The sequence below is a fragment of the Peromyscus californicus genome, unplaced genomic scaffold (genome assembly GCF_007827085.1).
Source record: "Peromyscus californicus insignis strain IS unplaced genomic scaffold, ASM782708v3 Scaffold_2__1_contigs__length_46816999, whole genome shotgun sequence".
NCBI lineage: Eukaryota > Metazoa > Chordata > Mammalia > Rodentia > Cricetidae > Peromyscus > Peromyscus californicus.
Genome location: NW_026294540.1, coordinates 29,863,430 through 29,935,518, shown reverse-complemented (window position 1 = coordinate 29,935,518; position 72,089 = coordinate 29,863,430). Strand labels below are relative to the sequence as shown.

The following is a 72,089-nucleotide window of genomic DNA, read 5'->3' as shown; positions in this document are numbered from 1 at the left end:
GGGTGTGGTGGTGCACTCTTTTAATCCCAGCAGGCAGGGGCTGGTGGATCTCTGAGTTTGAGGTCAGCCTGATCTACAGAGCAAGTTCCAAAACAGCCAAGCTTGAGCAGTGAAGGAAATCATTGAAAGGAGAGAGCTGGTGAAGATGTAATTGAAGACCAGCCTGGTACAGATCTGGTTATAGGACAGCCAAGCTTAGGCAGTGAATTCAGCAAGCCATCAAAAACAGAAAGTTGGTGAAAATGCAATTGAATGAGGGGGCCGTGTTCCAGCCCCAATAAGCAGCAGAACTTGGCAGCTTCGGCCACGTGGTTCTGGAGTTAAGGACAGAAGAAAGGGGCTATGGAATTTGCCTCCACAATTAAGGAAAGCTACTGAGGCCAGGCATATGTCAGGAGTATCCCTGAATGGAAGCCTAGAGAAGTTTTTGCATGAAGCTATGAAAGGAAATCCTGGATTGCCTTAGAGACCCCAAGATGTTAGAGATGCCAAAGCCAGGGGATTTCTGCTGAGGAAAGCTGCTAACAGGGAGTGGAACAACCCCAAGAGAAAGAAGTGTGTTGCAATCAACAGAGCTGAAAGGAGTTGGAGATCTGAAGAGCACTTTGACATCACACATAGATGCAGAGTTTGGAGTTTGCCCAGCTGGTTTTCAGTCTTGCATTGATACAGTATTTCCTCACTTTGCTCCTTTCCTATGTTTTAGAATGGTAATATACATCGTGTGCCATTATATGTTGGAAGTTTGTGATCTTTTTGTATTTTAATTTTATAGGTGATTACAGTTAAGAGATTGTATGAATATCAGTAGAGACTTTGAACTTTTGACTTTTAAATAAGTTTGAGACTATTACAGACTATGGGGCTTTTGAAGTTGGACTGAATGCTTTTTTACATCAGGATATGGCTTCAAGCCTTTGCGGGCCATGGAGTGGAATGTGGTGGTTTGAAAGAAAATGACCCCAAAGGGAGTGGCATTATTAAGCGATGTGGCTTTGTTGGGGTAGGTGTGATCTTGTTGGAGAAAGTATGCCACTGTGGGGATGGGCTTTGAGGTCTTAACCTCATCCAGTATCTCAGTTCACTTCCTATTGCCTTTGGATCAAGATATAGAACTCTCAGCTCCAGCACTATGACTGCCTGCATGCTGCCTTGCTTCCCACCATGACAATAATGTATTAAACCTGTAAGGATTTGGTCCTTATTTACATCCTTTAATTACGTCATCAGCCTTCGCCGGCTTCCCAGCCTAAAAAGTGGGTGGGCCCTCTGTGGACTCTCTGTCCCCACTCCTTTCCACTCCTTTCCCCCATCGGCCCCCCTCTCCCCCGCCCCGTCTCTCTCTCTCTCTCTCTCTCTCTCTCTCTCTCTCTCTCTCTCTCTCTCTCTCTCTCTCCCCCCCAAAAAAGCTCTAAAAAGGTAACCAACATTATGTGATTCTTTTAATCAGCACGCTTCTCCACTGGCATGTCTGCCGTATCTGGCGACCAGCCATGAGGGGCTGCACCGCGGCATAATCAACATTGGTACCACAAGCTTTTCTCTTCCCAGTTCCCTGTTCTAACTCACTGTTCAGCTAATGGTACAGGACCACCACAGAACCGGAGTCCAGAGATCATCAAATAAGAAACTGTAACAGCTAAAAGGTATTTACACCCCCAGACCCAAAAGCGTCTGGGTGCTACAAAAAGACTTTAATGTAAACATCTATTACTATGAGATGCTTTTAACAATTGATCACCTGTCTCCTAGATGCTGAACCTGTAAAGGAAACAGGTACTTTAAAATAATCTGTCTCTGATAAAGCTTAACATGTTTCAAAATCCATAGGGACAGGCCGGATCTACCTCAGATAAATGTCAACATAAAATAATAATGATTCTTTTATCTCTCTAAGTTTTTTTCTGTGTCACCAGCATCTTGTCAAACAGAAAGTTCCCAGCCACAGCCAAGAGGGATACATGTCTCCAGAGCAAACAGATGACAGACAGCATCCCACAACGCCTGTCTACCTTGGAAGACTCCCCTTCTCCATTCCCCCAAGAGCCAACCAATGTCCAAAAGTCAGCTGGAAGCAGTTTTTGAGAGGAACAATGCCCCTAATCTCATCTACCTGCTTTTTTTTTATAATAAGGGAAAGTCTGGGATGTAAGGATTTGGTCCTTATTTACATCCTTTAATTACGTCATCAGCCTTAGCCGGCTTCCCAGCCTAAAAATTGGGTGGGCCCTCTGTGGGCTCTCTGTCCCCTCTCCTTTCCGCTCCTTTCCCCCGTCGGCCCCCCTCTCCCCTGCCCCCTTCTCTCTCTCTCTTTTTGTGTCTTTCTCTCTCTGTCTCTCCCCCCCCAATAAAGCTCTAAAAAGGTAACCAACATTATGTGATTCTTTTAATCAGCACGCTTCTCCACCGGCATGGCTGCTGTGGCATAATCAACAAAACCTCTGAACTGTAAGCCAGCTCCAGTGAAATGCTTTCCTTTATAAGAGTTGCTGTCATGGTGTCTTCACAGCAATAGAACCCTAACTAAGACAGGTGCTTATGCTCTCTGGGAAACTTGGAGTTACTTAGAACCTTATTCCATGCTGTGGAAAAGGAGGTTATGCCTCCACATTGCAAACATGAGACTGAATAATGGTTTCACACCTCCACATCTCAGAAGTTATAATGTAAAGCTTATGAGTGCTAGTGTTTTATCGCTTTAGGAGCCTAACTTCAAGTATTAAATTGCAGTGCAAGCTGGTAGCTGCACTTATTGGGGAGACATTGTAGTCACATTCTTCCGATAACTTACACACTTCGTTTGGTTCTCTGTCGTGTCTTATTTCATATTTCTCTTTTGCATATTATTTCTTTATGTCATTTGACCATTTCTAGCTCATTTTGGATAAAATTTGAATCTGTTTCCCGATTCAACCTAACAGCTGATGAATGGCAGCCTTCATTAACCCACTGTCGGCTGTATTCAGACTTGATCTCCAGCCAGTCTCTGCTGGTTCTTGTACATATTTAATGTATTTTTATTCTTTGAGAAAGTCATATATGCATATGATATATTTTGATCATATTTACCCCCCACCCCTAATTTTTCCTACCCTCTCCTCTCCACTCCCTCCCGTCTTTATCTCCTCTTTTTTTAATAACCCAGCAGGTCCCATTTGTGCTGCCCGATACCCCTGGTTATGGGACCATCCATTGGAATGTGGTCAGCCTAGCAGAGGCCACATCCTTAAAGAAAGCTGACTCTGCCTCACCCAGAAGCTGTCCATTGTTGGCAGCTTCTCACTTAGGGGTTGGGGCTCATGAGCCTCTCCCTAAGACATGTTGGAATGTTGACTGGGTTGACCTGGTGCAGGCAGCCATAGCTGCTGTGTGTCCATGAGTGCAATGGTCCTGTTGTGTCCAGAAGACTCTGTTCTGCTCTGGTTCTCTGTCTCTTTAAATTTTCCTTCTCCTCTTCTATAATAGTCCCCAAGCCTTGGATGGGTGGTGATGTAGCTATCCCATTGACTGTGGTGAGTTTCTGTGCTAACTGCCACCAGCTGCACAGAGACTTCTGTGAGGACGCCTGAGAGCTGCACGAGCTCATGGGTATGGAGACAGGAATTTTGAGGGCAGTTTGATTCTGTGTCCATCTAGAAAAGTAATAGTAACAGGTTCTCCCCTGTGAGCTCCCATGTCATGGGTTCTTAGTCAGATTATAGTACCACACATGTGTTTCCTCCTGTAGAGCAGGCCTTAAATCAGTCAGAAAGCAGTTGGTTACTCGAGTAACATTCATGCACCCATGGGACAGGTCTTGCCATTCCTGTCACTATGACAGCTCACAGATTCACAACTGGAAAGACTACTGATGACTCTCCATTACCAATGGTCTACATAGCATCTCTTGGTACTGTGAAAACAGGACAACAGGCAGGAGCTTCCTGGTCAGTATGGACTTGATTTCTCCATGCCCTGTGATGAATACTCGTGGTCTTCAGCAGTAAGTGCTTACCCATACGTTCTAGAGGGAACCACAATGGCAGTGGCCTGTGTTGTTTTGGTGTCTCTGCGTATCATTTCCTTTCTTCTACTTGGTTTGGTTTTATTTTCATCCTCTTTTAGTTTCTTAAATTTGAAATGCAGATTCTTGCTCTGAAACCTTTTTTATTTTCTAACACAGCATAATAAAGCTATAAGTTTCTATACCAATGATGTAGCTGTATTCTACAAGGTATCTAAATGTTTTTATGTGATAATTGATATAAACTATAGATAATGAGCATGAATTTGAGATGTGCACAGATAAAGTGACCTACTCATGATCTTGCTCTGCCTCCAACCAGTGCCACCGGGAACTGTTTTCCGCCCCTGGTAGCCATGCACTAGTTCCTTGACACACCAGATTATTTGCATTATCTAGAATTTTAGATAAGTAGAACTGTAAGCCATATGTGCTTTTTATCTGACTTCTATGCAGCTCAAATTGTGATTCACCCACATTGTAGCAAGAGTTCTCTTCTTCCTCGCCTTTGCAGTGCTGAGCATTGCTTGGGCCCACACTGATCAGCATTACCAGTGAGGCTGCATAACAATGTGGCCTGGGGGTGGGGATTGATGGCTGAAAGGTTAAGAGCATTGACTGCTCTTCCAGAGGTTCTGAGTTCAATTCCCAGCAACCACATGGTGGCTCACAACCATCCATAATGAGATCTGGTGCCCTCTTCCAGCCTGCAGGCAGAACACTGTAAACAAAATAAATAAAAACCTTAAAAACAAAAAAAAATGTAGCAGGCAGAACACTGTATACATAATAAATAAAAACCTTAAAAACAAAAAAACAATGCAGCTTCTCACCATTTGATCAAAACCACTTTGAAGGTAAAGGTGATGGCTCACTTGTTAAGTACTTGGCATGTATGCATAAGGACCCTCATTCAGATTCCCCAATAGCCACATAAAAAGCCACTCACCTGTATTCCCAGATCTGGGGAGGCAGAAGCAGTAGATGAGTTCACCAGCCAGCCAGTCTAGCCAGTCCAGGTGCAGCGCAAGACCCTGTCTCTAAATGTGAGGTGGAGATGTGCTTGAGGACACTCAAGCACTCTGGCCTCCATACACATACATATCCACACACATCTAATCACATGAACACACACCATCATTCTATTGGTTGTATCTTCATCATACGTCAAGGTTGCTTTATTACTGACTTTTTGATCTCCGGAAATTTTTTCCATGAAATTGTATTCATTGTTCCTCTGAAAGTAGCTTGGGTATTTTGGTTTTTGCTTTGTTATTGTTATTGTAAGCTTGCCTACACCCATTTAAGTTGAATTTTTGGCAATGTGAGTCAAATAAAGTTTAACCATATGTAAAATGTTACTGAAATGTTTCCCCCTTTTCCAGGTAAAAACATCGCCATCATATCATCAGTCCAAAGGGGAGCCTCCTGCCAGGAAAGTGAGTTTTAAAGGCAAATAGCCCAGAGAACTACCTTCTCCTCCTGCGAATTCTCTAATGTGGTCAGTCTTCTGTAAATAGCAGTGCTGTTTACTTATGTTAACATTCTCAGGCTGTTTCAGATTGGATGCTTTGATGTGTTGCTAGGTTTTCTTACTTCTTCTAGGCCAGCCCTCTGGGATTTGGGGCCCAGCAATCAGTCTTCTGGCAATTAAGAACTGTATGCATTGTGGAGTTAGCATCCACAGCCTCCCAGGGCTGACATCCTCATGTCCGAGGGCAATAGTAGATGAAGAATACTCTGAGGGGAAAACTCTCTAGTTTTCTCAGTGACACGTTTTTCCCTCCAGGTAGCTATGCCCAAAAATAAACTGTCTAGAGATACTGCTTTTCAGCACACACCACATAAGGTCCATCAGTAGATACTGGACTAGGTGTCTTCTGTGCCACTATTCCTGCCAATGGGCTGTGAGTCTCTGACTGGAATCATGCTCAGACAGCATTAAGAGAACATCTACAGCCCCTTTCTCTATCCTGCTGTAGCTGGTGTCTGAAGAAGCAATTCTCAACCTGTGAGTCCCGACCCTTTCACAGGGTCGCATATCAGATATCCTGTATATCAGATGTTTACATTACAGTTCATAACAGTAGCAAAATTATAATTATGAAGTGGCAATGAAGTAATTTTATGGTTGGGGTCACCACATCCCGAGGAACTGTAATGTGCCACAGCATTTGGAAGGTTGAGAACCACTGGTGCTGAGGATGTAAGTAGCCTGGCTTCCCTTTGCCTTCATTTACCGCTTTTTCTGATGGTTGAAGTGCTGGGTTTTGGTGTTTTATTTTGGTGTTTTATTTCCCAACCTTTTTTTAAAATTTTAGCTAGCAATGATGTCAGCAAAGTGTCTATGGAACAAAAACGACAGCTTGTGGCTCTGTTTACTCACAGCTGCCTTTAGCTTCAAAGCAGTGGGACACACACCAGTCCCTCTTCTCTGCCCACAAACCCTGACATTTTCAAACAGAAAAAGGATAAAAACAAGACCCAACATCTGAAAAGTTCTGAAACAACATGTCAGACAGGAATAGCTCTGCACTTTTCCCAAGTATCATGGGCAGGCAAGACTGGGGGGTAAAATGTGACTTCTCAGAGCCACCTTGCTGTAACTTGAGCAGTTAGTCAGCTTCTTGTCACTACTGTGAAATGCAGTTATGTAGCTAGAGTTTTCCTGCCTGGCCCACAGTCAGGACAAATCTCTCTCACCTGCCAGTCCCACAGCCGCTCAGACCCGACCAAGTAAACACAGAGACTTATATTGCTTACAAACTGTATGGCCGTGGCAGGCTTCTTGCTAACTGTTCTTACAGCTTAAATTAATCCATTTCCATTAATCTATACCTTGCCACATGGCTCGTGGCTTACCGGCATCTTCACATGCTCTTTCTCATAATGGCGGCTGGCAGTGTCTCTCTGCCTCACCCTTCCACTTCCCAGCTTTATTCTCTTCCTTGTCCCGCCTACACTTCCTGCCTAGCCAATGGCCAATCAGTGTTTTATTTATTGACTAATCAGCAACACATTTGCCATGCAGAACATCCCACAGCACTTCAACCTTTTTTTTTTTTTTTTCAAAAAGGAAGATTTTAACCTTAACAAAGTAAAATTACATATAATTTGGGAATTTGGGCATAGCTTCTCTTACTACTTCCTGCTGGAGGGGGGTGCTGTATCTTATGGGGACACAAAGAATATTTTAGGATTATGGAGTAGTCCGTGAGGCTGTATCGTCTGAGCCAGTTGCCTTGAAACCATTCTGGATGTTGGATCATCTGGGCCTTGGTGTCATCGGAGACCTTTCAGGGGGTCTTGGCTGGTCAAACCTGATGTATCTTAATCTGGAACAAATCCATAGCCTCTGGCTTTCTGTGGGAACAAAAGCAGAGTCTCCTTTCCAAAGCAACATATCCTTATATCCAAATTTTGAAGTCAAGGTACCTTTAAAATATACATTTTGGCATAACTCAACAGCTTTTACAATCAAATGTTTTTCTGCAGTTAAAAATCCCAAAGACAACACAATCCAGATTCTCTGTGTAATATCCATTTTTATGTGGCTTATTTTTATACTACCTTTACTGTCTCTTTAAAGACTTTATTTTTAAACACTATTTATTTCTTTATATAACTGTATATATCACCTCTTTTGTCTCTTTCAAGCCTACGTATATTTTACACATTGTAAACTATTACATCTGAATCTGTCTTATTGTAAATCTATTGCATTAAACTGCAGCATCTGCGGCTGCTGGCTCCACCCACCTCAGCTTCCCAACATGGCGTGGTATGTTTTCCGCCAGCTCTGGGAGCTATTGTGGGTCTATGCTTTTATCCAAGCAGCATGTAGCCCAGAGACCTCTTTTTTTTGTTTTGTACTAGCAAAAGCTAAATCCACCACTCAGCTTAAAGTGCCACTTGCAGAGGCCTCATTCCCGCCATACTGCAGATCGAGCATGCACACTAGGAACCTGCCAGTAGCTCAAACTGGCAGCTGCCACTCATTTGAGAGAGACAATTAGGAAGCTGTTTTTAGCTCCGTTTTAGAATCTTTTCTCAGGTTTTAGGTGGAAACTCTTGCCCCACGTTGGGCGCCAAATGTAGATGTATCCAACCTTCTTATTAAATAAGAAACACAGAACCAATGCAAAGAAGAAAGCCAAGAGGTCAGAGCTAAGAGCTAAAACCTTACTCTTCCTCCTGCAGTGGTCCTACCTCTCTGAACCAGAGCTACCCCTGTGTTAAAGTCTTTATATAGAGTTCCTGTCCTGCCTTCTCATTGGTTGTAAACCCAACCACATGACCGCCTCCTCACAGCCTGTCTGTATAGGCCTCCAGGTTTTCCATGATTGGTATTAAGATTAAAGGCATGTGTATCCAATAATGGCTGTATCCCTGAACACACAGAGACTTACCCAGCTCTGCCTACCAAGTGCTGGAATTACAAGCGTACGCCACCACTGCCCTGCTTTCCTATGGCTTGCTAATAGCTCTGACCCCCGGGCAACTTTATTTATTAACATACAAATAACATTTTAATACAAATAAAATATCACCATAAAGTTACAGAGAAGAGGAGATTCATTTCCCATGTGGGCTTGGATTCATGTCCTGGCAGCTTCATGGGTGTGGGCTTTAAGAGCAAGTGATCATGGAACCAGGACCACATTTGAAACTGATTCTCATCTCCTGAGCCAGGCAGTGGAGGGAGGGTGACCAGCTTCCCATACTTTCTAAGGACTGAAGGGTTTCCTGTTAGGCCCCTTCCCAAACGTCCATAGCTACTCTTACCACTGCTGTGCAGACCTTCCTGAATCTCTGGGTACAATTAGCAGCCAGTTACTGTAGCCTTGTTCGTCTCTCCTGGTAAACATGAAATAATTAGAGAAGGAAATTGGGTTGTAGACGTTCTTGACCAGCATCCATGCAGCACACATCCAACATGATGATTAAAGGCATAGGCTTCACATATAACTGGGCTTAAACGCAAAGACTCTAAAAGCTGGCTTCTTTCTTCCTCCTGTGTGAGACAGTGATGATCTTAGAATGACCCTAAAAACTAAACAAAGTGCTGTTGAAGTGTGCAACATTTGTGTTAGATGCGTAGCAAGTATTGTGGTGAACACCATGATTTAACATGGGCCTTCAACTCCCATGTGTCTTTTCCATTGATCATGTTGCTTACTTGTTATTATTCAGTCATCAAGTATTTCTTTATGCTAGCTGCAGAGCTAAGCATTGGACAAGAGGTGAAAATGCAGTCTTTGGCCTCAAGAATCTCAACACTAGACAGGTGATCTCACAACTATCATGCAGCTTGAACGTGCCAAGTAAAGTGTGCAGGGTGCTCTGCCAGTCCCAAACAGGGGCCTTGTTTTTGAATGGCTGAGCAGTCCTGTGCAACCTCATGTTCTTTGTGATTAGAAGAACAATGAGGGGCTTGGAGGGATGGCTAGCTACTCCTATGCAGCCTCGTGAAAGCAAATTCTGCCATATAGCTAGGAATTTATTAGCTACTCATTTAAAAGTTGATTGATACACCTGTTTTTCAAACTCGGTAATGCCTTAGCTGTGTGGTTTCAGATGTCTGACCAAAATCAGAGAAGGATGCCACCACAGATGTCTGTTACTCCTCTAATCCACGTCGTCTAAAGGAACATTCTGTCTGAGTCTTGGGAACACCTTTAGTCCCAGCACTTAGGAAGCAGAATCTATGAGTTCTGAGTCTAGTCTGGTCTATATAGTGAGTTCCAGATCAGCCAGGGATACATAGTGAGACCTTGTCTCAAAAAAAAAAAAAAAAAAAAAACCTGCCAAGCCAGGACTTCATGCACATGACTCTTGATGTCATTTTTAAGTGGCCAAGTATACACCTATTCCTTCCCCATGTAAGAGTAGGTACAACTTTTCAAGTATTCTTCCTTACTTACATATCTTGAATAGCTTTTATTTTATCAATGAGAGTCTATTTCCAGCATTCACTGTACTGATTAATAAGCTATTAATTTTACCAATTAAAAATTTTGATTTTTTTTTTTAGTTCATTTGCAGAGTCTTAAGTATTGGTCATTATATAAAAAGCTGAAGTGGAGAGGTTTGGAAGTTGCCATTGGGAAATCATGTTAACTGGCCACTCCTGAAATGTGAATTCTTTCTTTTTAGTAATTTTTCGGTTTTTTTTTTTTTTTTTGGTTTTTCAAGACAGGGTTTCTCTGTGTAGCTTTGCGCCTCTCCTGGAACTCACTTGGTAGCCCAGGCTGGCCTCGAACTCACAGAGATCCGCCTGGCTCTGCCTCCCGAGTGCTGGGATTAAAGGCGTGCACCACCACCGCCCGGCTAAATGTGAATTCTTAATTAGAGCCAATGACCACCCCTGAGCTGAAGCCTAGCTGTACTAGAACATCTTTTTATCACATTGTATGTGCTGTGTAGGTATCTGTCCCAGGATAGGCAGAGAAGGCTTCCCCAAGGAAGGATAACTTGATCTAGCCTCAGTAAGGGGGAATGTGTCTCAGGAAGACCGAGTGAGCAGAACTCAGTGCAGGGGAGGGGAGTAGGTTGTATGGGTCTTAAATACAGAAACGTAAGAAACTCCAGGGGGATCTGTGGGGATCCAGATCACGAGGAGCCGTTTGCGGCAGCTGCTGCTTAGCTGAGGGTAGGAGTTTCCACCCATGGTCAGTAGAAAGGCGGTGAGGCCCATGGAAGGAGCAGCAGAGTTAGAAAAACGCCCTAACCTGAGGTTGTACGAGAAGTAAAAGAGGAGAAATAAACTCAGACCTACCCTCCCCATCCCCTGAAAACTCTTTAGTGACCCCCAAGTCTCAGTTATCGTCATCTGAGCTCATGCCACCCAAACCTGAAGTTTCTTCCTTACCTGAGGCTTGTCTCTCATTAGACTGTACACCTCCTGAGGGCAGGAGCCACTTTATTATGTTTGTTCTTAAATCATTAAGAACCGAGAAGTTACCCGATTGTTGTCAAAGTTGTGGTCAAATAAATGAGAGGTCTATGAACGAGATCCCACAGGATGTGAGCTGTTCACAGACAGTGGGTGGGGCAGGAAGTCTGTGGCCCTGGCAAGGAGAGGAAGAACAAAGCATCCTTGCTGATCTAGGCTTCTGTTTCTGGAATAATCTGCAATATTCGAAGGGAAGGTTATGTGAAGAGCAGTGTGAACTTTAATGCATGATGTGTGCACATGTGTGTGTGCTTACATGTATGTGTGTGTCTGTCTTTCTGTCCAATTAGTTATATCCTGGTTCATCCTTGACTACAATGCCTGTCCCAAAGTTGCTCTGACAGGTGAAAATGGCAGTTGTGTCTGGTGAACAGTGGCTGCACAAGTGACGTGTAAGAAACACAAAGGAAGCAGCTGAGTGTGTCGGCCGCACAATCTCTCTGAACCCATAACTGAAGGATGTGAGCATTGACTCCCCTGTCAGCACTAACACATGAGGAAGGAGGGAAGCAGCAGTGCTCCCTGCAGGGCGCTGCTGACTTCTTGGAATGCACATCTTACACAGGAGTCACTTTTCAGGAGGTCAGCATTCCTCTCTTGCTGCAGTCAGTGTATAGCATATAGCACAGCCTGTGTCTTCTCTCCAGCCTTTTGCATCTTAGATATTAAAATGTCAGCAAACAAGCATTAATGTAGACTATCTGTAGCATATGTAATAGGCTATGTGTATAGCTAATTGTATGTATAAAATTTCTGCTTAATTGGCTCCACTGATACCTTCAATAACAGTTGGGAGATACACATGTCTCCCCGGGATCTTCTCAGTGTTTGCTCATGGATGACTAGAACCTGGACAGGTCAGTTTACAGGGAACCCCTAGAAGAGGTCCAAACTAGAGATTTTCATAGCAGTCAAGGTAGACCAAAGGACCTTAGGGAATTATAGCCTCAGAGACCATGGCACTACGGTACATCTTTCGTGACTAGTGCAGAAACACCAACTAGGAATTTGTGACTGTTAGATGCACAGCCATCAGAAAGGACATGTCCTTGCAAAGCTTGCTCTCCTGCCTGAGGCCCCTCCTGGAGTGGACCAGTTTTCCCTGCTATGTGTCTGCAGAAGGGTCAGGTGCGTCGATTCCACTGAAGGCTCCCTGGGCTAGAGGTACCCCTAGACCATCCACAGCTGATGCTCTCTCAGAATAACCTCTGCCTTAGGAGAGCGGTGTGGGTGGGGAGAGGCAGCCAAAGAGTTTGTGACTGCATTAATGGATTCCCGTCAAGCCTTGGTTGGGTGCTGGGTCTTGGGAGGCCGGAAGCTGGTGGACTGGGTAGCCCTTGCTCTTCATGTGTTTTCAAGTCGGTGTTAGCTGTGCTTGTGGGTTCTGTTCATCCCAGAATCACACTCTAAGACTTGTTTCTCAGTTTCCCAAACAGCGAGGCTATGTTGGAAGAGTCTGTGGCTGGTTTTCCCTCTCCCGGGTGTTCTGGTGTTGTGAGCCCTGTTTCTTGTCTTCACACTCATGTCAGGAATGTAGACGGTGAGACCTGCTCAGGATGTTTTCAGATTTCATCTTTTTTTGAGTTTTTTTTGTTTTGTTTTTACAAGAAAACATCTGGAACAAGGTACTGTTTCCATAACATCAGAAAAACTGGCTAGCCCCAAGAATGGCTGGTTGGTGATTTCACAAGAGTTAACAAAAATATGAACCCAGGAAAGAACTGAGATAGATTTCTATAGGAGTGTTTTGTTTGTTTGAGACGAGGTCTCATGATCTGAGTGCAATTGTCCTGCACTTTCCTGCCTGTCCAGGGCTAGGGTTCCAGGTGTGTCAGCCCCATGTGCTTTCTGACTGCAGCCTTTCTAGTCATACTGTGGAGCCTTGAAGAAGTTGTCTGCTGTATAGATGCAAGTTCTCCTAAACAACCAAATGACAGCCCTTGAATGTTGGTGCTCTCCTGGAATCCTTGTCAGAACTGTGTCTCAGTGTCACTTCAGTGCCTCAGCTGGTTATAAAACAACACACCGGGAAACAAGGGTCTGATGTGATGGTGGTTTTAGTGTAGGCTCAGGTGAAGACTTCAACCAGCGTTGTTACACTGATGTAAAGAAGCCTCACTGAGCGCCAAATCCTTATGCTCCACCTGTTGATAATGCTTCCCCACTCCCCCAAACATTTGCAACTGCTGATCTCTTTGCCGCCTCTGGTTTTGCCTTTTCTGGAATGCCATGTGTTTAGTATGTTGTTTCTTCCACCCAGCAGTCAGCATGTAAGATTTCTTACTGTAGTTTTTCATATTGAGCAGCATTTGTCTGTACGTACTGCAGCTGCTTATCGACTCACCTGTACAATCCTTAGTAGACACAGCTTGTTACACACGTGCCAGAACCCACAGAATACACAACACAAGGCATCAAACCCAAAGTAAAGCACAGACCTTAGTTATTAATAATGTACCAATACCGGCTCATCAACTGCAGCACCTACTGTAAAACATTCCTTCTAAGCTGACCCAACAGCTACACGGGTATCAGCTCCATCTTTGGAGCTACTGAGAATGCCTGTCCTTCCACCTAACTCAGTGTCCTCCAGATGTCAAAAGCCACTGGACACCAGCTTGTTGGCCTGGTATGTTTGATACGTTATTGGGCCTGGCTTTTTGATACACTCTTCATATGCCCATGTGCCCAGATATTCCTATATACTTGGGTAAGTTTGCAGATGGTGCTTTTTTACTTAGGAATAAGCTCTTAGCAGGCTATGCCTCCTGGGCTGTGTTGGAGAGGTGGTGCTATATGGGTGGAAGGGTGAAATTCAATCACCTGCCCCTGTCTGTGCTCAGAATAGAGCCAAATGCTGCTTTGTAAAATGGAGTTCCCCAAAGCCAAGCACAGCCGAACACACCGTTGTACACACTGTGGAGTGACAGCAGGCACAGCCTGGGCTCCACAATTAAGCTTCAGATACTGCTCCCTAGGGAAGAGTGCTACAGTCCCCCATAGCCCTGGGGTTGTGCTGTTAGCTGACTCTAACTTTACTCTCTGGCCATGCTTAGCTGTTTTGTTTTCAACAATGAGCTAGGACATAAATAGTCAACTCTGGTTCTTTTTAAGTAATTATTCCTGAAGTCTATATTTATCTTTCTTCCTGCTGCCTGAGGGTTCCTCGAATTGTCTTTTTCCTCAGGGTTCCTCCACAGAGTGGTCCTATCCTGTAGGTTGTATCTGCTTTACACCTGAAAATCTCCACTCTGTTAACTTTCGAAACTCCCGTGACCTTAAGAACTTGGCTTTAGACATCTCTAAGCCTGATTTTGATGAAGCCAGTTCTTTTTAGAAGAGAGATGAGAGGAGCTATCAGTGTATTTATCCCTGGGAAAAATCTTTTCCACTTCTCTAGCACTCTGGGTAGGGACAGTGGAAAGTTTCTGTGTCACCCCGTAATCTAGGAGTACAAAGATCCTAGGAGGAGGAGACTGCCACCTGTGGTCCTATTGTTAGAAATAAGCTCAGGGTCACAAAGAAGAAACCACCACCCCAGTTAAGGAGTCTCAAGGAGGCAGCTGGCCATGTTCACAGAAACAGAAGAACATGCTCAACCAGACAGGGAGACAGTTGGTTTTCATTCTAAGATAGGTAGTGACTGTGCCCTTTCCCCATTGGCTGGGGTCCAGCCACACAGTCTTTCACAGATGGCTAGTTTCAGAGAGAGAGAGAGATTCATGTGTATGAGTGTTTGGTCTGCATGTATGTCTGTTCACCACATGCATGCCTTGTGACTAAAAGAGGGTATTGAATCCCCTGGATAATTGAATCCCCTGGTCAATTGTGAACTGAGAACTAACCCAGGTCCCCTATGTCAGTTCAATGGGTATGGTTTAAAAATCTATAAAATCTAACAAAATTTGGCTTTAAACTTATAACAATAGACTTATAATTAAAATCTATACATGGGCATGTATGATTCAACTCTTGTTTAGGAAAATAGATGTTTTAAAATTGCAACCCTATGACTGTCCTCCATCTTGGCTGATGACCCCATCAACATGGAAACAACCACATGCTGGTAGCCATCTTTACAAAGATTAAAGGGTAGGTACCATGTGATATCACCATCTTAAGATGTCTCCGTGGCATAAAGCAGCAATTCTAAAACTGACCTATGACCCTGCAAAAATGGCCCTGCTTCTAAGTGGCGAGTCCTTGCTCCAGCCCTGCAATTGGCCCAAAAGGAAAGAAATTGGGGGAGGGGTTGGTCACTTAGGTCACTTAAGTTCCAGGAATGCAGCAGGGCTTTTGTGTAAACAAATTACAGGTGGCAAAGATTAAAACATTTACATAAATATTTTACAAGGTGGTAGAAAATAAGAAAGGTTTGGATTCCTTGTCATAAATGAAAGTTTTAGAGTGTTTGACAGAAAAGATTAATTTTTCGAGTTTATTTTGCTTTGGGCTTGCCTCTTCTGGCATAGAACTGTTTCACAAGTCAAAGCAGGGTGGAGGGCAACACACAGTCTCCCAGATAGAACTACCACCATTCCATTAAGTCCAGGGAGCCCTCACCACTCAAGGGCATCCATCTAGGACTTAGCCCAGACACACATAATGGAAAGCAAGCTGAGGAGTACTGAAGACCTGCTCCTCCCAGAGCATCCTGGGAACTCAAGACAGACCTTGCTGCTCCTGGGTGCAGTGTCTGACTTGGAGTCCCCCTTGCTGAGCTGGGATGTTGGGGAGGAAGAAGCTTCAGTCACAGGTACTCACTAATCTCACTGAAATTATAGATTTATTTTTTCATTTGCCATTGTTCACCTGGACTATTTCTAGAATCTTTACATGACTTTTTAGTTAGGTTTGGTTTTAATGCTTTTCACCAGTTGCAGTTGGGAACAGAATGTATGGAGCTCTTTGGGCTGCCATGCTGGAGGTGAGCCTTTCACCTCTCCAGTTCCATCTTGGGAAGCCTTAACTAAGAGCTGTCTTCCTAATAGTGGGCATAGCCTGAACATGCTATACAAGGAATATGCAAATACATCATGTCTTCCCACAGTGTCAGGACTTACTGAACATAATAAATTCACAAGGTTTAGTGGTTCAATGACAGGTTTTATCATTAAATCCATCTACCTTGGTAGCCTGGCTTAATGAAAAAGAAAGAAAGAAAGAAAGAAAGAAGAAAAGGAAAAGAAAGAACATGATTGCTTTTAACTGTAGTGGAGGAGAAGGTTTATTGTAGACAAAAGGAAGAGCATAGTCATAAGCAGGAACATCTGGGAGAGTCCAGAGTGGACATGACCAGGCAGGTGGGAAAGGGGAACCAGGTGCAGTAGCCAGGATGCCAAAGGTAACCAAAATGTCTACATTATATAGGGAAGGGCAGCCCAGCCACCCTGAGCTAGAGAGTCCAGGGTAGAGGGCAGGGTGTGAGAGCCATTCTCTACAACAAGTAGGGACTGACTGAGAGATGCTGGGAGAGCCTAGAGGCCAAGTCTGCTTTGATATGTTAAATAAGCACCTCAGCCATTTGTCCTGGGTTTGGGGTTTGAAACTTAACACTGACCAGTCTTAACTAGTTACTAATATTAACTCTCAGATCACACAACATATTGTGTGTGTGTGTCTCCTCTGTCTCTGTCTCTCTGTCTCTCTCTGTCTCTGTCTCTCTCTCTCGTGTGTGTATGTGTGTGTGTGTGTCTATTTGTCTGTCTGTCTGTCTGTGTACATGTGTGTATTACAGAGTGAATACAAATTAAAGAGACTGCCGCAGAGTGAAGAGGTTTCAGCAGTGAGCTGAGAAAATCCGAATAGGTACAAACTAGACCAGTACTGAGAGGGAGCTGCTGGAGTCCGGCTTGAGAACAAAGCTGCAGAGTGTGACTGCAGAGGGAAAAGGTGATACAGGTGCAGGTCCAGATGGGCACACAGGCAGGCAGACAGTGTGGAGTAGGCTGCATTAATGATGGGGGACCAGCCTGAATCCGGGAACCCTTGGTCCTTAATGCACACACCTGATATCAGATGATCTTCTGGTGTTGGGGCCATGCTTCCACATTTTTAAGTATCCAGGGAGTTATACTTTTTCCTAAATCTGGTGAGTCCAGTAAATTCTTGAACCTGGCCTCTGTAAGAGAATTTTAATATGCCCATGTGCCCCCACAGTTTAAAATCTCCCCAGTAAATTTATAGGGTGGATCTTTTTCTAGTCACAGGAATAAATCATTTATCTGTCTCCTCTAGATAGGAGGTGGCTGAAGGATGGTTGTAGACAAAAGTTTTCCTGTGTCCCATAGCTGTTCGGTCCCAAATAAATACACAGAGGCTTATATTAATTAATTACAAGCTGTTTGGTCTATGGCCCAGGCTTATTACTAACTAGCTCATTCATCTTAAATTAACTCATTTCTATTAATCTATATATTGCCATGTGTCTCATGGCTTTACCTGAGTTCTCAGGCAGTTCACAGTGTCTCCTCTGACCCCACCTTTCTTCTTCCTGTATCTCTCTTGGATTTTCCACCTGGCAGTCTCCTGTCTTGCCATAGGTCAAAGCAGCTTCTTTATTAACCAATGGTAGCAACATGTATCCACAGCATACAGAAAGACCATCCAAAAGCAGATGATAGAATTTCTAGGTCCACTCAGGGCCTGGTGTTCTTCTCCCTCAAAATGGAGTGAAAAAAACTGATTGTAAATGGAGTCTCCCAGGGTATCCAGCCTGTTCTTAAGTACACAAAGTAACTTATAAGGGGGATTAGCCTGCTTTCAGCAGGGTGATACCATCTATCCATTGTTCCTGCTACTCTCTGGAAGCTACAAAGGCTACTCAACCCCTTTTGCCTCAGGCACCCCAGCCTGGGTCATCTCTGGAGAACAGACTCAGTTATGTCCTCTCATGCTACACAGGTGAGAACATTGATGAACAAAACTTATTTTAGGCTCTTTTCATAAATGGAACCAGAAGCATGTTATCCTTTTCAGCAGCCATTTTGCATGCTTGCCCTGCAGTGAATATGCTGCTGATTCCGTTCACACATGCCATCTATGTACACACTCCCACCTTCAGAGCCCAGTGCAGCTCATGCTAGTACTGCTTCATTTATGGCCTTTGGAATTGTTATTTCCCAACCACACAGAGGCCTTGCCTGCTTTTATCCAGGTCAATATGATGTTGTCTGGAACCAAGCCCGCAGTGGAGCTCTGGTTTATCAGCAGAGACCTGGGTCACTCCTGCCTCTCAGGGCCTTTCACTGCTGTTCTCACTGAGCCCAGGTGTCTTGTGGTATGGGCTGTTTGTAGACCGGCTGGGTGCCAGTGGCAGTTCTCTGGATCATCTTTGTTCCCGCTCTTCCAGTAGAAGAGTACTTACCAAAACTACACCATCATGTCCGTCATCTTAGAATGAAAATGCATCAGACACTGTAATTGTAGCTGTTGGTTCAGCAGACTTCCTCTAACTTCCACACCAAGGCTGTTCACATCACACACATCACTCATTCACACACACACACTCACGCACACACACACACACACACACACACACACACACACACACACACACACACAATTATTTTTCTAATTCTTTGTATGTGAGTTCCAACATCTCTGAGCATTGCTGTTGCTGTTTTCTTGGCTGTGGGTCACATTTTCTGCTCCTCCTGTCTAGGAATTTCATATTGTATGCTGTAAACTGACAGCAGTGTTGTTGAACTTCCATATTTTCTTGTCTTCTTTTAGTGGCATTTGAGTTTGGCTGTTAGTTGCTGTTAAATTTTTCAGAGTGCTCTTTCTCAGCTATTCTAGGAATAGGTTTGAAGTATCCCAGATTCTATGCCTGGCTTGGAGCTGACCTTCTCCTATGACGCCCAAATCCTCATCCATACTCTTCCTAGTGTGAATCATCAGTATTCTCTTGTCTTCTGGCACTTTGCAAAGTCTGGAATTTCCATGAGCCTTTCAGAGTCCCAAGCAGCAGTCCCAGGCCTCTGGAGTCTAGCCTGCACAAGTGAGTTAGTAGTAAGCCCTGTATTGATTTCTAGAGCTCAGCTCAGCTCCCTCCTCTTCAAATTCTGCTGGCATGAAACTCCTAGTTCCTTTTTAAAATTTTTTTTTATTTTACTTCTTTACATTTATTTGTTTGTTTAGACATGGGGGTACACACTTCTTACCCTCATCCCATCAACCAAGTCCTACAGAAAGAGGTCAGACATGTTTGTGTCTTTCAGGCAGCAAATTCCCATTGAGAGTAAATATAGCACAGCCTTGTGATGGGCACTCCCTTTGATTTGTAATTGGATTGTTTACTTGGTTTTGCTAATTGTCTTAGGCACAGTTATATTACTGTGAGACATCATGACCACAGCAACTCTGATAAGAAAACATTTAACTGGAGGCTTGTTTACAGTTTCAGAGGCTTAGTCCATTATCATCAAGGTAGGGGGCTTGACTGCAGGCTTGGTGCTGGAGAAGTAGTTGAGAGCTACATCCTCATCTGCAAGCAGAGAGAGACTGCCTGGGCCTAGCATGGACCTTTGAAACCTCAAAGCCTACCCCAGTGACACATCTCCTCCAACAAGGCCACACTTTCTAATCTTTTCAAATAGTGCCATTCCCTGATGACTAAGCATTCCAATATATGAGCCTTGAGAGGCCATTATTATTTAAACCACCACATTTCACTCCTTGGCCTCCATATGTTTGAAGCTATATCATAATGCAAAAATGCATTCTGTCCAACTTCAAAAGTCACCATAGTCTTTCACAGTCGCAGGACTGCATAAGAGTTCAAAATTCAAAGTCTCTTCTGAGACTCAAGGCAATCTCTTAACTGAAATCCTCCTGTGAAATCAAAATCAAAAAGCAGATGACATACTTCTAACATACAATAGTGTAGAATATACATTATGGTTCCAAAAGGGGGATGGGGGAGGAACATAGTGAGGAAATATTGGACCAAAGAAAGACCAAAAACCATGTGGACAAACTCCAGACTATCCATCTCCATGTCTGAGGTCAAGGCACTCTTCAGATCTCTAACTTCTTTCAGCTTTGTTGACTGCAACACACTTGTCTCTCTCCTGGGCTAGTTCCACTCCCTATTAGCAGCTTTCCTTGGCAGGTGTCCCACAACTCTGGCATCTTCAACATCTTGGGGTCTCCAACACAATCCAGGCTTCACTTTCACAGCTATATACAATGGTCTCTCTGAGACTCCATGCAGAGACATCCCTAACACATGCCCGCCCTTGGCAGTTTTCCTTAACCACAGAGGGAGATTCCACAACTCCCTTCTTGTATCCTTGACTTCAAAGCTAGAACCATATGGCCAAAGCTGCCAACTTCCACTGCCTGATGGGGCTCGAACTTGGCCCCATCTTCAGTTAAATTTGTATCGGCTTTCTGTTTTCAGTGGCTTCCTTCACTGCTTAATCTTTTAATTCCTTTTCACAAGTTGGAAGCTTAGAAGGGTGAGGTCCTGCCCTGAGGCCAACACTCCTTTTATTCCACTGAGCATCAGGCTTTTCTTTAAGCTTTTTAATCTCCTTGTGCTCTAGACTTAGCTCTATTATACTTCCTGGTGCTCCTTTTCCCCTCAAACTGTACATTTATATTTCTCTTTGTCCAGTTAACTCCTTTTCATTATAAATCTGCTTAAGAGTGGTCACTAATAACCACGTAACAGATTCGATATTAGGCTGTTTGGAAATCTCCTCTGCCACAGTCATTAATACAAAATTCTTCAATTTAGCCTCAGGCAGATTTTTAAGACAGGGGCAAAAAGCAGCCACATTCTTTGCCAGAATATCATAAGGAATGGTCTCTAGGCCACTGACTAATATTCTTTCCTTCTGAAACTTCTTGAGCTGGGCCCCCACTGTTCAACTTGTCTTTACACTGTCTTCCATTCATACTAGGATGGCCCATTAACCACTACCCATCCCAAAGCATCTAAACCACTTTTCTCAGAGTCCCAAAGTTTTCTAAATTCTTCCAGTGAGCAGCATGGTCGGGCCTATCACAGCAGTGCACCATTCCCTGGTCCCGACTTCTGTCTTAGTCACTGTTCTATTGACGTGAAGAGATACCATGACCACAACAACTCTTAGAAGAGAAAACGTTTAATTGGGGGCTTGCTTATAGTTTCAGAGGCTTGGTCCATGATCATCAGGGCAGGAAGCATGGCAGCAGGCATGGTAGGGATGATGCTGGAGAAGAAATTGAGAGCTACATCCAAATCTATAGGCAGAGGGGTTGGGCTGGGCCTGGCATGGCCATTTGAAACCTCAAAGCCCCCGTGACACACTTCCTCCAACAAGGCCACATCTCCTAATCCTTCTCAAGTAGTGCCATGCCCTGATGACTCAACATTCAAATATATGAGCGCATTGGGACCATTCTTATTTAAGCCACCACACTAATTTTAGAGCGAAACCTATGATTCTGGTTTCTTCTCTGTACCTCTTGTTATCGGGGCCATCATTTCTAGGCATGTTTGGTTCTGATAGGCAGGAATGTTAGAGCCAAATGTGACCCAGAACTCAGGACTCTGATAGAATAATCACGAAGTGTTCAACTCCTCAGAGGAGTACTGTCACAGTCACTGCCCTGAGCAGCCCATCAAGGTAATTATTTGACTTTTTCCTAAGAAGAAACCATCAGTGAGGTGATTAGAGGGTAACAGGCCTTGATTTTATATATCTGAAAATGAAGTCTTTCCCTGTTCGGAGTCATTTTTTAAATAAGACCAAACATTTGGCCAGCGATGACAAAAAGAAGGGTTTTTTGACTAATAATAGAACAACCATCCTCTAAGATATCACCTTTGTAACTCTGTTTCCCATAACAGGTTTTGAAAATTTTCCCTTTCTGACAAAAACAGAAAGCAGTATGGACAGACCATAATATCTATCCCTTGTGGTACAACTTGTAGTCTGCTTAGGAGCATGCACTGGGGTCCCAGCCTCACCATGAGTCTTCTCTGCTAGCGCTGTCCTTTTCATCTGTTACAGAGACTCCAGCCTGACCCCTCTGGGTAAGGGTGACTGAGTACTGCCTGCATTATAGTGAAGTGACACCCCCTACCTAGGAGGCAGTTGTGGCCAGCGTCCCTAGTGTCAGGATGGTAGGTAGGCTTGAATGAATTTGGCCGAAATGCTACATTACATGTCTAAGCCTTCAAAGTACACTCAGGATGTCAAACCAGTTTCCAGAATGCTCTCTGGTGTGACAGACCACCAGCATTTGTTCCCCGGGTGTTGTCTTTCACAGTAGGTTAGGCAAGGAGGGCCAAGCATGTGTAGGGTAGAGCATGTGGGTTTCAGAAATATTGCACTAGTTCAAGGGCATTCTGGGGGGAAAGAGAAATCACCAAATGGGTAGCTAAAATAGCACACAACATCCACTTGCATGCTGAGTGGCAGAGCAGGTCTGTGGGCCCAGCTCTGGGGAGACAGAGGCAGGTGGGGATCCCTGAAGCCGGGTGAAGGGCTCCAGGTTCAGTAAGAGACTCCATGTTCAAGGGGGAAGAATAAAAAAAAAGAGGCAAGAGACTGACAGAGGCACCCGCATGAATATCGGGCCTTCAGCATTTCACACAGAAACACTGCTTCCTTGGTGATGAAACAGCATTTAGTGACACTTGCCTCTTGGGTGACCTGGAAGGCACTTGGCAGGTGCAGAGTCAGCACCCCAGCAAATTGGGCAGCTGAATTTGCCTGTGGGAAACCCATAATGCCTTGTAACTTCATGTCACCTTCTGTCTGCCACAGATGTAGTTTAGTGGCTCACCCTGTCACATACAAACAGTACGTTAGCATGTCAGAACCTCAGTCTCCTGCTGCATACAAACAGTAAATCCCTCCACTGTGGGGTTGCTGCTGTGTCCTTAAACATGGAGGCATCTGACGGGAGACCAAGAGCCCTCTGGTATTGGTGAAATTATTAAGGCCATTCCACGTAGTTAAAAGGAGATTTATTTAATGGCGTAACTTACAAATTAAGGGATAGGTAGGTCGCGGAGTCTGGGGAAGGTGTATCGCCGTCCAGCAGTGTTCTCTGGAGCTCTGTTCGGTCCACCTCCACTATCCAGGGTCTCGCAACAGAGAGTGAGAGCGCCCGCCGATCCAGATCTCGGGTCCCCAGGTGCCTCCCTTGGCCCCGCCTTGTAGGCGTGACAGTTGCTGAAGTTTTAATGGGGGTTGGAACTTCCAGATCAAAGCTGGAATGGCTACCCACTACATCTCCCCCTTTTTGTCTAAATAAGAAAGTTCTAACCTAATACAAGACTATATATAAAGGAATGGTTATCAAATATTGTCCAGGAATAATGAGGGATAATGACCTAGATAAGATGGAAGTACAACCAATGTAAACAATATCAAGCAAGAAACATATACTAAAGTCCAGAGAAGTATAGAGCATAGGTAAATGGCATGTTACAAAGATCATTCCAAAAGGTGTCCTATCTTAAAGAACCTGAATTTAATATTTAATATGTTTTATCTACTAAGTTGTAACTATAACTGTTAGTTTTTAATCTCATCAAAGACCTGAGAAGGAATATAATGGTACCTGAGAAATGGTAGATGGATGTAAGCAACTTTTGGGAATCTTGCGAGAGTAGACAGAGACAGCTGGCAGCCTGGACAGTCACCTAATGTTTCTCAGCATTGTTGGTGCATTTAAATTGGCTACAGGACTAAAGTATCTGACAGACCATTTTTAGAAGCAGGAATTCTGAAAGACCATCTTACCCTGTCTTGGCAGAGTACAGTGGTCGCTTTCCTTGTGTCCCGCTTGTCCAGAAAGGACAAGCCCCTCTTGCCCCCTCTTCCCCTTCCCCCAGCTGCATCTTGGGAACATTTCTCCACTTTGTAGAGAAGACAATGACTCTCAAGGACAGCACACTGATGAGTGTAACTAATGTGTGGTGTCAGAGCTGGATTCTGAGTCCGCCCTGGGGCCCCAGATGGCATGGTCAGCACAGTGTGGCACAGCTGGTTTATATGAGCCTCGAGGCTCCTCCCTGCAGTTAGCTTGGTTCTGCACATGACCCACTTTCCTCCCAGCTAGCTTCCTCTCTCATCCCCTTGTGAAGGTCTGATGGAATGAGCCTTGACGTTCCAGAGCAGAATCACAGAGTCCACCCATGTGACTGACGTAGGCAGACCCCTTTCTGCTCTTTGTGTTGCTTGTAAGTGACTTTTTGTCAGCTTCTCTCAGACTGATAACGAGACCACGACAGGCAAAAGAAGTCCCTAGAATTGGATTGCCTCCCTGCAGATCTGCTCCACCACCAGTGTGACCTTTGGCACATTGGTAAAGTAACAAAATGTCCTCATAGGGTGCGGTGGGGATTGATGCGACGGTACATAGGATGCCTTGCACCATGGCTGCCACTCAGCAGTGACACTGAGCCGCAGCAGTCCTGCTGGCTATTCCTCTTTACACGTCACAGAAGCTTCAGCCAGCGCTGCCTGCATCTGCCCATTCTGCTGTGAAAGGTCATTGTGTTACCTGTCACCCTAGAGCATGTCCTGCCCGGTGCGTCACTCTCTTGGGCAGCTTATAGCCTGATGTGTTATTTCATTATCTAATTCATCATTAGCTGTGACCTATGGAGTTCTGAGTCACTGGGACATAAGAGGGCCTGAAGGGTCAGGTACTCAGGGTGACAGCATACCGTGTTGGACATTCAAGAAGGGTGCTTTCTGTTTGCAGAGCAGGAGCTGAGGTTTGCTCTTACCTTTGAGGTCAAGGTTTCTTTTTAAAAAAATGGTTGGAGCTCTAGGTTGAAACAGCTCAGATGCTAGCAAAAGTCTGGCTGAGGACTGCAGTTGATTATAGCGTTAACAGATTTCAAAGTGAAGTTGAGGACAGGCAGGAGAAAAGCAGAAATATAGTTCTCACTCATAAACCCTCCTCATTCTCGCTAATTGGACTCCCAGAGATAAAGCTGGGGCCTAGCCATGGATCTCTGCATCCAGATCCCTCAGTAGTTGGATGAGGTTTCTAGCACGACAATTAGGGTGTTTGGTCATCCCATCACCAGAGTAGGTCAGTTCGGGCTGTCTCTCGACCATTGCCAGCAGTCTGTTGTGGGGGTATCTTTGTGGATTTCTGTGGGCCTCTCTAGCACTTTGCTTCTTCCTATTCTCATGTGGTCTTCATTTACCATGGTCTCCTATTCCTTGTTCTCCCTCTCTGTTGTTGATCCAGCTGGGATCTCCCGCTCCCCCAAGCTCTCTTTCCCTCCACCCTCGCCCTTCACTACTCCCACTCATGTCCAAGCTGTTCATGTAGATCTCATTCCATTTCTCCGTTATTGGGCAATCCCCGTGTATTTCTTGGGGTCCTGTTTCCAGGTAGCCGCCCTGGTGATGTGAGTAGCAGTCCAGTCATCCTTGTTCTACATCTAGTATCCTGCTATGAGTGAGTACATACCATGTTTGTCTTTCTGAGTCTGGGTTACCTCACTCAGGATGATTTTTTCTAGATCCATCCATTTGTCTGCAAACCTCATGATGTCATTGTTTTTCTCTGCTGAGTAGTATTCTATTGTGTATATGGACCACATTTTGTTTATCCATTCTTCAGTTGAAGGGCATCCATGTTCTGGCTATTACAAACAATACTGATATGAACATAGCTGAACAAGTGCTCTTGTGGTGTGGTTGAGCATTCCTTGGGTATATGCCCAAGAGTGGTATAGCTGGATCTTGGGGGAGATGGATTCCCAATTTTCTAAGAAAGCACCATATTGATTTCCAAAGTGGTTGTACAAGCATGCATTCTTGGATGGCCAAACACCCTAATTGTCATGCTAGAAACCTCATCCAACTACTGAGGGATCTAGATGCAGATGATCCATGGCTAGGCCCTGGCTGGATCTCTGGGAGTCCAATTAGCGAGAATGAGGAGGGTTTATATGAGCGAGAATTGTTAAGACCAAGGTTGGATAAAGCACAGGGACATATAGCCAAATGAATGGAAACACATGAACTATGAACCAATGGCTGAGGAGTCACCAACTGGATCAGGCCCTCTGAATGGGTGAGACAGTTGATTGGCTTGATCTGTTTGGGAGGCATCCAGGCAGTGGGACCAGGTCCTGTGCTCATTGCATGAGTTGGCTGTTTGAAACCTGGGGCCTATGCAGGATTGCTTGGCTCGGCCTGGGAGGAGGGGACTGGACCTACCTGGACTGATCATCTCAGGAACACTGATCATCTCAGGAAACAAACCATTTCCCAATAGAAGTCACAAGATATTGGGACATACAGGTTCTGTGGAGACACCAGTCTAGAGTCTTGCATAACTTTGTTCAAGATAAAGGATGTACACTTCATTGTAATGGTTAGCAAATGTCTTTGTTGTTTTCAGAAGGGAGAAATTCTGCTCCTCTATACACTGAAGATATATATTGGACATATGTGCCTATGCTCAGATTAGGAACTACCTGGTATATTCAGCTTTATAACTTGGCTTGTATAAACAAACAGAAGTAAGACTTTGCATCATACCATGGAACGTATGTTAAGTGTGACTGAGGTGTTAAGCATGAGGTTTTATGTGAAATGCTTGAATGTTCTAGATAATTTACATTCCATAAATTTTGTTTGGATAAACTTCATTCAAAAATCAAGAATTAACTTCTGACTGCTGGAAAACTGTTAATTATTTTGGTTGTTTGAAATAAAGATGCTGTGTTTTTAAGAGCAATATCAAGGTAAAACAATTTGTGGAGAAAATTACTAGTTAACATACCATGTATTACATCTCCACTTTTTCCAGTATAGACATCTTGCATTATTAGGGAATATGGAACAATTGATCAAGAATTCTTGATGCACTGTTTCAAAAGAAGGTCCTTTTTTTCATAATGACTCACACTTTTCATTTTACATGGTTCTCATCATGAATAAATTAACATTAAACAAGTTTATAGCTGCAGGATAGCACAGACTAGATTTAATGCTTTAACTTGTATTGCAACGGAGAAGAAGCTGCTTCCAGGCTGCAGACAAGGCTCAAAGGGATGTCCACACAGAACAATGAAACAGTTTTCTCTCTGAGGTTTTTTAGGGAAGGAAATATACTCACACTTGACTGAAGTTTTCTCTCTTTATTCTTTCATGTTGAATCTGAATCTCTATGTTTCTCACAGCTATATATACCCAACACAAACTTTCAGACAAATATAGGAGTTACATTTAAATGTCACATTCCATTTTGTAAGTAAATGATAAAAATCAGAGTCATCCCAACAACTCACATGCAATAAATATCAACTTCCTAATTGGTGGGCAGTAACGTGCAGCTGAAAGAAAGAACCAGTCAATTTGTTATTGACCTAGAGAGATAGTCTTTGAAGGATTTTAAAGGAGTTATAAAACTAAAGTATTGAGGAGTCAAAGAAAAATAAGGAAATCGTATGCTACATATTTCTTGTGAGGGTAATGAGCATTTTAAACAGAAATTTTGTGATTAACAGTCCTAAAATGTCAGGCTCTTTTCCACAAGGAGTGTTTACAAAGAGAGATGCATCATAACTGAATTGGATCAGACTCAGAATTATCTTAAATCACTTAATATGAGCTCACTGAGCACTCTCCAAGGCACAGTGACACTAAAATCGTTTTAAATCTTAAAATATATTTTTCTGACTTGGGTGTACTTTAAAACTTAAAAAAAAACAAGCAATTCTTTCTTGGGGCTATGGTGTCCAATTATTCTTTATAGCCCTGGCCAGTTAGAAAATCTTCCCCTGTGCTTTTTCTGAATTAAAAACATTTTCATTTCTAAACCTCAGTGTCACCCATGCAATTTCAGGACACAAAATAAAAATCTGGCCAGGCTGTGGTGGCTTACACCTTTAGTCCCAGAACTTGGTAGTAAAGTCAGCCAATCTCTGTGAGTTCTAGGCCTGCCTGGTCTACAGAGCAAGTTCCAGGACAGAAGCCAATGCTACACAGAGAAACACGTTATTAAAAAGCAAAAAAAAAAGTTAGTTAGCTGAATTTTAATTCTTCAGGTTATATACACATACCATAAACCTGAGGTCAGGAGTTTGTGCAGAGAGTTAATCACTGTTTTAGCTTATCAGGCAGACCTAGCAAGAGAGACTGGCATAGCAATTAGGTTGCTTTGTACCTTTAAACTTAGTTCCATGAGTCAGACAGCAGGGATTATGTCCTTTTGAACTGGGCTGCTTTTCCTGGAAATGGTTGATATTAAATGGCATTAGCAATGCCCCTGGTCTAATATAAAGCTACTTTGAAAATATATATCAGTTCATAGTGTACAGCTATCTTGGCAGTTGGGGAAATTCAACTATTTTCCTATGTCAACGTTATTGATATCAAATGGACAATACAACTTAAGGAAGAGCCAACTTCTAGATAGTCCACAGATAGAGATCCCCAATAGATTGGGATGCATTCATGAGAAAAAAAACACCACAATAAAGGCAATGGGGCATTCCCCAGAGCAGCTAGGGAAAAATTGCAATAGTCCTTGTGAAATTACAGACAGAAGCAAATGATAGTCCAGAGTCTTTGAGGCTTTGCCTAAATGAGGAATTCCATCAGAGAATTTTCCTCCGGTTATGCTGGCACCTTGATTATTAATTGCATCTGCTGTTCCTATGTCATGGCTTTTGGAAAACTACAACTTGATCTAGGAAATTCAGGATATTTTGTTGAGTGGATTGTATAATATGATATATAGAGTTGTTTCTCAGTTGCCATGTTTTATGGAGGCAAGAGAGGAGATTCTCACAACACTGTACAGTCAAGTTAAAGCCTAAAAATAATGACGCATGCACTCTGGTTTGGGGAGAAATCAGAACTATATGTAAACAAAGAATTCACCATGGAGAAAGAGGAGAAAATTGCCCTATTTTTCAAACATATAAGTCAATGTATAAATATATGAAAGTAGTTCATATGGAAATTTTCCATTTGATGGTAACCTCCTCTGAAGATTATCAAACCACCTAATAAAAACTGTAATACCTGACATGAGAAACACATTGCTGAGTTGTTGTTCAGTGTTGTCCACAGACTTAAAAAATACCAGAATTTAAGTCCCTGATGCTTGAAAGAGCATGTACTTTTGAAATAGTTCTAGAAACTCATAAGTTAAAACTATTTTGAAAATCTCCTCCCTGAATTCTTGCTTCAATATAAGAGAAATTGTTATCTAAAGTTCAAAGAGAGAATTGGTAAGTAATTCTGTAGTAGAAGAAATAGTCTCCCCAGAAAACATCAAACATCTTTAAGATAAGTAGTGTAAACAGGACAAATTTAAAATGGAAGAAGGTAGGTATAATGGGGCAGAATAGTGTTCCAACAATGTGCATAGGGATATAAGATGTGGAGAAGAATCAGTAAAATCTAAGCTCCTGGGGAAATAGTCTAGGCAAACCCATTATTTTATAAGCTAATAAAAAACTAATGATAATTTAGATACAGTCTAACTAAATATCCTTTGATCTCCATCACAGTTTCTAAGTTCTTTCTCATCTCAATGTCCATTTTGTTCAAATTTCCACATTTCTTCCACACATAATGAAAATATAAAGTGTTTTCATTTCTATAAATACTGACATATAAACTGTAATATAAACATACGTTGGCAGATCAAAGGAAGGGATATTAAGTCCTAGTGCTAATATGAAACCCCAAGTATCAGATAATAAATTAACAAATGAGAATAAAAATATATCAGTTATGCAGAAGAATGGTATGGCTTGTTTTAAATTACCTAGCAGAATGTTTGCTGGAAATAATTTGCACCAGCCCAATACCAAACAAAACATGAGTGTTGTAAAACATGAGAAATCTATTCTCCCACAGCTCAGGAACACAGAAATTCAAACTGGCATGCTTATACTCTGAACCTCTGAATAAAAATGATTATGTTTTTCTGTGAGTCAGGTCATGAAATATCAGTAGTCCTCAACTCCATGTTCTCTTTCTGGCCTATTGGTCTTTCCAACCACATCAAGTCCAACAATAATGGCCTTAGACACACTGAATCACCTCATAAAATAAACAATTTTCAATAAGGAGTCTGAGGTATTAGTGCTTAGAGACTTAACCGAGCCTTCTGGGAGACACAAGTCTAGAGTAATTTATAATCTTTTTTAATATAAAGAAAATATAGGCCTCTGTGACAGTCATAAATGACATTGTTGTATACAGAACTTGTTCCTTAATACATAGCAGATGTATAGTGGAGGTGTGAGGCAGTGCTCAGGTTAGAAGCTAGAAGATACATTCAACTTTGCCATATAGGGTCTGTAAACTAGTAGAATGGAACCCATGTGAAGCTATGGGTGAGATGTTAGGTATATGTGTGCACGATAATGATTTCAGACTTCATATTCACAATTATTGAACTTTCTGCTGTTCAGATAAACTTCATTTACAGTATTCTGATTGGATATCTTATACACATTGAGTGGAGTATATAAGCTCTCATTTAATTAATTAATTAATTAATTAATTAATTAATTAATTATTAATTAATTAATTAATTAATAATGGAAAATGGAGGGGGTGTTTTCAGTACTCCACATTCAAAGAAAAGCAAAAATAGTTGCTGAATCTCTTTCTGTGGATGTAGGGTGTTTCAGGATTTTATATTAAATGAATGATTCAACATTGAAAAGAACACACAATAGCACAGTAGATCAGAGTTCAAAATGTAAACAGAAAACCTAATCTCATCATAGATTGAATCATTGATTGGGAATTCATGAATTCAGTCTGTTAGTTTCCCAGGATTGAGACAAAAAACATTTTAGAGTATAGGGAGACATAAAAGAAATATTGGTATATAGTTATGCAAGATTTGGAGAAAAAAAAGTGGTTTTAGATTCCTCGAGGACATTGGCAAGTTAGATTGGCAATTTTAAAAGTTTTAAAGAGCAGGATGTACTACTACTTTTCACTGCACCAGTCTGTTTGGTAAACTTTTTTAAGATGTTTCCCATCTCATCTCCCTTGACATCCTCCCTTACGAGGTCTTTACATCACCCTGAGTCTCATGTAACTTTTGTGGTAGAGAGTTCTGGGCAAGTCTATTCAAGAAGCTTTATCCCTGGGGTCTTGCTGTCTATCCTCTTAGATGAAGTCATGGGGCCTGTGGTTAAAGAAGATCCCAAATGCCTTTTGAAGCTTGTTTTTATCTTGAACGCCAGGTCTCAGATGGAAAGTCTCAAAGAAAGGTTTTCAAATTCTCCATGGAGTGTAGAAGGAACATGTCAAAAAAGTGTATGTGATTAGAGTGATGACTTCACACACCTACAATATTACAAACTTTTGTTTTCCCCAAAATATTAGCTCTATATGTAGCTGCTGAACACATTGGGATCCCTGACCCCCGTGCTTACAGTGTGGAAGACACTTCTATTTTATAATGATCTCTTTGATTTTTCTTTTCTGGCTCCTACAGTCTCTTGTTCCTTTGTCCTCCTTTGATGCTTCTCAATGCCATTCAAAAGTACAACGTCATTTATATCAAGATGGAAATGTACTGATTGCTGCACTTGTTCCACTTTTTTATGTTTTTGACAGTACAACAAATGATTTTAGTCCTGTAAAACAGAATATGGTCCAGTAAGTACTTTTAAAATGTATGTCTTTTCATTATTCAGATTTTATCATCCTCAAGGAAATTTGAATTCACAAGAATTTAATTTTTTCCCATTCTGACATTCCCTCTCTCATACTCATAAAACTCCTTTTCAGTTGTGTCTTCATGTTCCCTTTTTTCTTCTCTCAAAGAAAAAGAGTTTGTTTTAATTAATGTTATTTTACCCATTTGATACTCTGAACCTCTCTAGGTTCCTTTGCTATTCCTTTATCAGTCCAATGGTGGGACATTTTCATGGCTTTCTATGCAGATGGAATATCTTACAGCTTGACTCACTGTTTTGGGCCATTTTCAAGGGTAGTTGTTGTCCTTTGAGAAGAAATGATGGCATTCTTTGCAGTGACTACAGAGTCTTTGTGTTATGGTAGAGTGACAGGGACTGCCTGTGGTATCTACTGCTGATTAGCAAGTCAGAATATGAGAATTTGGAGTTTGGTCCTCTCATTTTCAAAAACTTTCAAAATGACTTACAATTTTTATCTAGAATTTTTATTAGTATTCTTTTAGATTCTGTCAGTTGTGTACCATTTACTCCATTTCATCCCTATGTTTGTAATTATTTACATCTGGTACAGATATATTCTGGAAGTCACATAGATGCTGATGGTGACCTCAGTGGGTAGTATCTAAGTTAGTTTTGTAAAGATTAGAGGACAGTGGCAGACAAGATTAGAGAAGTTCTTGGACTCTGCTGAAGGGAAATGCCTACACATAATGCTTTGTGAAGGAAGTAAGTTCCACTTTATTCTGTGCATACTTTTCTGTGGTTGTAAGATTCATGGGATATGAAATGAAGGATGATGGCTTATAGTAATTTTAACACAATGGTGTAAAATGGAAATGCAGAAGCAAAGTTAATGTAGACACTCAGAATCAGAATATAGATAAATAGGAGTGAAGATGAATTTAGGTTCTTGTGATATGTTTGTGGTTTTATTGAAAGCTAGATGAAGTGCTAGACTTCAGCACAGGGAATGTAGCATAGTAGAAGTAGAGGGGAAAAGCTGGTAGATATTAGTATGTTTTGACAAGTTATTCTGAAACAGATAAAGAAAATATGATGACCGATATCCATTTATAGGAGTGTATCAATGTGACTACACGAAGAAAGTATTATTATTTTGTTTCATCCTCTTGCTTGATTTTCCTCATATTTTAATAGGATGCACATGTGCATGTTCTTCCTGATAATAATAAGCAAAAGAGCATAGAATGTGTGGCCAGGAATATAACTCATTACAGTAAATTTTGTGCATTATTCTCTAAATTTATTTTACTTTCAAGTGGTTCTAATTTTAGAAATAATAAATAAATAGGATATATATATATATATATATATATATATATATATATCCACATAGTGATATATATGTGTATACATATATAGAGACGTACACATATGTAGATTTTTCCAATTTTATATACATTTATATATGTATTTCAGGGACATATATATCCTTTAAGATTAATTCTGATTATGAATATGAGCAGATCACCTAGTTTCCTGGAAAGGTACTTTTTAAATTGTTTTGTGGTGATAATATTCCCTCTAAGTGATTACAAACAGACAATTTCTCTACTCATGTGTGAGCATCATTTTTTTCACATTTACTTCAATGTATAATTGATATGACAAGTCAAATGCCGTTTTAACAATACAATTATGAGTGTATATGTTGTGTTCAGAACATGAAACAAATGCATGTTTCTCACCCTCTCCCTTGAGACCTCCTTGTTACTTAGCTTCTCTGTGTCTGTGGCTTATAACATGGTTATCCTTTACAGCTAATATCCACTTATAAGTTAACACAAATCTTGTTTGTTTTCCTGGGTCCAGGTTACTGCACTCATGATGATCTTTTCTAGTTTCATCTATCTGTCAGCAAATTTCATGATGTTTCTGTTTTTAACAGTCAAATAATACTCCATTGTGGTAATGTACCTCATTTTCTTAATCTGTTGTTCAGTTTAAGGATATCTAGGTTGTTTCCAATTCATAGCTACTATGAATTAAGCTTCTTTGAACATAGTTAACCAAGTGTCCTTGTCATATGGTGTAGGATCTTTGGATATATTTTCAGGAGTGTTAAAGGTGAGTCTTGCAGTAGATCTAGTTCCAATTTTTGTGAAACCGCCAAAATGGTTGTATAAGTTTGCACTCCAACAAGCAATGGAGCAATTCCCCTTGCTCCACATCCTCACCAGCTTGAGCTGTCAGTTAGTTTTTGACCTTAGCCATTCTGAAAAATTTAAGAAAGTATACTAGTGTTGTTTTGATATGCATTTCCCTAATGGTTAAGGATGTTGCACATTTCTTTAAGTGATTCCCGACCATTTGAGAGTCATCTGTTGAGAATTTTCTATTTAGATTATATCCCATTTTTAATTGAATATTTGGAGGTTTTGATATATAGTTTTGTGATTTTTTAAATATAATTTGGATATCAGCCCTCTATCACATATGGAGTTTGTGAAGATCCTTTCTCATTCTCTAGGCAGCCATTTTGTCCTTTTGACAGTGTCCGTTGCCTTATAGAAATTTTTCAGTTTCAGGAGAATATATTCCTTGATAATTTGGAGTTCATAATGTTTCCAATTAGGTCCTTTATTCCTAATAAACATGTTTCATGTTAAAGGACATAACATTTGCTTTGTGATTATTCTAAAAATTCTCACAATGATATATTCATTTCAAATATATGTTTACATTTCCTTTTTGTGAAAAATTAAACATTTCAAGTTTGATCAAAATGTTTTCATCCATTTCATGATTATGTATTTCTGTCATGTATACCCATGCTCTAACTACAAACATAAGTTCATCAATTACCCTCCCATTTACATTCATTAACAATATGAACTCCATGTGATTTGATTTTCCCTGATATATCAATGATTTAAACACCCATTAATTTTTCCAGTAGTGTTTATTTTACTTTTAACTGAATTTCTAACATGTTCTATCTCTTTTAGATTTCAATGGAAACAATGTGACTCAGGAAACATTAAGAAATCCATACTGGCCATTTCTGTTATACATATCTTTCTTTTTTTTCTTTTTTCTTTTATAATTTAATATAATTTTACATATCAGCCATGGATTCCCTTCTTCTCCCCGCTCTACCTCCCAGCCTTCCCTCCAGCCGACCCCCATTCCCGTCTCCTCCAGGGCAAAGACTCCCCTGAGGATTGAGTTCAACCTGGTAGTTTCAGTCCAGGCAGGTCCAGTCCCCTCCTCCCAGGCTGAGCCAAGTGTCCCTGTATAATCCCCAGGTTTCAAACAGCTAACTCATGCACTGAGTACAGGACCCTGTCCCACTGCCTGGATGCCTCCCAAACAGATCAAGCTAATCAACTGTCTCACTTATTCAGGGGCCTGATCCAGTTGGGGGTTCCTCAGCTATTGTTTCATAGTTCATATGTTTCCATTCATTTGGCTATTTGTCCCTGTGCTCTATCCAACCTTGGTCTCAACAATTCTCACTCATACAAACCCTCCTCTTTCTTGCCAATTGGACTCCTGGAGTTCCACCTGGGGCCTGGCCATGGATCTCTGCATCCGGTTCCCTCAGTCATTGGATGGGGTTTCTAGCACGACAATTAGGGTGTTTGGCCTTCTATCACCAGAGTAGGTCAGTTCCGGCTGTCTCTCAACCATTGCCAATAGTCTATTGTAGGGGTATCTTTGTGGATTTCTGTGGGCCTCTCTAGCACTTTGCTTCTTCCTATTCTCATATGGTCTTCATTTATCATGGTCTTTTATTCCTTGTTCTCCTTCTCTGTTCTTGATCCAGTTGGGATCTCCTGCTCCCCTAAGCTCTCTTTCCCTCGACCCTTGACCTTCATTATCATGAAGGTAATGAACGTCCATGTTGTTCATGTAGATCTCATCCATTTCTCTGTCATTGGGCGATCCCTGTGTCTTTCCTGGGGTCCTGTTTTCTAGGTAGCCTCCCTGGAGTTGTGAGTAGCAGTCTATTCATATCTTTCTAATGATGTGTCTTTTATCTTGAAACAGTGTCACTCTACTCATAATACTAAAAGCAATCATCACTTAGATTATTTTTTACATTTGCATTTATCTGATGATCAGTGATGTTGAAAACTTTTTAAAGTAGCTATTGATAGTATGTGCTTTTCTTTTGTACAAGATCTGTACATGCCATTACTCCATTTGATGAATTGAGGTTTTATTGCCTTGATCTACAACTTCTTCAGATTATTGAATGCTTTTGACATTAGTCTACCACCTAAAGTACAAAAAGCGAATGATTTATCCTATATATGGTGTTCAGACCATAGTTTTTTTGTTGTAAAGAATATTTTATTCATTATTTTCATAATTGAATCTTCAGGTCTATCTTGTGTTAGCTGAGGCTAATTTGTGTGACATTAGCATTATCTTGTGTAAGTTCTTGCCTACACCAATACCTTGACAATTATTATTTGTGTGGTCTATAAATTTTGGTGTTTCATTTTTGAAGCTAAGGACTGTGATCCATTTTAAATTGATTTCTATAAAAGGTGGAGGATAATGGTCCAATTTCACTGCCCTGCATGTTGATGCCCAGACTGTCAGCTGTATTTGTTGTATAGGCTGTGTTTCCTCAACTGCCTCTTTTGCCTCCTTTGTTAAAAGAAATAGTTGTTTCTTTGGTGTTTACAGGAAATCACAACTATCTAGATGTAAGTACCATCTTACAACAATATAATGGTTACCATCAAGAAATCTAACCATAAATATTTGAAAGTCTTTGGCAAAGACAAATCATTATTTTCTTCAAGTGGGCATGAAAATGTATAGAGATGTTATGGAAATCATTTTGGAGACCCATCAAAGATTTAAAATAGAAATAAAATGACATATGGAACATTTATTCTACTTCTGACCTCATTTCCTGAAAAGTCTTCAACCTGTCTAGGAGATTTTCTTTCACTCTGAATGAGGTTCTTATCATTTTGCTTTGTTTTGTTTTTTTGTTGTAGCTCTATTGTTTTGTTCATTTTTTTTACTTTTTTATATTTCTCTATTTATTTTACAACCTGCCTGCAGTTTCCCCTCCCACCTCACCTCCCACTCCCTTCCCCCACCTTCCCTCTGTCCTCCTTTAATCCACTCCTGCTCCTTCACTATGCAGAAAAATGCAGGCCTCCCATGGATATCAACCAAGCAGGGCATATCAAGTTGCAATAAGAATAAGCACCTCGCCTTGTATTAAAGTGGCAAGATAACCAGCATGAGGAATAATGGTCCCAAACACCAGCAAAAAAGTCAGAGATGGCACCTGTTCCCACAGCTGGGAGTCCCACAAGAATCTAAGCTACACAACTGTTACATAAATGCAGAAGACCTAGGCCTGTCCCATTCAGGCTCCCTGCTTGTCGGTTCAGTCTCTGTGAGCCCCTATGAGCCCAGGTTAGTTGATTCTGTGGGTTTTCATGTGATGTCCTTGACTCATCTGGCTCTTGCAATCATTCCTCCCTCTATTCAGCAGGGAGGAAAGATTGCAAACCTTATGTTTGATTGTGGGTCTCTGCATCTGTTTCCACTAGATGCTGAATAAAAGCTCTCTGATGACATTTTGCTAGGCACCAATATATGAGTATAGAAGAAAATGTCTAAGCATCATTATGTCGAGAATTTTTCTCCAGTAGTTTTTCATTTTATTCTAGACTCTAGGCCATCCAGCCCTTGGGTTCTGGTGCTCCAGGCACTATCAGGTGTAGGCTCAGTCTCAGACTGGACCAGTCTTTGGTTGACAACTCCCATAATCTTTGTGCCACCAATAACCCAGCACTTCTCATAGGCTGGACAGACTGTAGGTCGAATGTTATGTGGCTAGGTTCGTGTCTGAATTCCTCTACTAGTAGTCTTGCCTGGGAAGAGAAGATGGTCAGTTCAGGCTATGTATCCTCTTACCTGAGGTCATCCTTGTAAATTCCTGGAGTTTCCCTTATACCAGATTTCTACCTGATCCTGAAGTGACCCACTTTATGGTTGTCTCTTTCAGTACTCTCCACTCCACCCCCACCTGATGCCTCATGTTGCCAAAACCCACCTACCCCCAGTCCATCCATGAAATCTCTTCTATTTCCCCTTCCCTGGGAGATCTGATTGTCACCCTTGAGCCCTCCTTGTTACCTAGTCTTATTATCATTATGATACTATCTCACAAGAGCTTCTCTCCCTATTTAGATCTGGGTCACAATTGCTTTGTTTTATTTGTTTGTTTGTTTTCTTTGTTTAGTTTTGTTTTCTACACATCAATCTTGTTTGGAACACAGACACACGAAGGTCTGGTTTACAGAGCTAGCAGTCTGGGTAGCCTATAAAGACAAAGGAAGGGGTATTAAGAAGCATGTGTGTGTGTGTGTGTGTGTGTGTGTGTGACATCATGATCTTGAGGTTTAATGTACTTGAAATTTGTTTAAATTCACTCTTCTTTTGTTTATTTGTTTTGAAATATTAAGTGGCTTTAATTGCATGTCTCTGGAATCTTGTAGCACTCCTTCGCAAGGTCATCCATGTGTCTCTCCTAGGGTCTTTCCCTGTTAGCTAGTCTTTCTGGAGTGGTGGGTTGCAGTCTGCCGATCCCTTCCCTCACATTTAGTATCCACTTATGAGTGAGTACATATTATGTTTGTCCTTCTGAGTCTGGGTTACATCACTCAGGATGATATTTTCTAGATCTATCCATTTGTCTGTACATTTCATGATATCATTGTTTTTTACTGCTGAGTAGTGCTCCATTGCGTGTATGTGCCACAATTTCTTTATCCATTCTCCAGTTGAGGGGCATCTAGGTTATTTCCAAGTTCTTGCTATTACAAATAATGCTGATATGAACATAGTTGAGCATGGGTCCTTGTGGTAAGATTGAGCATTCCTTGGGTATATGCCCAAGAGTGGTATAACTGGGTCTTGAGGAAGACTTATTCCTAATTTTCTGAGAAACTGCCATACTGATTCCCAGAGTGGCTCTACAAGTTTGTATTCCTACCAACAGTGGAAGAGTGTTCCCCTTGCTCCACATCCTCTCCAACATAAGCTGTCTTCAGTGTTTATGATCTTAGCCATTCTGATAGGTGTAAGATGGTATCTCAGAGTTGTTTTGATTTGCATTTCCCTGATGACTAAGGATGTTGAGCAATTCCTTAAATGCCTTTCAGCCATTTGAGATTCTTCTGTTGAGAATCCTCTGTTAATCTCTATAGCCCATTTTTTAATGGGATTTTTCAGTATTTTGATGTCTAGCTTTTTGTGTTCTTTATATATTTTGGAGATCAGCCCTCTGTCAGATGTGGGGTTGGTGAAGATCTTTTCCCATTCTGTAGGCTGTCATTTTGTCTTATTGACTATGTCCTTTGCTCTACAAAAGCTTCTCAGTATTAGGAGGTCCCATTTATTAATTGTTGCTCTCAGTGTCTGTGCTACTGGTGTTATATTTAGGAAGTGGTCTCCTGTGCCAATTCATTCCAGATTACTTCCTTCTTTCTCTTCTATCAAGTTCAGTGTAACTGGATTTATGTTGAGGTCTTTGATCTACTTGGACTTAAGTTTTGTGCATGGTGACAGATATAGATCTATTTGCAATCTTCTGCATGTTGACATCCACTTATGCCAGTACCATTTATTGAAGATGCTTTCTTTTTTCCGTGGTACGGTTTTGGTTTCTTTGTCAAAAATCATATGTTCATAGGTGTGTGGATTAATGTCAGGGTCTTCAATTGATTCCATTGGTTCACATGTCAATTTTTATACCAGTACCAAGCTGTTTTTATTACTATAGCTCTATAATACAGCTTGAGGTCAGGAATCATGATTAGTCCAGAGGTTGATTTATTATATAGGATTCTTTTAGCTGTGCTAGGTTTTTTTGTTTTTCCATATAAACTTAAGTATTGTTCTTTCCAAGTCTGTGAAGAATTGTGTTGGTATTTTTATGGGGATTGCATTGAATCTGTAGATTGCTTTTGATAAGATTGCCATTTTTACTATGTTGATTCTACCTATCCATGAGCATGGGAGATCTTTCCATTTTCTGATATCTTCTTCAATTTCTTTCTTCAGAGACTTAAAGTTCTTATCATACAGGTCTTTCACTTGCTTAATTAGAGTTACCCCCAAGGTATTTTATATTATTTGTGGCTATTGTAAAGGGTGATGTTTCTCTGATTTCTTTCTCAGCCCCCTTTTCATTTGTATATAGGAGAGCTACTGATTTTTTTTAGTTAATCTTGTATCCTGCCACCTTACTGAAGAAGTTTATCAACTGTAGGAGTTCCCTGGTAGACTTTTGGGGGTCACTTATGTATACTATCATACCATCTGAAATAATGAAAAATTGACTTCTTCCTTTCTAATTTCTATCACCTTGATCTCCCTTTGTTGTCTTATTGCTCTAGCTAGAACTTCAAGTACTATGTTGAATAAGTATGTGGAGAGTGGACAGCCTTGTCTTGTTCCTGATTTTAGTGGAATTGGTTTGAGTTTCTCTCCATTTAATTTGATGTTGGCTGTCTGCATGCTGTAAATTGCATTTATTATGTTTAGGTTTGTTCCTTGTATTCCTGATCTCTCTAGAACCTTTATCATGAAGGAGTGTTGGATTTTGTCAAAGGCTTTTTCAACATCCAATGAGATTATTATGTGTTTTTTTCTTTCAGTTTGTTTATATGTTGTATTACATTGACAGATTTTTGTATGTTGAACCATCCTTGCATCCCTTGGATGAAGCCTACTTTGTCATGGTGAATAATTTTTTTGATGTGTTCCTGGATTCGTTTAGCCAGTATTTTATTGAGTATTTTAGCATCAAAGTTCCTGAGGGAGATTGGTCTGTAATTCTCTTTCCTTTTTGCATCTTTGTGTGGTTTGGATATCAGGGTAACTGTAGCCTCATAAAAAGAATTTGGTAATGTTCCTTCTGTTACTATTGTGTGGAACAATTTGAAGAGTATTGGTATTAGCTCTTCTTTGAAAATCTGGTAGAATTCTGCCCTGAAATCATTTGGTCCTGGGCTTTTTTTTGGTTGGGAGACTATTAATGACCATTTCTATTTCCTTAGGGGTTATTGGTCAATTTAAATAGTTTGTCTGGTTTTGATTTATCTTAGGTATGGTGTACCTATCCAGAAAATTTTCCATTTCTTTCACATTTTCCAGTTTTGTGGAGTACAGGTTTTTGAAGTATGACCTGATGATTCTCTGGATTTCCTCAATGTCTGTTGTTATGTCCCCCTTTTCATTTCTGATTTTGTTAATTTAGATGCTCTCTCTCTGCTTTTTGGTTAATTTGGATAAGAGCTTATCTATCTTGTTGATTTTCTCAAAGAACCAACTCTTTGTTTCATTGATTCTTTGTATTGTTCTCTTTGTTTCTATTTTATTGATTTCAGCCCTCAATTTGATTATTTCCTGGCATCTGTTTCTCCTGGGTGAGTTTGCTTCTTCTTGTCTAGAGTTTTCAGTTGTGCTGTTAAGTCACTAGTGTGAGATTTCTCCAACTTCTTTATGTGGGCATTTAGAGCTATGAATTTCCCTCTTAGCACTGCTTTCATGGTGTCCCATAAATTTGGGTATGTTGTACATTCTTTTTCATTGAATTCTAGGAAATCTTTAATTTCTTTCTTTATTTCTTCCTTGACTCATTGGTGACTTAATTGGGCATTATTCACTTTCTATGAGATTATAGGCTTTCTGTAATTTTTGTTGTTTTTAAGCCATGGTTGTCTGATAAGACACAGGAGATTATTTCAATTTTTTGTATCTGTTCAGATTTGCTTTGTGACCAAGCATGTGTTCAATTTTGGAGAAGGTTCCATGGAGTGCTAAAAAGAATGTATATTCTTTTGTGTTAGGGTGGAATATTCTGTAGATATCTATTAAGTCTATTTGAGTCATAATGTCTGTTATTTTCCCTTGTTTGTCTGTTAAGTTTCTGTTGGGCAGACTTGTCCTTTGGTGAGAGTGGGGTGTTAAAGTCTCCCACTACCAATGTATAAGTTTTGATGTGCCTTTTAAGCTTTAGTTGTAGCTTGAGTTTTCCTGCCTGGCCCACAGTCAGGACAAATCTCTCTCACCCGCCAGTCCCAAGCTGCTCAAACCCAATCAAGTAAACACAGAGACTTATATTGGTTACAAACTGTATGGCCATGGCAGGCTTCTTGCTAACTGTTCTTACAGCTTAAATTAATCCATTTCCATTAATCTATACCTTGCCACATGGCTCGTGGCTTACTGGCATCTTCACATGCGGCTTGTCATCATGGCAGCTGGCAGTGTCTCTCTCACTCAGCCTTCCACTTCTCAGTTTTTTTTTCTCCTTGTCCCGCCTATACTTCCTGCCTGGCCACTGACCAATCAGTGATTTATTTATTGACCAATCAGCAACACATTTGACATATAGACCATCCCACAGCACTTCGCTTTTTCTTTTCTTAAAAAGGAAGGTTTTAACCTTTACACATCTCCAAAGTCAGCTTGGTATATTTGGGAATTTGGGCATAGCTTCTCTTACTACTTCCTGCTGGAGGGGGGCGCTGTATCTTATGGGGACACAAAGAATATTTTAGGATTATGGAGTAGTCCATGAGGGTGTATCGTCTGAGCCAGTTGCTTTGAAACGGTTCTGGATGTTGGATCATCTGGGCCATGGTGTCATCGGAGACCTTTCAGGGAGTCTTGGCTGGTCAAATCTGATGTATCTTAATCTGGAACAAATCCATAGCCTCTGGCTTTCGGCATCTTCACATGCGGCTTGTCATCATGGCAGCTGGCAGTGTCTCTCTGCCTCAGCCTTCCACTTCCCAGCTCTATTCTCCTCCTTGTCCCGCCTATACTTCCTGCCTGGCCACGGGCCAATCAGTGATTTATTTATTGACCATTTAGCAACATATTTGCCATACAGAACATCCCACAGCATTTAGTAATGTTTCTTTTACGAATGTTGGTGCCCTTGTATTGGGGGCATAAATATTCAGATTTGAGACTTCATCTTGTTGGATTTTCCCTGTGATAAATATGTAGTGTCCTTTGTGATTTCTTTCAATCGATTTTAGTTTGAAGTCTATTTTATTAGATATTAGGATAGCTACACCAGCTGCTTCTTTTTTTCTTTTCCTTTATTTTATAATTTAATTTAATTTTACATATCAGCCACGGATTCCCTTGTTCTCCCCCCTCCTGCTCCACCCCCTGCCTTCCTCCCAACCCATTCCCCATTCCCATCTCCTCCAGGGCAAAGACTCCCCTGAGGATTGAGTTCAACCTGGTAGTTTCAGTTCAGGCAGGTCCAGTCCCCTCCTCCCAGGCTGAGCCAAGTGTCCCTGTATAATCCCCAGGTTTCAAACAGCCAACTCATGCACTGAGTACAGGACCCTGTCCCACTGCCTGGATGCCTCCCAAACAGATTAAGCCAATCAGCTGCCTCACTTATTCAGAGGGCCTGGTCCAGTTGGGGGTTCCTCAGCCATTGTTTCATAGTTCTTGTGTCTCCATTTGTTTGGCTATTTGTCCCTGTGCTTTATCTAACCTTGGTCTCAACAATTCTCGCTCATACAAACCCTCCTCTTTCTTGCCAATTGGACTCCTGGAGTTCCACCTGGGGCCTGGCCATGGATCTCTGCATCCGGTTCCCTCAGTCATTGGATGGGGCTTCTAGCATGACAGTTAGGGTGTTTGGCCATCCTATCACCAGAGTAGGTCAGCTCGTGGCTGTCTCTCGACTGTTGCCAATAGTCTATTGTGGGGGTATCTTTGTGGATTTCTGTGGGCCTCTCTAGCACTCTGCTTCTTCCTATTCTCATGTGGTCTTCATCCATCATGGTCTTTTATTCCTTGTTCTCCTTCTCTGTTCTTGATCCAGTTGGGATCTCCTGCTTCCCTAAGCACTCTTTCCCTCGTCCCTTGCCCTTCATTACCCCCACTCATGTCCATGTTGTTCATGTAGATCTCATCCATTTCTCTGTCATTGGGTGATCCCTGTGTCTTCCCTGGGTTCCTGTTTTCTAGGTAGCCTCCCTGGTGATGTGAGTAGCAGTCCAGTCATCCTTGTTCCACATCTAGTATCCTCCTATGAGTGAGTACATACCATGCTTGTCTTTCTGAGTCTGGGTTACCTCACTCAGAATGACTTTTTCTAGATCCATTCATTTGCTTGCAAACCTCATGCTGTCATTGTTTTTCTCTGCTGAGTAGTATTCCATTGTGTATATGTACCACATTTTGTTTATCCATTCATCAGTTGAAGGTCATCGAGGTTGTTTCCATGTTCTGGGTATTACAAACAATGCTGATATGAACATAGCTGAACAAGTGCTCTTGTGGTATGATTGAGCATTCCTTGGGTATATGCCCAAGAGTGGTATGGCTGGATCTTGGGGGAGATGGATTCCCAATATTCTAAGAAAGCACCATATTGATTTCTAAAGTGGTTGTACAAGCTTGCATTCCCACCAGCAGTGGAGAAGAGTTCCCCTAGCTCCACATCCTCTCCAGCATAAGGTGTCTTCAGTGTTTTTGATCTTAGCCATTCTGACAGGCATAAGGTGGTATCTCGGAGTTGTTTTGATTATCCCTGATAATTAGGGATCTTGAGCAATTCCTTAAATGTCTTTCAGCCATTTGAGTTTCCTCTGTTGAGAATTCTCTGTTTAGTTCTGTAGCCCATTTCTTAATTGGACTGTTGGGCATTTTGATGTCTAATTTCTTGAGTTCTTTATATATTCTGGATATCAGTCCTCTGTCAGATGTGGGGTTGGTGAAGACCTTTTCCCATTCTGTAGGCTGTCGCTTTGCCTTGTTGACTGTATCCTTTGCTCTACAGAAGCTTCTCAGTTTCAATAGGTCCCATTGATTGATTGTTTCTCTCAGTGTCTGTGCTACTGGTGTTATATTTAGGAAGTGATCTCCTATGCCAATGTGTTCAAGACTACTTCCTACTTTCTCTTCTAGCAGGTTCAGAGTAGCTGGATTTATGTTGAGGTCTTTGATCCACTTGGACCTAAGTTTTGTGCATGGTGACAGATATGGATCTATTTGTAGCCTTCTACACGTTGATATCCAGTTATGCCAGCACCATTCATTGAAGATGCTTTCTTTTTTCCATTGTACACTTTTGGCTTCTTTGTCAAAATATATGTACATAGGTGTGTGGATTAATATCAGGGTCTTCAATTCATTTCCATTGGTCCACATGTCGGTTTTTATGCCAGTACCAAACCAGCTTGCTTCTTAAATCCATTGATTGGAATGTCTTTTCCCAGGCTTTTATTCTGAGGTGGTGTCTATCTTTAAAGTTGAGGTGTGTTTCTTGTGTGCAAAAAATGGATGGATCTTGTTTTGTATCAATTTTGTTAGCCTGTGTCTTTTTATATGTGAAATGAGACCATTGATATTGATGGATATTAATGACCAATTATTGTTAATTCCTGTTATTTTTTGGTGGTAGTGTTGTGTGTTTCCCTTCTTTGGTATTTGTTGGTGTGGGACTATTTATTGGCTGTGTTTTCATGGGTGTATCTAACTTCCTTATGTTGGATTTTTCCTTTGAGTGCTTTCTGTAGGGCTGGATTTGTAGAGAGAGATTGTTTAAATCTGGTTTTATCATGGAATATTTTGTTTACACCATCTATGCTGATTGAGAGTTTTGCTGGGTATAGTAGTCTGGGTTGGCATCCATGGTCTCTTTGTATCTGCATAACATCTGTTCAGGACCTTCTGGCTTTTAGAGTCTCCATTGAGAAGTCAGGTGTTATGGGTCTGCCTTTATATGTTATTTGGTCTTTTTCCATTGTGGTTCTTAATTCTTTATTCTGTATGTTTAGTGGTTTGATTATTATGTAGCGAGGGGCCTTTTTTTTGATCCAGTCTATTTGGTATTCTGTAACCTTCTTTTATTTTTATAGGCATTTCCTTCTTTAGGTTTTGAAAGTTTACTTCTATGATTTTGTTGAATATATTTTCTGTGCCTTTGAGTTGGTATTCTTCTCCTTCTTCTATCTCTATTAATTATTAGGTTTGGTCTTCTCATGATGTCCCAAATTTCTTGGACATTTTGGGTCATGTCTTTGTTGGTTTTGGTGTTTTCTTTGACTGATGAAACTCTTTCTTCTACTGTATCTTCAACGCCAAAAATCAGCTCTTCCATCTCTTGCATTCTGTTGGTTATACTTGCATCTGTAGCACCTGTTCGTTTACTCAGATTTTCCACTTCTAGCATTACTCAGTTTGTGTCTTCTTTATTGACTCCATTTCAATTTTGAAATCTTGAACTGTTTCCCTTCCTTGTTTAATTGCTTTCTCTTGGCTTTCAAGGGATTTACTTATTTCTTCCTATTTTTTGTTTGACTTTTCTTCGATTTCTTTAAGTGAATTTTTTATTTCTTCTTTTAAGATCTGTACTATCTTCTTGAAGTCATCCTTATGGTAGATATCTTCTGTTTCTTCTGTATTGGGATGTTCAGGTCTTGCTGATGTAGGTTCTGATGGAGCCATATTGGTTTTTATGTTGTTGACTGTATTTTTGCACTGGCATCTACCCATCTTTCTCCACTTGGTGCAAGCAGTGTCTGTGTCTGAGGGAGCCTCTTTGTTCTGATTGATACTATTGATCCAGTGGGAGCTCTTGGTCCAGTTGATGCTGATGGACTTTTTGTCTTAGGGAGAAGCTCTTAGTCCAACTGGCACTAGTGCGCTCTGTCTCATGGAGTAGCTGCAGTCTTAGTGTGTGGTAGATGGTGGTAGTCTGACCTGTCTGCAGGAGTTCTGCCTGCCAACTAGCCTCTTAGTCCAGTTGGGTGCTGGCAGGCTCTGTATCAGGAAACAGTTTAGTCTAGGAGGGTGGGTGGGATTTGGTGGATATAGGGCTTGGGTTACAGGGTCTGATTGGGGATGGGAGTAGTCTGACCTGTGTGCAGGAGGTCTGCCTGCCAACTGGCCTGAAACTGGAACTGCAATGGGTGAGCGTGTAGGGGCCTAAGTTTGTGCCCCTGGGCCCAAAGCCTAGGGGCTGGGTTGTTTGGCTATGAGGGTAAAGACTCACTTCTTAGTCCAGTCAGGTGCTGGGAGGCTCTGTCTCAGTGAGTAGTTGCAGTCTCAGAGGTTGAGTGAGATTTGGGAGAGGTGGGGCTTGGGTTACAGGGTCTGATGGGTTTGGTGGTAGTTTGTCCTGTGAGCAGGAGGTCTGTCTGCCAACTGGCCTGAAACTGAAACTGCAATTTGTGGGGGGTGTAGGGGTACAGTATTTTGCACCTGGGCACAAAGCCTAGGGGCTGGGGTGTTGGGGTATGAGGATAAAGACTCACCTCTTAGTCCAGTCAGGTGCTGGCAAGCTCTGTTGCAGGGAACAGTTGCAGTCTCGGAGGGTAGATGGGATTTTGTCTTGTAATTTTTAATCACTTTTAAAATTTATTTTTTCAGTATACATTTATATTTATTTCAACATGTTTACATAACTAAATACACATTTCTTCAAAATATCAGCCATTTCTTTATGGTGAGAAAATTCTGTTTTATTTTCTAGCTCTTCAAATGCATGGGTTTGTGTTTTTGTGTGTACATGTGTTGAATTTGTGTATTATATGATGTAGCATAAATACTTTAAGTTTCAGAAAACATCTTTCAAAATCTACAATTAATATTGTAATTTTCTATTTACATATATTATCTGTAATATTAATATTCTACATATTAAAGTTTATTTTAACAGGATTGTCTTGTAGTTACTATTGTGAATTATTGGTCAATGAATTTTTTTTTACCTTTTTCTTTACACATGTTTGCATGTATTCATATACTTCTGTGAGTACCTAATGTAGAGGATCACTATAAATCTCACATTTAAGTATATAAAGCCACATATCTTGATTTGTATTCTTGAATCCATCAGAAGTAGCTTCTAATTCAAGTAAAAGAAAGGAATTGTTAGTGGGATGATAGCAAGCAAAGAGAAAGAGCTTCCTTCTCCCTTTTCCTTGTACAGGTGTCTATCAGAATTAGATCTGCATTAAAAGTATGTCTCCCTGCCTCAAGGTCTTGACTAAGGAAATATCTACAATACGTGGATTAAAAGGGTGCTTTCTGACCTCTAAGACTGAAATTATATTTAGTCAAGTTAGTAAACAATAAAAGCCATCACAACTCCACCCCTTGCCAAACTGACATACAATCATTTTTTTTTGCTGTGATTCATTTCCAAATGAAAACCCCATGAGACATAGGAGGTTTAACAAGTAAATTTGCTATCTATTGTGAGAATATTCTTTCAATGGGGAGTGCTCAAGTAATGTCTATCCCTTCTCTTTAAATTCTCATTGACACCAAGTTTCATCCTCATCAAAGTTCACCATACAGAATCCATGAATTCATAATGCTTATTTACAGAAAATGAGGATGGTCTTTCTGATGAGAATGTGGATGACCTAGATATAGTCACACTGATAATTCTCTACTCACTATTATTAACATATTTTATTATTATATAGATAGATATCCCCGTACCAAGTTTTAAATATACCATCAAGTCATCTCATTTTTTAAAGGTGAATTAACATTTAAGATGTCTTGGTGTGCTCATTTTGGTCTAACAGATTTAAAGTAGTTGGTTGTTGTGTTTTACTTAATAGAATAAAATCGCTGTGTTGGATCTTCAAACACATATTTGTTCATTTGTTTTTTATCAGATTTCTTGGTGAAAAATATCCACATAATCATTAAAATAATTATTACTGCATATGCATTCATAAACTGTAGTTATATATCATATTTAAAAGCACAGATATAGTGTGCTTGTATATGAAAACATGATAACATTGCAATATGAGTAACATATCCTTGTATAGGAACAATAATATCTTCAACAAAATTGATAACCCTAAGAAATGTGAACCGTATTGTAGAAATAAAGTTGATATAAGAATCAGGAAATATCATTTTGACCTGAATTGTATGACTCTCTATGTCTTTGACTTAAAAGTAGACATTAAGTTTATATGTAAAACCTCAGGTTAATTGTTTCAAAGAGCTGTTCAGTAATATAGTCATTTTTATTTATTTTACCTATGTGGTCATATTCATTAAATAAGTATTTGAATTTAATATTAATTTGTAATTTTGTATTACTATGAACAAATTGAATGAGGTTAAAGTCCTCAGTTTTAGTTTATGGAAGCATCTTATAATCGTTTTGTTATTAAATACATGATATGAACATCAAACGATAATTCCATATGAGTAATCTCTACATACATAACACAAAAGACAAATTTTAATAAACTAAGATTTTCTGATTAAAGCATGTTGAGTTTAAATTTATATCACTTCCATTGTAAAAGGGAAACTTAACATAGCAATCTTTAATAAACATGTTGTTAGTCTGGGCAGAAACAAAAGCAGACACTCAGAGAACAAAGCAGCATGACGGGCAAAACACATTTTATCTTACTTAGAGGAAAACTGGCTTGGACTTACCAGTCAGAATTAGCAGTGAGACCCTGTTGAGCCTAATATAGTAGCTCTTTTTTGGCTGAAACTTGTCTCTCATTGGCAATACTAATCTTTTGAGTGTCTGTGGGTATCTGTGAATTTCAATTATGTCTCTTTAGAAACCAGTAAATATATCAGGTAAAGCCTATTAATGTTAAAGCAAAACAAAAACAAAAAAATATAAACACCTTAGAGGTCTGATATTTTCTGAATGTCCAAAATCTGCCAGCAGGGTATTCAAGGTTCTAGTGTAATCCACTCTTCTTGGGAGGTAAGAACATAGTGAAGGGTTAGAAGAAGAAGCTGGCAGATGAGGGAAAATACAAAATTCTGAGAAAAAAAAAACAAAGGGTCTGACTCATGCCTTTAGGCTATAAAAAGCTCACTCAGTGATTCTGCTCTTCATTGTATGGTTCTAGAAAAGGAAAAGGAGATGGCACTGGGAGAAATAAAAGTTTGGTCAAAGATATGCACTTGGTTGGGGGACTCTCAAACCCCTCCCAGGTTCATTCCAAATGTTGATTTGGGATGGATGCATGCAAAAGAGTCAGCCATACCCATAAGCATCATTGATTTTAATTAGAACAACTGAAATGCTGCAGTCTCTCCCTCTGTGTATGGACAGAGGGAATGAGTTGTGGGATCCCTAGGGTTTATTCACAATAGGAGAGCCTTAAAGGATAGAAGTTGTCATTTGCTGTTAAAGCATCGAAGAATTAGGTGCATTTATACGTGTTTCTACTTAACAGAAGTTTGCATGGGTAGTATCAGTTCAAGTCGACTTTCCTGTCCTGAAAATTTAGACCCAGCTGAGGCTTTTAGGTAATTAAATCATCACTTGCTATATACCCTGGCATTTAAATTGTAACCATTACCATGACAACAAAAATATTCTTTGTAGATATATAACATAGAAGGTATGAGAGCCATTGCATCAAACTTGTAGACAGTATGATATGAGTCCCATTCATTAATAATGATAATCTCTCTCTGTAGGTACAAGATGAGGAGCTACCAGTTTTCTTTGGCCTTCAGATTTGCCATAGAGGAGATCAACAGAAACACTCACATTTTACCCAACACGTCTCTAGGATTTCATCTCCATAATGTCCATATCAATCAAAGGACTATTCTTGTGGGAGCTCTCGGTTGCCTCACAGGATTTGAAAATGTGCATCCTAATTATGAATGTAGAAGTAGGAAGAAGATCACTGCCTTACTTACAGGAGTATCATGGGCAACATCTGCACTTATTGGGAGACTGCTGAATCTCTACAAGTATCCACAGGTGAGGAACATGCCTGCGAGGGGACAAGAAACTTGCATTACACTGCAGATATCTCAGATGTTTTCCAATGTAAGGAAATGATGTTGTGTCATCCATCTATCAAAGAAAATAAATCAGGCATTTGGTAATGTAGCCCAATTTACTTTGCTTGAGACAGAGAAGAGGAATAGGTTGGAGCCTGTAGTAGGTGTTTAGAAAATTCTGTGTCTTGTGAGGAATTCTCTCTAATTGCCTTAGGAAACAAGATCGGAGTTTATTATACTGTGCGCATAAGTTAGATTATACCAATCCAAAGTGCCACCTTTGTTTTAAGATTGTGTTCTATGTCAATGTCTTCACTCATGTTTCCTTCCTGAAATTTTCTTCAGCTTACTTTTGGGCCATTTGACACTATCCTGAATGACAGAAGCCAGTTCTCTTCTCTCTATCAGACAGCACCCAAGGACATATCTCTTTCACATGGCATTGTCATTTTGATGGTTCATTTCAGCTGGACCTGGGTGGGACTGGTTCTCATGGATGACCACACAGGGGCTGAGAGTCTATCAGACTTGAGAAGAGAGATGGACAGGTACAGAATATGTTTATCTTTTGTAGAAATGGTTCCAGACATCCCGATTATCTCCTACTATGAACCTTCCCTGAAAACTCACATGCAGATACTGAAATCATCTGCAAATGTGGTTATCATTTATGGTGACCATGAATCATTACTTGGTGCAATTATGATTATAGCAGAACATGTATTGAACATGAAAGTCTGGGTCTTGAAGTCACAATGGGATGAAACTTCTCTTACTAAATCTTTGCTATTTGATACCTTCCATGGGAGTCTCATTGTTGCACATCACCACACTGAGGTTTCTGATTTTAGGAAATTTATCCAGACATACAATCCTTCCAAATACCCAGAGGACTATTTTCTTGCGCGGTTCTGGAACACATATTTCAATTGCTCTTTTTCTGGACCTGATTGTAAAATTTTGGGTAACTGTCTACCCAATGCTTCTTTGGATATGTTGCCTAAAAGTGTTTGGGAAATGGATATGACTGAAGAGAGTTACAATTTATATAATTCTGTGTATGCTGTGGCTCACAGTCTCCATGAGATGACACTCAAACAAGTACAAATTCAGCCCCATGGAAATGGGGAGGTATATACCTTCCCTTGGGAGGTAAATTTTCTTCTGGTATATTTTATCAAAAGCACTGTGATATATTGAAGTTTAATAAAAGCACTAAGAACATGATTGTACACTGGCAGATTTTGCCAAAATGCACCTGAGAAAGTGTATGTAATTTATCATCTAGACATCATTGCAAAAGCATGTGTCATTGTTTATGTTGACTGGGTGGTAATAACAAGGTTAAAATGTGTGTATGTCATATCTACTTTGTGTTACAATTAACCTCAGAATCTTCTCATGATAATATACTCAATTGAAACACAAATATCTCTAAGTTTATTTCATATTAGAAATAGGAGAACTAAATTCTAAATTTTCAAATGCTATTAGGTCTTTATAATTCACATTATGAAGCTAAGGTTATGTTACCTAACTTATCATTTTAATACACTTTGGACATAAAAAAAACTCCATTTACAAACTGAAAATTTGAATAGATTACTTAAATATTTGGATGTTACTAGCACTTAAAACTATGGACATTTTCTTGAATCAATATTCATTAATTAAATCTTTCTGTTTGTTCGCTTGTTTGTTATTCTCTCTCTCTCTCTCTCTCTCTCTCTCTCTTTCTCTCTCTCTCTCTGTGTGTGTGTGTGTGTGTGTGTGTGTGTATGTGTGTGTGTGTGTGTGTGTGTGTGTGTGTGTGTGTGTGTGTGTGTGAAATCTTTCTAAAGAAACTGACTGGCAGTATAGAAGCATGATATATTCATTTCTTGTCTTCATCCATTAAAATGTTGACATTTTACTATAGCCTGCCATTTATGCTAGAGATTTTGGACAATGAGACCTATTGCTTCATCAAGTTCCATTGAAATTTTCTGGGAATTATTTAATCGTCAGATTATGCATCTCTTTTAGCTTCACCCTTTTCTCAAGAATATCCAGTTCAAAACTGGTGCTGGAAACATTGTGGTTTTGGATTCACAAAGGAAACTAGATGCAGAATATGATATTATCAACATCTGGAATTTTCCAGAGAGCCTCAGAAAAAAGATGAAAGTTGGAACATTTTCTCCAAAAGCTCCAGAAGGGCAGCAACTGTTTTTGTCTGACCATATGATACAATGGGCTATAGTATATACAGAGGTGGGCTGGATCTTATCTCATTACTTTGATATCTATGTCAGTAAACATTTGTTTGTGGATGTAATGATTGTTGTTTCCTTACTCAGTGCCCATCTCAATGTACAAAAATAATGTCATATGGGGAAGATTCTGTTGCCTTATTCTGAGTAACAGAATTGTTTATTTTTCCATACTTTATTCTATGGTCACTTATTTGCAGTTATAAATATAGTGTCTATTTATTACAATTTAATCCCTGCACTGAAACCAACTGACAAAAGCATTAATTAAACTGCCAGATTAGGAACTATCAGTGCATGGTTATTTTGATTTCAGGCACCAGGCAATACACAGTAGCATGGAGGGCACATATGCATTGGTTAATTACTTTTCTTGCTGCTGAAAAGGAAGTAGTTTCTCTATGCATCAAAACATATCTTATGAACATAAATTTCAGTTGTATCACATTTGGGGTGAGAAATCGATAATAATTCAGGCAATCATGTTGGCAAGAGCCTGAAAATGTGATACAAGTTGTATCTTCAGTCAGGAAGTAGATAGAGGTGAACACTGCTCTTCAACTCCCTTTTTGTTTTTCTTTCAGGCTTACCAACAGCCAATGAAATGTTGCTACATTATTATAGAATATAACTTCCCACTTCTAGTGCCATAACAAGATCATCTCGCATAGAAAATCACAAAGATTAGTTTATATGAAAATTCTGAATTCTGTCAAGTTGACAAATGTAAATTAAGCAACAACATTTGGAAACAAAGTTGCTCACTCCATCTGTGAGGAAGAACAGAATAGGATCAGTATGATATTACAGTTGCCCACTATGATATGTACTCAGTAAACTCACGTCTTATTTTCTTCCTATCATTTATATTTCCACAATTCTTCAGATTTCTGTTGTCTTTTGGATCATTGTTGAAACAAATTGAACTTCATAGGGTATACTACATTAAAATGATAAGCAATGCAACAAAAAAATCTGTAACCTGCAAATAATAAATATAAAAACTTTCTATCTCATTGTTCAATATGGAAAAACAACATTTTTATTGTTTTAAAACAGTACACTCCTATGGTGATATTTTATTTGTATTAAAATGTTGTTTGTATGTTAATAAATAAAGTTGCCCGGGGGTCAGAGCTATTAGCAAGCCATAGGAAAGCAGGGCAGTGGTGGCGTACACTTGTAATCCCAGCACTTGGTAGGCAGAGCTGGGTAAGTCTCTGTGTGTTCAGGGATACAGCCATTATTAGATACACATGCCTTTAATCTCAATACCAATCATGGAAAACCTGGAGGCCTATACAGACAGGTCGTGAGGAGGCAGTCATGTGGTTGGGTTTACAACCAATGAGAAGGCAGAACAGGAACTCTATATAAAGACTAACACAGGGGTAGCTCTGGTTCAGAGAGGTAGGACCACTGCAGGAGGAAGGGTAAGGTTTTAGCTCTTAGCTCTGACCTCTTGGCTTTCTTCTTTGCATTGGTTCTGTGTTTCTTATTTTATAAGAAGGTTGGTTACATTTACACACTCCTGAGTATTTTCTCTTCTATACTTACTTTCTAGCTTCCTCACTCTGTGTGCAGTGAGAGCTGTGTTCCAGGATTCAGAAAATCTCCCCAGGAGGGCAAGACTGTCTGTTGCTATGATTGCACTCCTTGTCCAGATAATGAGATTTCCAATGAGACAAGTAAGTGTCAGACTCACTGGGGAATTTTTCACCTCTAAATAATCTTCTGCAAAGTCTAAGAAGATTGAAAAGTTCTGTGATGGAACATTTGAGATATGTCCCCTTCTTCTTTCAGTTAGTATAAAAATGTTTTGATTCATTTTATCCTCATTTTAATTGATGCTCAGGCCATTGAAACTCATACTTGATGTATGTTATCGATCCTCTACAGCCATTATTGCTTTGCGAGAATAACTTTACCAATCATAGAGTAGTCTGATTTTTTTCACCATGTCATTTAGCACACATACACACAAACGCATGCATGTATGTATGCACAAACACATGCAGGCAAGCACTCATGTGCACATGCACAAACTTTATAAATCACTGACTTTTCTTGTATTTCCAATCATATTTATCTCATAGTTAGCTCATCTTAAAGGGTTGGATCCTTATGGCCTTTAGTTGCATAATTTCAGTCATGGTTCTAGGTTCATTAGAAGTGTTAGAACGATTCTATTTAATTTACACATGGACATATTTGAATGTATTTTATTTTATAATCTTTCATTTTGTTTTATCTGTGAATGTATTGCCTGCATTCATGTATGTGTACCATGTACTTGCTTGGTGTAACTCAATGTTAAATGTGGCATCAGATCACCTGTAGGTTGCATCGCAGGTAAAATGAACCACCATGTAAATGCTTGCAACTGAATCCAGGTCCTCCTTAAGAGGAACAGCTATGCTGCTAATATCTTATGAAACTAGGTGAAATGGCATATCAACACTTTTGTTAATGATAGTATTGTGAATAAACCAGGCATAGATGCACACATTTGTTCTTAGAACAAGTCAGGACACTGAATATGAAGGACCGTCTTTTCCAGGCAAAGGTGGATATAATAGAGAATCCTTATGTCAAAATATATCCAAGAAACATAAAACAGGCATGAGACAATTGATATCAGTGAAGATAAGGAACACATATACTCACAATACTTACTATGGAGAGAAACATAAAGAGGATTCCTCAACTTTATCATTTATATCAAATGGGTTGATTTGTATAATAACTGGAATTTTTTGAATGACAAAATGGTTTTCCTGAACACTACATGTTTTAATATTAATTCATGAAGTTTAAAACATTCAGACTTTTTGGTGACTTTAATTTGCCTAATTTTAAAGTATGCATATTGAGACTGACTGTACAATCCCTTCAAAAATTTAATGTGCAAACAGGCTTTGTGTACATTAGAGCCACAGTTTATTCATTCGCATGTTAGTTATATTCATTGGAAGAAACTAGAAACATCAATATCAAGTACTGCATGACTACAGTTTAATGAAACACTTTTTTAGTAAGAATGAAAAATTATTAAAACATAAGGGATAAATATTTGAAAACTGTGAATCCTGTACTTTAAAACCTATATAATGAGGCAAATCTATCTTTTAAAAATTATTTTAAATTTATGAAAATATTTGTCATGACTTATATACCCTGTGCATTTACTAAAGAAGATATATGGTTGTGCTTTTAAAGCATTCATGCTCCGTTAGAAATGGATAGATGTCAGTACATAGGATATAGAAAAAGCAGAGTACCTTGAGAGTGAGACGGTAGAAAGAAGGCACATCAGAAGAACTAACAAATTAAATGATAATAGAATAAAAGGTATATGAGGTAATAGAAAATAATAAACTCAATAGACTTTAATCAATTACAAAATCCACATTACAAAAATATTGAACAGTTTTAATAGAAATATGAGGAGCCAGGCAACGGTGGTGCATGCCTTTAATCCCAGCACCCAGGAGGCAGAGGCAGGTCTGTGAGTTTGAGGCCAGCCTGGGCTACAGTGTGAGATTCATGACAGGCTCCAAAGCTACACAGAGAAACCCTGTCTCACAAAACAAAAAAAATATGAAAAAGAAATATTCTTAATGTAAATATGTAGTAAATATAGTGATATTTATATCTTTTGAGTTTAAGATGAAACTCACAAGTTAAAAGTGATAAAGTATCAAAAAATTATTCCATGACCAACTAAGACTAAACTAGAGTTTTATATCTATTTGTTAAGTAGTTCTTTTCTGTCTAGAAGTGATTAAAGAGGTTCACACAGGAAGTTCTTTCAGGTTTCAAGAATCTAATAATTTTCATTCCACAAGCACTGTCAGAGAATGAACACACTGGAGTATTTAATAAACACATGGGAAATTGTTAAATTTGAGTCTGATGGCTGAGAACAACATTATAAGAAAGAAATTTCAGTGATCCTATGCTCAAGTTAGGTTTATGTAATTTAATTCAATAACATGACTATATGAATAAATAAAAATGCATTTTATCACTTACTTGAAATATATTTAAGTATAACAATATAAAAGATAGACTTGTTCACTTTATCTGCAACAAAGAACATAGGCAGTATCAACCTGGAATGAATGATTAGAAAGCATTGGGGAATTTTCACTATAGAGGACTGATTTACTTGAGTCTTGAACACAAAGGAAATGTGGGCAAATGCCTGACAAATGGTGCTGGGAAGTGGCTTGAGATAAAAGGGGAACCTGAACAGAGACTCACAATAACTTTAATTCCTAAATAGATATGGATCATTGTGTGAGGTGTCCAGAAAGTCATTATGCAAACACAGAGAAGATCCACTGCCTCCAGAAAGTAATGACATTTCTGTCCTATGAAGACCCTTTGGGGAAGGCACTCACCTGCTTGTCTCTGGGCTTCTTTGCATTAACAACTGGTGTTTTGGGGGTCTTTGTGAAGTATTATAACACTCCCATTGTCAGGGCCAACAATCAGGCTCTCACTTACATCCTGCTCATCACTCTGACATTCTGTTTTCTCTGTCCATTGCTATTCTTTGGCCATCCCAACACAGTCACCTGTATCCTGCAGCAGAGCTCATTTGGAGTCCTGTTTACAGTGGCTCTCTCCACAGTCTTGTCCAAAACTATTACTGTGGTTCTGGCTTTCAAGATAACATTTCCAGGGAGACTGATAAGGTGGATAATGATATCAAGGGCTCCTAACTTCATCATTCCTGTCTGCACCCTTATCCAGCTTGTGCTCTGTGGAATTTGGCTGAGCACCTCTCCTCCCTATGTTGACTCAGATGCTTACTCTGAACATGGACACATAATTATTATATGCAACAAAGGCTCCAGTATTGCCTTCCATTCAGTCCTGTTTTACCTATGCTCCATGGCACTTGGGAGCTATACTGTGGCTTACCTGTCCAGGAACTTGCCTGACACATTCAATGAAGCCAAGTTCATCACTTTCAGTATGTTGGTGTTCTTCAGTGTGTGGATCACATTCCTCCCTGTCTACCACAGCACCAAGGGGAAACTCATGGTGGCCATGGAAGTCTTTTCCATCTTAGCTTCCAGTGCAGGCCTCCTAGGTTGTATCTTTTTCCCCAAGTGCTATATTATTTTGTTCAGACCACAGAGGAATGTGCTTTATCATGTCCGAAACAAAGCACCATAAGAGGAAATGTGAAACTTACAGCTTAGTTTATGATTTCTTAATTACACAGAAGTTTTCAAGCTTGTTCAACACAAACCCAATTGTCAGAGATCATAAAGCAATTAAGATTTTGTATACAATGCTTTCATTTATTGATGAAATACACCCTTATTCTCTCATCTTCTAATATTTTCTACATATTTCTCATAATTAAAAACTCTATTTCTATAAAAATTCATTGTCTCTCTCAAATAATATTAAATAAAATATAAATGGGATAGGAAGGTATTCTTCCCTTCTTCAACATTGTGGAACTTTGCTTTTATAGCACCAAACATTTTCATATGTATCCATGTGTTTTTGATACCCCTGGTATGTTCCCAAGATTCATTGTGCTTACATTATATGCATGATTTTGCTATGAAGGGAGTCACATTTTAAAAAGTGCGTATGATTTGGACATGAAGATATTACTTGGCAAAATAATGACATGGTGAGCTGCATACTAGAGCAGAATGAAGAAAATTTATTGCTTAGTTGTAGCTCAAATCAGATATCAGTTAATCAGATAATTACCTAAACAGTCAATTCCATGACACTAATTCTGTAAAGCCTATGGTTATGTCTATCTTTTTTTTTTTTTTGGTTTTTTCGTGACAGGGTTTCTCTGTGTAGCTTTGTGCCTTTCCTCAATCTTGCTCTGTAGACCAGGCTGGCCTAGAACTCACAGAGATCCGCCTGCCTCTGCCTCCCGAGTGCTGGGATTAAAGGCGTGCGCCACCAGCGCCCGGCTGGTTATGTCTATGTTTGACTATAGATATTCAAATGGTTCCTGTACTCAGTCATTCATAATTATTCAATTTTGCTAAATTGCTCTATATTCTTTCAACTGAAACTGTGGTTTATGTAAATCCTGCATCTTTGTGAGTAACCATTTTCCATATTTTATCAACATTTCATATAAGACATGTAATTCCTGGGAATAACATTTCTGACTCTTCTTATTTCTTGTGAAATGTACATTTGCATAAATGTCTAAGACATTATGTGCTGTTTTCCTTGTATCTTGTCATTTGTTTTAATCAGTCATTTTATAGTTCACAAGTTGTAAACTTTCAAGAATAAGGTAGAGAGTAAATTATGTATATAACTATTATATAATTAAAAATAAGTCAGATTCTATTTTTTAGAATAGGTTCATGAGGGTGATTTTTAAAAATTCATTTCTGTACAATAGTTTGTGATCATAGTTTTTCCTCCCTAATCTCCTCCCAGATCTGACCCGTCCCACAGGTCAGGTTATTGGGTGAGACCTGAGAAGGCACCTCCTGAAAGATCAATGGGGGCAAGAGAGAAAGGAGACCAGGCGCATAAAGGAAAACAAAGTCAGTCTGAGTCGCGTCAAGGTCTCATTTATTGCAAGGGGAGTCAGGCTTATATATGTTGGGAGCTAGGAGAAGTAGATAGGGGTATGGAAAGTTACTAGGAGGAAGTTAGGGTAAGGTAGAGTTCAGAGAAAGGTCTCTTTGTTCCAGGGCTTGATCAACAAACCATGCAGCAAACCATCATGTTTCAGGGAGTTAATCAAAAGGTACGTACTGTGGTTTTGTTGAAAAATGGTTGCTATTGAAACTATTAATGGAAGGTTAGGTACACAGCTTTTTCCCATGAGAATCAGTTAGGCTACTTGGCTCCTGACACAGATCCTCCTTAAATGCCAATCATTTAAATTAATGACTTCTTTTACTCTCTATTTAGAAAACATACAGTTAAAATCCAACCAGAAAAAACAAACAAACAAACAAATAACGTTGAAACAAAGTATGTAGAATACCTAGCAATGTAGAAACACTCACACTCACACACACACACACACACACACACACACACACACACACACACGTAAGTATACTTTCACACACAGGTGAACAACCTACAACATAAGATACTGCAATAGTGGCACAGAATTTGGGGGACTAACAAATCAACCAACATCTGATTTGACTTTTATTCCACTCCATGAAATGGAAAACATACCTGACACTTTTTTTTTCTTCATAACAACTGAAGCTAGACAGCACAAAGGCCTAGGGTAAAACCAAATACAACAGTTCTAGTAAAGGAACATAGCAATAAAATAACTCCTAATAGCATTCTGGAATATATCAGTGCCTTCCTCATCTATTGTCGAAGAAGATACCACCTGCAGCATATGAGAGGCAATATAGAGACCCACAGCCAGACATTATGCTGAGAATGATAGACCTGGGAATTCTCTGCTCTAAATTGTTTGCTTCCAACTAATCCCTCCCCTGAGTTCCCAAGGAACTCTGTGGCAGATGAGGCAGAAAAGGTGTTGGAGCAGAAGCGATAGAGGACACCAATAGAACAAGACCCACTATAGCAACTAGATAGATTCATATGTGCCCTCACAGAGACTGAGACAACATACACAAGGCCTGCACTGGTTCTTAATAACTGTGGTCATAGATCCTAAAATTGGAAGTGTTCACATTCTTCCATTCCTAACCCAGTACCTATTTCCCATTGCTCTACAATTGCAATGAAAGTCTGGTTTTCTCTAAGAGAGTCTCACTGAGGCAATAAAAAACTTCTTTTAAGTATAGGCTGCAAAACTAGCACTAGATTACAAAGACAATACAAATTCAATGTGTCTTGGAGAGTCCTCATATCATAATGTCCTGTCTGTCAGAGTTTTTCAATTTTTTCTCTTTTATTATATATTGTGTATTTTGTGTATTTATTATAGTATCTAGATTAGTGGTTTTATGAGATTCCTGTGAGTGTGAACCAGTGGGTCTCGGTGGCTATACCTGTTTTTTTTTTTATTTTTTTATTTTTATTTTGCAGTACAATTCAGTTCTACATATAGGCCAGGGATTCTCTTGTTCTCCCCCCACGCGCACCCCCCTCACCTTCACCCCAGCACACCCCCCATTCCCACCTCTTCCAGGGCAAAGCCTCACCCGTGGACTGAGATCAACCTGGTAGACTCAGTCCAGGTAGGTCCAGTCCCCTCCTCCCAGGCCGAGCCAAGCAATCCTGCATAGGCCCCAGGTTTCAAACAGCCAACTCATGCAATGAGCACAGGACCCGGTCCCACTGCCTGGATGCCTCCCAAACAGATCAAGCCAATCAACTGTCTCACCCATTCAGAGGGCCTGATCCAGTTGGTGACCCCTCAGCCATTGGTTCATAGTTCATGTGTTTCCATTCATTTGGCTATTTGTCCCTGTGCTTTATCCAACCTTGGTCTCAACAATTCTCGCTCATATAAACCCTCCTCATTCTCGCTAATTGGACTCCCAGAGATCCACCCGGGTCCTAGCCATGGATCTCTGCATCCAGATCCCTCAGTAGTTGATGAGGTTTCTAGCATGACAATTAGGGTGTTTGGCCATCCAAGAATGCAAGCTTGTACAACCACTTTGGAAATCAATATGGCACTTTCTTAGAAAATTGGGAATCCAGCTCCACCAAGATCCAGCTATACCACTCTTGGGCATATACCCAAGGAATGCTCAACCACACCACAAGAGCACTTGTTCAGCTATGTTCATATCAGCATTGTTTGTAATAGCCAGAACATGGAAACAACCTAGATGCCCTTCAACTGATGAATGAATAAACAAAATGTGGTACATATACACAATGGAATACTACTCAGCAGATAAAAACAATGACAGCATGAGGTTTACAGACCAATGGATGGATCTAGAAAAAATCATCCTGAGTGAGGTAACCCAGACACAGAAAGACAAGCATGGTATGTACTCACTCATAGGAGGATACTAGATGTGGAACAAGGATGACTGGACTGCTACTCACATCACCAGGGAGGTTACCTGGAAAAAAGGACCCCAAGAAAGACACGGGGATCGCCCAATGACAGAGAAATGTAATGAGATCTACATGAACAGCCTGGACATGAGTGGGGGTGAGGGTCGAGGGAAAAAGAGCTTGGGGGAGCAGGAGATCCCAGCTGGATCAACAACAGAGAGGGAGAACAAGGAATAGGAGACCATGGTAAATGAAGACCACATGAGAATAGGAAGAAGCAAAGTGCTAGAGAGGCCCACAAAAATCCACAAAGAAACCCCCACAACAGACTGCTGGCAATGATCGAGATACAGCCTGAACTGACCTACTCTGGTTTTTTTTTTATTCTTTTTTTTTTTTTTATTTTGCAATACAATTCAGTTCTACATATTAGCCACGGATTCCCTTGTTCTCTCCCCTCCTGCCCCCTCACCTTCCCCCCAGCACACCCCCCATTCCCACCTCCTCCAGGGCAAAGCCTCGCCCGAGGACTGAGATCAACCTGGTAGACTCAGTCCAGGTAAGTCCAGTCCCCTCCTCCCAGGCCGAGCAAAGCGACCCTGCATAGGCCCCAGGTTTCAAACAGCCAACTCATGCAATGAGCACAGGACCCGGTCCCACTGCCTGGATGCCTCCCAAACAGATCAAGCCAATCGACTGTCTCACCCATTCAGAGGGCCTGATCCAGTTAGGGACCCCTCAGCCATTGGTTCATAGTTCATGTGTTTCCATTCATTTGGCTATTTGTCCCTGTGCTTTATCCAACCTTGGTCTCAACAATTCTCACTCATATAAACCCTCCTCTTTCTCGCTAATTGGACTCCCAGAGATCCACCCAGGGCCTAGCGATTGATCTCTGCATCCAGATCCCTCAGTCGTTGGATGGGGTTTCTAGCGTGACAATTAGGGTGTTTGGCTATCCCATCACCAGAGTAGGTCAGTTCGGGCTGTCTCTCGATCATTGCCAGCAGTCTGTTGTGGGGGTATTTTTGTGGATTTCTGTGGGCCTCTCTAGCACTTTGCTTCTTCCTATTCTCATGTGGTCTTCATTTACCATGGTCTCCTATTCCTTGTTCTCCCTCTCTGTTGTTGATTCAGCTGGGAACTCCCGCTCCCCCAAGCTCTCTTTCCCTCAATCCTCGGCCTTCATTACCCCCACTCATGTCCAGGCTGTTCATGTAGATCTCTTTCATTTCTCTGTCATTGGGTGATCCCCGTGTCTTTCTTGGGTTCCTGTTTTCCAGGTAGCCTCCCTGGTGATGTGAGTAGCAGTCCAGTCATCCTTGTTCCACATCTAGTATCCTCCTATGAGTGAGTACATACCATGCTTGTCTTTCTGAGTCTGGGTTACCTCACTCAGAATGACTTTTTCTAGATCCATCCATTTGCTTGCAAACCTCATGCTGTCATTGTTTTTCTCTGCTGAGTAGTATTCCATTGTGTATATGTACCACATTTTGTTTATCCATTCATCAGTTGAAGGGCATCTAGGTTGTTTCCATGTTCTGGCTATTACAAACAATGCTGATATGAACATAGCTGAACAAGTGCTCTTGTGGTATGATTGAGCATTCTTTGGGTATATGCCCAAGAGTGGTATGGCTGGATCTTGGTGGAGATAGATTCCCAATATTCTAAGAAAGCACCATATTGATTTCTAAAGTGGTTGTGCAAGCTTGCATTCCCACCAGCAGTGGAGGAGGGTTCCCCTAGCTCCACATCCTCTCCAGCATAAGGTGTCTTCAGTGTTTTTGATCTTAGCCATTCTGACAGGCGTAAGGTGGTATCTCGGAGTTGTTTTGATTTGCATTTCCCTGATAATTAGGGATCTTGAGCAATTCCTTGAATGTCTTTCAGCCATTTGAGTTTCCTCTGTTGAGAATTCTCTATTTAGTTCTATAGCCCATTTCTTTTTTTTTTTTTTTTTTTTTTTTTTTTGGTTTTTCGAGACAGGGTTTCTCTGTGTAGCTTTGCGCCTTTCCTGGAACTCGCTTTGGAGACCAGGCTGGCCTCGAACTCACAGAGATCCGCCTGGCTCTGCCTCCCGAGTGCTGGGATTAAAGGCGTGCGCCACCACTGCCCGGCGTATAGCCCATTTCTTAATTGGACTGTTGGGCATTTTGATGTCTAATTTCTTGAGTTCTTTATATATTCTGGATATCAGTCCTCTGTCAGATGTGGGGTTGGTGAAGACCTTTTCCCATTCTGTAGGCTGTCGCTTTGCCTTGTTGACTGTATCCTTTGCTCTACAGAAGCTTCTCAGTTTCAATAGGTCCCATTCATTGATTGTTTCTCTCAGTGTCTGTGCTACTGGTGTTATATTTAGGAAGTGATCTCCTATGCCAATGCATTCAAGACTACTTCCTACTTTCTCTTCTAGCAGGTTCAGAGTAGCTGGATTTATGTTGAGGTCCCCAAAAGCAATCTACAGATTCAATGCAATCCCCATCAAAATACCAACACAATTCTTCACAGACCTGGAAAGAATAATACTCAACTTCATATGGAAAAACAAAAAATCCAGGATAGCCAAATAATCCTGTACAATAACACAACCTCTGGAGGTATCATGATTCCTGACTTCAAGCTCTACTATAGAGCTATAGTAATAAAAACAGCTTGGTACTGACATAAAATCCAACATGTGGACCAATGGAATAGAATTGAAGACCCTGACATTAATCCGCACACCTATGAACATATAATTTTTGACAAAGAAGCCAAAAGTGCACAATGGAAAAAAGAAAGCATCTTCAAGAATGGTGCTGGCTTAACTGGATATCCACATGTAGAAGTCTGCAAATAGATCCATATCTATCACTGTGCACAAAACTTAAGTCCAAGTAGATCAAGGACCTCAACATATACCTGTTTCTTATGTACTTTCTTGAGAATTTTCCTCATCATTGGCAGTTTTGTACTATTCTGATATGTTATTTTTGTTTCTTATGATATCTTTTATTATATTTTACAAGTATTCCTTAGAAACCTGATTGTTTTCTAATGAGAGATAAAATGGGGTTTGATCCAAACATGGAGAATATTGAGAGGGAACATGGAGAAGAAGAGAGTGGGCAAACTGTATTTAGGATATGTCATATAAGAAAAAGAGATATTTTCATAAATATAAAGGAAAGATAAAGATAACATAAAAAACATAACTGGTTTTAGGTTTGGTCTTTTCATAGACTTGCAGATTTTCTGGACATTTTGTGTTATGACTTTGTTGGCTTTAATGTTTTCTTTACAGAGGAATACATTTCCTCTATTGTATCTTCAATGCTAGAGATTCTCTCTTCCATCTCTTATATTTTATTGGTTATGCTTGTATCTGTAGTTCCTGTCTGTTTACTCAGATTTTCCATTTCCAGCGTTCCCTCAGTTTGTGTCTTCTTTGTTGCTTCTATTTTAGTTTTGAAGACTTGAACTGTTTCACCTGTTTGATTGCTTTTTTATTGATTTTCTTGACTATCTTTAATGGACTTATTGATTTCTTTCAATTTTTTATTTGTCTTTTCCTCAATTTCTTTAAGGGATTTTTTTTCATTTACTCTTTAAATGTATCTATCATCTTCTTAAAGTCATTTAAATGTAGTTTTCTTCTGCCTCTTTTACACTGGGTTGTTCAGGTCTTATTGTACTAGAACCACTAGGTTCTGGTGGTGCCATATTAATCTCTGTATTGCTAAATGTATTATTGAACTTACATATACCCATCACTTCCTCCTGTCAGTGCAAATGGTGTCTGTGTCTCATGGAGCCACTCTTGATCCAATCAGCCCTGGCAGCATTTGTGTCTCAGGAAGCGGCTGGGGTCTTGGGTGGATGGGTGTGTTTCGGGGACAGAGTGTAAATTAAAGTGTCCAATGGGGGGGATGGGAAGGCCTGTCCTCAGGATACTTGCCTGCTTGACTGTAACTGAGGCTGCAATAGATAGGTGTATGGGGGGGCACTGGCTGTGTACCTGGGCCTAAGGCCTAGAGGATGTGGTAATTGGATAGGAGAATGATAACTTACATCTTTGTCCAAATAGAGCTGGCTGAACCTGTGTCTGTGGGAGCAGCCATAGTAATAGCTATAGTCTTGGAGGATAGGTAGGTTTGGGAGTGGATTGGGCCTTATAGGTCACAGAGTTCAATGAGGGGGGTGGTAGTCAGTCCTGCATGGAGGAGATTTGCTTGCTGGTTTGCAACTGGGGTTGAAATTGGTGGGGGTATGGAGGTACGGATTGTGCCCCTGGGCCAAATGCCTACAGGCTGGATGATCAGCTAGGAGAACAGTGACACACCTCTTTTTCCAATCAGAGCTGGCAGAGTCTGTGTCTCAGGGAGCCAAAATACTCAATAAAATACTGGCAAACCAAATCCAAGAACACATCAAAACAAAAATCATCTACCGTGATCCGGTAGGCTTCATCAACGAGATACAGGGTTGTTTCAACTTATAAAAATCTCTAAATGTAATTCATCATATAAACAAACTAAAAGAAAAACACTACATGATCATTTCATTTGATCCTGAAAAAGTCTTTCACAAAATCCAACACCTTTTCATGATTATGGTCTTGGAGTGATACAAGGAACATACCTAAATATAATAAAGGCAATTTACAACAAGATGACAGCCAACATCAATTTAAATGGAGAGAAATTCAAAGTGATTCCACTAAAATCAGGAATAAGACAAAGTTGTCCACTCTCCCCATATCTATAAAATATATCGCTTGACATTCTAGCTAGAGCAATAAAACACCAAAACAAGATCAAGGGGATATAAATAGGAAAGAAAGAATTCAAACTTTTGCTGTTTGCAGATGATTGGATAGTCTACATAAGTGACCCCAAAAATTCTACCAGGGAACTCCTACAACTGATAAACATCTTCAGTAATGTGTTGGCATACAAGATTAACTCAAAAAAATCTGTAGGCTTCCTATACACAAAGAAAAATTGGCTGAGAAAGGAATCAGAGAAACATCACCATTTTTGATAGTCAAAATAATATAAAATAACTTGAAGTAACCCTAACCAATCAAGTGAAAGATATGTATGATAAGAACTTTAAGTCCTTGAAGAAAAAGATCAAAGAAGGTACCAGAAAATGGAAAGATCTCCCATGCTCATAGATAGGTAGAACCAACTTAATAAAAATGGTAATCTTACCAAAAGGAATCTACACAGTCAATGCAATTCCCATCAAAATCCCAACACAATTCTTCACAGAATTTGAAAGAAAAATACTCAACTTCATATGGGAAAAAATAAACCTATGATAGCTAAAAGGATCCTTTACAATAAAGCAACATCAGGAGGTATCACCATCCCTGACTTCAAGCACCACTATACAGCTACAGTAATAAAAAAAAGTTTGGTATTGGCATAAAAACTGACATGTGGACGAATGGAATCGAATTGAAGACCCTGACATTAAACCACACACCTATGAGCTCCTGATTTTTGATATAAAAAAAGTCAAACCTGTAAAATTCAAAAAAGAATGTTGACATGTAAAAGAATGCAAATAGATCCATATCTATCACCATGCACAAAACTCAAATAAAAGTGGATCAAAGACCTCAATGTAAATCCAGCTATACTGAGCCTAATAGAGGATAAAGTAGAAAGTAGTCTCTAGAATGCATTGGCATAGCAGAACATTTCCAAAATATCACCAGTAGCACAGACACTGAAAGAAACAATTAATAAATGAGACCTCCTGAAACTGAGAAGCTTCTATAAGGCAAAGGACACAGTAATTAAGACAAAACAACAGCCTAAAAAATGGAAAAAGATCTTCACCAACCCCACACCTGAACAGAGGACTGGTATCTAAAATACACAAAGAACTCAAGAAACTATACTTCAGAATACCAAATAATCCATTTAAAAGATGGGCTATGAATCTAAACAGAGAATTCTCAACAGAGAATCTCAAATGGCAGAAAGGCATTTAAGGAATTGTTCACAACCTATGTCCTCAGGGAAATGCAAATCAAAGGGACTCTGAAATACAATCTTACACATGTCAAAATGGCTAAAAACAAAAAGACTGATGGCAGTTTATATTGGAGAGTATCTGGAGCAAGAGGAACACTCCTTCACTGTTGGTGGGAGTGCAAACTTGTACAGCCACTTTTGAAACCAGTATGCAACTTCTCAGAAAATTTAGATTCTGTAGTTTTTGTTGTTGTTGAAATCCAACTTTAGACCATGGTGGTCTGATAGAACACAGGAGGTTATTCCAATTCTTTTGTATCTGTTTAGATTTGTTTTGTGGCCAAGTATGTGGTCAATTTTAGAGAAGGTTCCATGGGGTGCTGAGAAGAAGGTATATTCTTTTTTGTTAGGATGGAATGTTCTGTAGATATCGATTAAGTCCATTTGAGTCATGACATCAGTTAAGTCCTTTATTTCTCTGTTAAGTTTCAATTTGGGAGATCTGTCCAGTGGTGAAAGTGGGGTGTTGAGGTCTCCCACTATTAACGTGTGGGGTTTTATATGTGATTTAAGCTTTAGTAATGTTTCTTTTACATATGTGGGTGCCCTTGTGTTTGGGGCATAAATATTCAGAATTGAGACTTCATCTTGGTGGATCTTTCCTGTGATGAGTATGTAATGCCCTTCTTGATTCATTCTACCTCAAGACCTAAGATACCAGTTTTGGACATATACCCAAGGGATGTTCAATCATACCACAAGGACACTTACTCAACATTTTCATAGCAGCATCTGGGATCCACAGAGTTTTCCTAGTGAGATCTGACATTCCTGTACCCAGAAGATCTGCATAACGGGTTGGATTGACCACATATGTGGTTTCCAGGTATTTGGAAGGGTCTGCACTTGGCCGTACTAGGGGGAGGTCTTTTGCTCCACCCCTTGGCATTCCTTTAAAAAGCACTTTAGAGATAGAAGGGTCTGGTGAATAAAGATCCAGGCCCTCCTGAGCTATTCTGTGTTTCTTTCTGTCTCTCTCCCCTCTATCCTTCTATTTAAATATTTCTCACTACTTCCTCCTCAAGAGTCCCATGGTACAAAAGGAATAGGGGGTCCCCCACAGATAGTGCCAAGACAAGGCACCAGACACTAGGTGAAAAGGTGGTTGAGACACCCGTCGGAAGCAGTTGGACATGTCCTGGTTTGTAGTATAATGAAGATGAGGGTATTCTACTTTGGGAAGTTAAAGTAAAGTAGTTGAAACATGTCCAAATGAAAAATGAGGCTGCAGCAAATACAATTCTGTCTAATTTTCTTTCTTTTTCTCCCTTTATTAATTTCTATCTATAAAAATTAGAAAAATTTGGGGTAAGAAGGAAAATATAAAGTAGAATATAGTAATATAGTATAAGAAAACTCTTGGAATATAGTAATATAGTATAAGAAAACTCTTAGAATAATATAAGCAACAAGAAAGAAAAACTCTGTCCTTGATTTTCCAACTATGAGGTAATGAATGCAAAATCCTGGGGAAAAATCAGAAAAAAAATCCATGAAACATGACAAAAAATTAGCAGTAAATATTCCTGTGGAAGCTTTTGGCCTGTGGACAGATTAAACCATAGTCCTTAGTACCAGAATCAGGTGAAATAATATTTATCACTCCACTGATGCTGTCACTGTATGAAAACATTTTACCATCAGAATTAGTCTCTGTTTGGCCTGGAAGTCAGAAGTTTAAAGAATCGAAGTTTTTTTGGGAAAACATAATAATCTTTGTCTCAAAACCTGAAAGCTTTCTTGGGAAAAAAATTATTAATAGCTCAGTCTAAAAAAAAAATAAAAGCTTTTAGATGTTTTTCTTATTAGATTCTTTTCTCTTTATGTAATGGCAAAAAATAGATTCACTTGAAAATAACATCATATGGTAAAATCACCTGCATTTGCTCTAGAAAAAAAAAAAACAAAAAAACAAAAACCTTCTCGAAATATGGTAAATCCTTTCTGCTAGTCCTGTCTCTCCTTCTAGCTATTATTACAAAAACAGCAGCCAGTCTATGAATAATGCCTTACTTCTACCAAATAGGCTCAAACTCTTCAAACTTCTACATTTCCATATATCACCAGAAACTGAATATCAAAAATGTCAGAATTAGAGAAAGAACAATAGTCATCAATAAAAGTATCCTTATATTCAGACCCACACCCAATATCTAAGAGTAGTATTAAGATGGTCTGGTCTGCACTGCAACATCCTATGACATCAGGTATGCTTGCTATAATGTATATTACCACAATGTGGGTTCAGCTCCACACCATGCCTATGGCTTCCTCAGAAAATGGCATCCCAGATGCAGTACTGTCTGATGGTCTTCCTTCCTACAGGACTCTGGCCTTGCCTTAGAGTACTTGTCAGTTAATTCTGAAACCTTGATGCCAGCTACTTTGAGCTTCTCATATTTGTAACCCTTTTTACTTCCTGCAACATAGAACCATTTTAAAATGCTGTTATGTCCTGTCATCATCATTAAACTTAAGCCTGATTGATACCTTGCATCATAGTTGCAGTAGTCACTTTGTCATGATCCTTGGAAATATATCTGTATTTGATCAGACACTAGTGGGGATCTATTTGATCAGCATTTTCAGCCAAACATATTCTGAAGGAATTGGCATATTTTCATTTTGAGTGTTCTAGGCTGCTGTTTTTAATCAAGAGAACCTAAATATTTTCACTGTGCACAGCATAAGTTTTCCGTTTAGTGGTATTCATTTTCTTACCAATTACAAGATTGTTCTCACAAACTGTCTGCAACTTTTACTACCAGGTTTGACCCAAGATATTAGTTCATTGAGAATTGTGCTCAGTAGGTACTAAAGATTTTCTTCCCCTTCCCAAGAATTACATTAAGCTCTAACACCTGTCTGTATATCCTGAAATTTCTGCCATGTTTTCAACCATCAAGTAAAATTAGTCCCATCCATATATTCTTTTGTGTGGTATATCACATTGGAAAACAATTGAGTAACCCAGGGTATTACTCTAGAAGAATATACATACTACTTCAAATGCCAATGACTCCTCACCTAGAGGTAGGTCTTCATGGCTACCTGCAATCTCAGTGCAGGGATTTGTCCCCTGTGTGCTTTCACTAGACTTGTGCGTGCTTTCACACTTAATGTGAGTTCATATGCTCAAATACCTTGCTGTGTATTGGGAAGACTATTTCCTTGTAGTGATCAACCACATCTGTCCCTTAAAATCTTTCCACTCCTTCACAGTGATGGGTGAACCTTATGAGGCAGGGATATGAAGTAAATGTCCCAAAGGGCTGACCATTATCCACTCTTATTCCATGTACCTTGGCCAGTTGTTTGTCTCTGTGTTGGTCACCACTTGCTCCAAATAGAAGCATCTATTTGAGTTAGCTAACTTTGAGATCACTGTTTTCACAGTTTGGAACACAATAACTGTTTGGGAATTAAATACTTGATTGAGATGGAGATCACAATGTAAAAAGGAATTTGTGAATGAGCAGGCTAAAGACAATGTGTGATACTATTGGACTCACCTGTATAGTCTTAAGAAAGTGAAAATAAAAGTCCTGTGAAGTCTCAGAATTAATGAGATGGAAATTTAGAGAGTTTCATGGTACAAGGTGATTGGAAAGGATCAGAATAACAGAATAGTTCATTTCTTGAAGTGCAAGAAATGAAGGACACTGGAATCCAGAAAGAGGTGTCAGAACCCACATAAACAAGAAATCAGAAAGGCAATGTAGTGAGAATAAGGAAACAGTCCAAACTTCCAACATGGAAAGCACACAATAGTAGAATGGAGGACTCTCACTGGCTAAGGCATCTACACAATGAGTCTTGTTTCTGAAAGGCTGGCATTGCTTTTCAAAGGATGAACGTGATGCTGGTATATGTTAACCTAGTGGAGCAATTATCTGTGACAGTGTTTCTTTCTTTATGGCAACTAGATTTGTGAACACAGGGATTCTATTTATTCACAATTTGTAGAGTTCTAAAATCTGGGGCACACAGGAAAAATAGATGAATCCGTAAAAAACTGAGGAGTCTGGGGGTCGCAATGAATGAGTTTGTATGTGTCAAGTAGCCACAATAGACAGACAGTCATAAACACTGGCCTCTTCAGGTTTTGTTTCTGTCCTTTTGTGATGAAAAGTGAGCCTATTTGTTGTAGTAATTGTGATAGTATAGGTGTACTGAGCCCAGAGACAACAATTTTCTTATTCTCTACGTTGTTTATTTTCTATTCTTGGTTTACTGCTCCAAGAGACTTAGCTCTGAGCTACAAGATTTTCCCTACAGATATGCTCATTACTCAGTGGGCTGTGAGAGCAGCAGGGTGCTCATGCTGAGGCTAATTTCCCTCTGATTTCCCACAGTATCAAGCTTCTAAGACTCTTTTTATCTTAGATTTCCACTGTCTATTGATTGAAAAATAGTTTGT

General features: G+C 40.1%; 1 protein-coding gene across 1 annotated transcript; it reads left to right on the top strand.

Annotated features, from left to right (window-relative positions):
* Positions 1 to 31,379: 31,379 nt before the first annotated feature.
* LOC128120810 (vomeronasal type-2 receptor 116-like) lies at positions 31,380 to 57,854 on the top strand. Its single transcript, XM_052755018.1, has 6 exons — positions 31,380 to 31,579; positions 50,098 to 50,389; positions 50,758 to 51,564; positions 52,438 to 52,665; positions 54,229 to 54,352; positions 56,953 to 57,854. The coding sequence occupies exons 1-6, from the start codon at positions 31,380 to 31,382 to the stop codon at positions 57,852 to 57,854; spliced, it is 2,553 nt and encodes an 850-aa protein (XP_052610978.1).
* The last annotated feature ends 14,235 nt before the right edge of the window (positions 57,855 to 72,089 follow it).

What these genes read in the sequence shown, in the direction of transcription:
- LOC128120810 (XM_052755018.1), top strand. Translation starts at nt 31,380, where the DNA reads ATGATCTCTTTGATTTTTCTTTTCTGGCTCCTACAGTCTCTTGTTCCT. An exon ending in ATCTCTACAAGTATCCACAG is followed by an intron (nt 50,390 to 50,757) that starts GTGAGGAACATG and finishes AATTTTCTTCAG; the next exon opens with CTTACTTTTGGGCCATTTGA. An exon ending in GGGCTATAGTATATACAGAG is followed by an intron (nt 52,666 to 54,228) that starts GTGGGCTGGATC and finishes CTTACTTTCTAG; the next exon opens with CTTCCTCACTCTGTGTGCAG.